We start from the raw sequence: 72,089 nt of genomic DNA, 5'->3' as shown, positions 1-72,089 counted from the left end.
AAAGGCGAGTCGTAGCCCACTGTCTGAGTGTCATATGAACGCTTATTAGTGTACAGAGAAAAAAAACTAGGCACACAGTGTGAAAAAAAGCACGAAATGTCAACTTTAATCTCAAAATTTCCACTTCAATCACGTAGTTTATTTTGTCATTAAAGTAGAACATCATAAACTTCATCTTAAAATCATTTAATGTTTAGTTTCTCAAATCCCATCGTAACTAAAGTAGCATGTTAAATGCTTTGTTTTGTATTTGATCTTCTATGTGCTCTATGTGTGTGAATCACTACGTGCTTCCGGGCTTTCTCTTCCTCTGAAATGACACAGAATCCATTACATTCGTGATATTACAGCTCTCTGAATATTTAAAATACTGAGATGTATACATGATATAATTTTCATGATGATAGGAGTTAAAGCATGTTATTAAACATGGGAACACGGTGCGTGACCTTCAATGAAATACATTATTGCAGCAGTACTGTCTCTTTCAAACATACTAACCTCCAATTCCTGTCCTTCCTTTTCTTTCTCGAAATACCCAATCAGCACACAATCAGCTCTATAATGATGTTAAGCCATCTGTAAGCTTAGAACGGCGATTCTTCAAAACTTTTAAGGAACATTGAAATATCTTCATAGTACATGTTTAATTATTCTATCCATCTATCCATCCAGTGTCATGCCAGTCCCAGCAAGAATACTGCGCGAGGCAGGAACAATCCCTGAATGGGTGCCAGCTCGTCACTAGCTCTGCGACTCCGAGTCCTCATATGTTTAATTATTAAAAATACAGTATAGATTATTTAAATGAAGTTAAAGTTTTATCTGTATAATATAATAAACATATTTTGCTGTATTTCATCTTTAAAATGATATTGTCATCATATGTAAATACGCGCTTTATAAAGTGGCTCAGGTTGTGCAATATTATAACTGTAATGCAAGTTTACAGTTAGGTGATTGTAATTAAAAGTACAAACAGTTCTACAAGGATCACTTGACGGACTGATTGATTGCGTTTATAGTTCTTGGGATGAAACTGTTTCTGAATCGTGAGGTCCATACAGGAAAGGCTCTGAAGCGTTTGCCACATGAGAGCAGTTCAAATAGGCAGCAAGGCTGAGGCAGTGTTTGCTTGATGCTGTATACCGATAATTCTCTTTCTGATCAGCTGTTGTAGAGCTGTGATTCCTCACTCAGATGCAGTGATATAAATACTCCGAGTGGTGCAGTGAGAGTAATATGGAAAAAGATGATCCGCTATGGCAACCCCAAAGGGGAGCAGCTGAAAGAAGAAGAAGAAGAAGAAGAAGAAGAAGAAGAAGAAGAAGAAGAAGAAGAAGAAGAAGAAGAAGAAGGTGCAGTGAGAGTAAAAATGCTAAAGCAGTTATAGTGTTTAGAATAGTTTGACCATTCTGTGGACCATTATATTGTTACAGGTTAATTATAATCATGTGCATTAAACTAATAAACAATATGCGGTTAATTTCAGTGTATTTATAAAGCCGCATCAGGGATGTGGATCTAAAAAAGAAAGGGTAATCACACAGGAACAGTAACACTGCTTTGATGCTGGGTGTCGCCAGTCTGTAAAACTGAGCACAGAACTTACGTACGCCAGGATATGAGCTACTGTAGAAATGTGCGTGGCTTAACGCCAAGTTTAGGTTTTATACATCGTGATTTGAACATGGAAACGTTCTTACGCAACATTTTTGGGCGTATGCACCATTTATACATGAAGCCCCTGGACACCTTGCCAACAGGTTGTCCACACCCTCCTGGGAATTCTGCATTATAAGCCTGTACTGGGCAAGATTGACTTTCATCCTTTGTTTTCAGGGCTCCCAACTCCCAAACTCCACAAAGACAACAGGCCAGCATGGAATAATGAACATAGAACTCTGAATCATTGACGCAGCAGCATTGTCCACTTTACCATTGTTTTGCAATTTTGAAATATAAGGTTCTAAAGAAATGTATCTTGACCTAGAAGGACTAATTTGTAATAGCTACTTTAAAATAATGAAACGTTTTGGCGGTGCATCAGCTGAGCAGACAGTACTGAACAGTTGACAGTAGCTCCTTCAATAAGCTTTTAACAAGACTTCAGACCTCTAAACCTTCAGCTTTTTCAGACTATTGATGCTCAGGTCACAGTGAAGCTTCAATTGGAGTAAAAGCCTCCTACAAACCTCACTGAATACTTTGAGTCCCAGGATGACAACCAGCTGGAACTTTTGCAATCTACCAAGAATCCTTCATGACATTGTTACAGTTTGAATGTTTTTGCTTTTTCTTTTTTCAGCATTTGTTGCATCACAATGTGAGTGGTACTAACATTTTACATTTTTAAAATAATTGTTATTGTTTTGAAAAATGGCTTCCAATTGTCTCTTGCAGATGTTTTGTCTGTAAATGTGAAGTGCAGTATGTCTTCTAATCTGTTTTTTTTTCTTTACTTTTAATCTGCTTCATAGTCTCTGCTTCATTGCATAGAGGTACAACTGTGTTGCAAGGCATCAAGTGCAGTAAAGAATCCAGCCTAGACGAGATGCCATGCTTGTAGCTTTCCAGTCAAACTGACATGAAGATCTTTATGGTGTGATAGATAGATAGATAGATAGATAGATAGATAGATAGATAGATAGATAGATAGATAGATAGATAGATAGATAGATAGATAGATAGATAGATAGATAGATAGATAGATAGATAGATAGATAGATAGATAGATAGATAGATAGATAGATAGATAGATAGATAGATAGATAGATAGATAGATAGATAGATAGATAGATAGATAGTAGTACTTTACTTTAGAAAATACAACAACTCCACACAGACTAATGGCAGACAAAGGAGTGAAAGCAATAAATGATGTAACTTTTGTACCACTTTATATCATAACAGTGCCTTGATCATCCAACTCTGATGGTGAGAGGAACAAAAGCAACAGCCAGAACAAGCTATGGTCAGGGCCATTTTCTTTATGGAGGTCACTTTTCAGTTTTTCTACACACATTCTGCTGTTCTTGTTTGTTTTGCATCTGCAGGAAGGAGCAGTTTGCATAGAGACGCCCCTTTGTGACGCCCATCTTGGTTCAGCACTCTGACAGAGTTTAAAACTTCCTGAATGAGACTCACTTTCAGAATCTACAGCTACAATGACTCCTTTCAATGTCCTCCTTATTGTACTTGTATTCTGCATTCATGGTAATAGAATTTCTACATTAATTGAATTAAGACAAAAACAGTTACAATGTACTATAAAGTATTCTTTTTATACTGCAGAACACATTAACAGCTTAATTACTTGATTTTTGTCTTACAGACTCAAGATGTCAGATTTCTGTAACTCAACCATCAGCACCAAAGTCAGTTTCCATTGGAGCGAGCGTCACCTTCAGCTGTAGCACTGGGAGTGATGTGAGTAACTACTTGAACTGGTATCAGCAGAGGCCTGGAGAAAAACCTAAACTCCTCATCTACTATACAAGCAATCGCTACGGTGACACCCCGAGTCGATTCACTGGCAGTGGGTCAGGAACTTCATACAGTTTGACTATCAGTGGAGTCCAGTCTGAAGACACAGGTCACTACTACTGTCAGCAGGGCTACAGCTCTCCTTTCACACAATGACAGAGACTCGTACAAAAACCTCATTGAGCTGCTGCTATGTCTGCAGGTGTGAAACTGAAACAAGATCAAAGAGGAACAATAAAAGGAAAACTGACCATGTGGAGGAAATCTGTGTTACATAAACACAATCAACTCCCTTCAGCAGTTATTTTTTTTATTCAGACCTGTTCCAAAAGGAGATGAGCAGGAAGTTACAGAGTCAATGGTTCAAATGCAGCATAATTTCCATCTTACTGAAAGAATAGGAGTCACTGCTCAAAAATGGTGCTATGAAGAATGAATGCATCATGTATTTATTTCTATTATAGTTTTCTTCATGTGACTTTTATTACATTTTTTTCAATTTACGAGAACTATGGAGTAGCTGCGACATTATTATGCATTTCACTTACTAGAATAAAATTGTTTAATTCATAGACTTGAAATGTACACAGTAGACTAATGTCATGACATCTCAATCCAAATCCTGCACTAGCAACTTCATGTCCAGTCTCAGGTAAAAATGGCAAAATATCTGAGCCTATTCATTATTTATATTCTTTATGTCATATCAGGTCACAAAACATACATTTATAATTTTAAATATTTAAATTTTAATAGTAATTTGGTTTGTTTAAAGATTTGTTTGAACCTCCTTTAATTTCTCTATTCGCCTTGGGAAATTAGAATAAACAAAAATTATCCACAAAACATATCAGAAGAAAAATACATATTGCTAATTTCAAAAGTTAATAAAAATAATCTTTTAAGTTGTTGATATTGTAATAAAAGCAGAAAGAGTCAGAAAAAGAGTTTGGGTAGACTTAGGAAAACCCAATTTAACAGAAGACAGTTTACCACACAATTCACATAACAAATATGTAGTCTCACTGGACTGAGTTTTGTGCCAACTTCAAAAGATTTCTGTCTGAATAGGAGCTTCATCCTTGCCCAGGACTGGTCCTAAAATGAATCCTGATGTATGGTAGCCATCTGCGCTATAAAGAGGAACAACTGAAAGTTGTTGTCCACTGGGAGACATTAAAGGAAATGGAGTTAAGAACTGTGTTGCACCCTCACCCTTCTCTTTAGTTGCTAATTGTCAGGAACTCATCAAATGATCTTCGGGCAAGTGTGTCTGACAATACTTAAAAAATAGAATAAAGAATGATGTTTGTTGTGGCCAGTACTGGTACTGACAAAATTATAGTAAATCCAGAAAAGCATAAGGCTAAAGCAAACTAAAGAGTTATTAAAGCAAAGTAAAAACACAAATAAAGGAATACAATGAGGGTGACATAAAAATAAAAAAAAAATAAAGTCCAGCAGTTGTTCATAACACGCCTAGCACAGTAGCCTATTTTTTTCAGCCTTTCTATTAACACTGACCTTCTCCTCCTGTGAGGTCATCCCTTGTCATCACTTCATTCCTAGATTTCTGTGCTGGAGGACAGTGACTGGTTGCCCATGTTGAATATCTAGTACTCTACAACTTGGATGACGTTATGAAAGACTGAGGCTGTACCCTACACCTCTTTAGGCCAAGTGTCCTCACCCTATCTTGGCAGTACAGAGGTTGTAGGTGTTTTCCTGGTTATGAGTTTAAACTGATGTTAATTTTTTTCAATGAAACAAGCTTTACTACAACTTTACATCTCATAGCCAGCAATTGAATAGGAGCATGTACCATTAATATGACTCCAAACGACTGCTTTTTGTCTAACAGAATAATTTTGTATTTATGAAATAAACTACTAGTTCTTATAATATTTGAGTTAGCTCAACTTATTAGCATTATTAATGGCAAGTAGTTGACTCTAAGTATGTCACCTCAGAGGTTAAGTACTACTGAGCTTGCTTCATAATGAGACTTTATAATGAAACATCAGAGACTGAACAGCTTAACTTCTGTTAAATAAATAAACAAATAATGCAACCTCTGAAGAGCTAAATGAAATTTCCCTAGCATGAGTTTTAAGGTTTTTTTTTCTTCTTCTTCTTTTCTTTTTTAATACTAAAATACTTTTTAAAATATTATGTATGTAACATTATGTGTGATATAGATAATCTAAGGCATTACTATTAAGGAATACACATCAAATATGAACAGAAAGATAGATAGATAGATAGATAGATAGATAGATAGATAGATAGATAGATAGATAGATAGATAGATAGATAGATAGATAGATAGATAGATAGATAGATAGATAGATAGATAGATAGATAGATAGATAGATAGATAGATAGATAGATAGATAGATAGCTCTTTTCAAAGAAATACAATAATATCTTATAAAAAATATAACTACAACAGCCCTCTCAAAAACACACAAAAATTACAAATCAAAAGAGAACCTCTGGCTTTGCCAAATATAAGAGGACAGTCCCAGACACAGTGACAGTGAGGCATTATAAAGACATTGCTGTTGGTATAATGAAACTCCAGTAGTGATTCCCGACACTCTTCTGCTAAATAATTTGTTGTCTGAAAGCCCTCAATGTTAGTGTGTTGGAGAGAGGATGTGCAGCATTGTCGATAATGGCACTCAGTTTTATCTTCATTCGCTCCTCCACTACTAACTCCAGGGGGTCAAAAGTGTGCCCCATTACTGAACGTGCCTGTAAGCAGGTTGTTGATTTGGTGCATCTCACTTGAAGTGATGCTACTGGCTGTGGTGTTATGGGTCCACAGCTCTCCCAGCAAAGGCCAGTTACATAAATAATCACCGCGCTCGCGGCTTAGCGAGGGGGCGTGGTGGCTATAGCGAGCCGCATGGCGATCTGCGGTATGGGCGTTTCTCACCTAAGTGCACAGGTGAGGGACTACCCACATCCGTGATTGTTCCTGTGGCTAATGGGCTGCAGCTGCCATGTCCTCTCTACATATATAGAGAAGCCCGAGACGGTTAGAGGAGGTACAAGAGAAGTAAGAGAAAAAGTAAAAGTAAGAAAGAAAGATGGAGGTGAAGGAAGGAAGCATGCACAGAAGAGAGAGAGAGCGAGTGCGCCGGTGCGAGTGAGTGAGTGAGCGAGCGTGAACAGGCTCGCAGCAGCTGGGTAGGCAACCTGGGTGTTAGGCTGACACCCCAGGCGTAGTAGTTGTAGTCGCTCCAGTAGAGTTTTATGAAGGATGGGAGTGACTGGAAGGTGGATGATTCTCCACGGATGGCCGCGGTAGTCAGGACTTGGGAATGTGGTATTCTCCATGTGAGAGCCTTGGCCGTTGGTGGATTTCCCAGGTCACTGTCAGGCGGAGCTGACTGGAGCTAAGGATTGGAAAGGTGACTGACAGTAGTAGCAGGAGTAGGTAGAAGGCCAGCTGCAGAAAGAGCGTCTCTCCTGTTGAGCAGCCCAGATGGGAGTAGCAGGGGAGCCGCCAGGGTAACCAAGGAGCACCGGGCTTGTCATTTGTTTTTAAAGACTGCTTCCTGTTGAATGTTTTAACCTCGTTTTAAAGGATTGTTGTTTTGTATATTTTAACCTCCACACGTTTCGTTTTAAGGATTATTTATTTATTGGACATTGCACTGCTGCACTTTATTAGAACACTGCTTTGGATTGCTGTGAATAAAAACACTTAGCACTTTTAAACCATCCCCTTGCTCATTGTTATTGCCTCACTGTTTAGCTCATCGGTGACATTACCGATGGTGTTGGCTTCAAGGGCTCCCTAACAGCCGATGGGAGCACCGAGCCAAACCCGCATCGTCACACTGGCTCAGCAGACCACAATGTTGCAGAAGATGTGAAGGATGTCACTACTCACATTAAAGGAATACTCCCTCCTATGAAAGAAGAGTCTACTCTGTCACTCAATGCTGTCCTTGATGTGGACTCTCAAGTAGTTGTAGGAGTGCACCACCTCTACATCCACTTGCTGAATAGTGACCGGGTATAGTCCTTCTTTGGTTTCTGTGAAATTCCATAACCACTTCACTGGTTTTGCTGATGTTAAGTTACAGACAATTCTTTCTGCACCAAGAAACAAACTTCTCCATGTGACACCTGTACTCTGTCTCATCCCCCTTAGGAATACACCACATAAGTGAAGAATCATCAGAGAATTTTAACAAGTGACATGACCTGGTATTATATTTATAGTCTGAGGTGTACAGAATGAGGAAAAAAAGAAGCAGGACTCTTCCTTGTGGATTTCCACTGTTACTCACATCCATATCAGAAACACAGTCCTTGAGTCTCACAGACTGCAGTCTGACTGAAACTTAGTCCATTATCAAGGACACCATAGTCACTTCCACCCGCATATCCCCAAACTTACCTCTTAAGAGTGATGGCTGGATGGTATCTGAGGCACTGGAGAAACCAAAAAACATAATCCTCACAGTGCTTCTAGATTTGTCCAGGTCAGAATTAGCTTTGTGGAGTAGGTGGACAATTGCATCCTCCACTCCAGTCTTTGTCTAATAGGCAAACTGCAGTGGGTCCAGGTTGTCTATCACAAGAGGACTCAAATAGCTCAGGATCAGCCTCACATAGGTCTTCATGAAGTGGGATGTAAGGTCTACTGTTCTATAGTCATTAGGTATATAGGCGTCTGCCTCCTTTAAACTGACATAATATTGAATATTTTCTACTGCAGCGGCATTTTTTAAACATTTCCGTATATCTTGTACTATCGGTATAATTCGTATAAATTATATATGAGGAATAAAATGTGATTTGATTTGATTGGAAGCCTTAGTGGCAAAGGACACCACAAAGTTGGTCAGCACAGGCCTTAGGCACTCAGAGACCGACTCCATCTGGTCCTGCAGCTTTTCCTCTGTGAATATTCAGATTGTGAAGTTCAGCGGCTGAGTTCCAGAATGTGTCCAGATAACAGCATTATACCATTGCAGCATTAATTATAATGATAGCAGGAAAATAATCAGTTAAACCTTATAATAATTGAGAATTTATTAATGTTGAACTAAAGTTACATAAAATAACAAAAACACAAATAGAAATTATGTAATACATGGACCAGAAACATTGACAGGTCTGGAAGATAGGGCTACAAGAATTTTCCTTATCCCATTAATTTATTTTTTTTATACACAACTTGAGCCCAAAACATAGGTCAGAGTTCAAATTTCATCCAATGAGACAAAATCTGGCCCTTATAAACTTAAAAAGGTTAGTCATCACTCAACTCAATGTCAGGAAAAACAAAAAGGCAAGCAGCAAACCCACAAACTTATCAAATTCAATATTACCCCTGTGATAATAAACCTGGGGTCTGCTTCGTGTGATGTGCTGGCACCCTGCCCGGGATTTGTTCCTGCCATGCGCCCTGTGTTGGCTGGGATTGGCTCCAGCAGACCCCCGTGACCTTGTGTTAGGATATAGCGGGTTGGACAATGACTGACTGAATTCATTATAACCAAATGATTCCAATAATCTTTGGTTATTTAAAATTGAACGACTGTCCATTTGAGTGTGGGCGGACATTTGGCAGGCTTGTTCTCATCAGATGAATTCCCTTTCATTTGTTCCAGAGTTATATAACCTGAGGAAACAGAAGGTCATAGCTGATGCAAATGTAATTTCCTTGTCTCACATTCTCAGTTTCCAGAAAGGCACACTGATGAGAATCACATTGGTTGGTCTTCCCTTTATAATAAAGTCATATTTTAACATTTAATTAATTCACAGATGTTGTTAGGTTCTATTTAGGTTAATGTTTCAAAGTAGTTTGTTTTTATGTCTGTTTAAGCAAGTTGTGCCTTTATGTGTACTCATTATGTAATTAGTAAAGTATTTATTTATATATAACTGTGAATTTGTCTAGAGCACTATACACAAATTAGTTGACTTGAATTGAATTTCAGAAGACCACTCAAATTGTTTGTTTTTTTGGTATTTCTGGCTCCCTCTATTTAATATAAATGGTGATGCTGCCTGGCATTTTGGTACGAAATGTCTCAGGTTCGTCATGCGTGCGTGTCTCAGGATCATCACCCTCCAAGCTCTTCCCATGCATGTGATACCGTCCTGGGCTGATAGGGGACACTGCCGCTAACTGTCTTGTCCATTTCTTCCTCCAAAGTACAGAGGAACTGCCGAGTGTGGGCAACTGACTCCACCCCTTTCAGTCCCCAGGTCACTTCTGGTCACTTCCAGTCACTTCTGCAAGAGTAGAAGAGAATTTGCTGAATCAGACTACAGAGACTGATTAACGGCTACCCCTCACTTTACATGACAATTATTTTTGTTTGCCTTTTACGCCATCATGCATTTATTTTTGCAATGAGACTTAAAGTAAATAGGGATGGCCGGGTAGGTACCCCAAAAATTCTTTTGTTGCAATGCTACTACTATATTGGACGAACACAGTTTAATGGTGATGAAAACTTGAAAAGAAAGAAACAAATACAAAGAGAATAAGTCCCCTAAAGGTCAAGTCATGAGAAATGTTTACTAACCAATAACCTGAATCCTCTAAATGCTCAATGCCACTCTGATCTGGTTCTGGTGTCTATCACAGTTCTTACAATCCACCAGGAATCCGCCATCATTGTTTCACCCTTTGTTGCTCCACACTCTGAGCGGTATTAATAATTACCATTTGTGATTCATTTTTATGATTTTGAAGATGATTTTTTACTTGCTTTATTCACATCTTTTTTTTGTAAATTTGAAGTGCACTTTGTCCACTTATCATTTTTTTTAAACTTTTATTCTGGCTCTTAATTGCACAGAGATACATTCTGTGTTCCAAAGCACTGAGTGCAAAATAAAAGCCATCCTAGATGAGATGCCATGTTTACAATGCTTCCAATTAACCTGACAGAAAGATCTTTACATTGTGAAGGAAAAACCTGAGGATGCAGGGAGAATACAACAACTCCACACAAACAAAGGATAGACAAAGAAATGAACTTGAGTTTCTGCAGCTTTGAGTCCATAAGCTAACCACTACGACATCTTATAGCGCCCCGCATCAGCTGCTCATTTTCACTGAAAACTAACAGAGCCATGAACATCCCAGGCCGATGGTGAGTGAGAGGCCAGCACAAGACAAGTTTAGGGCCCTCAGTTTACTGGAGATCACTTTTAAGATTTTCTACAGTCAGTTCTTTTGTTCTTCTTTGTCTGCAGGTGCAGTTAGCTGTTCAGTTTGCATAGAGACGCCCCTTTGTGATGTCCGTCTCGGTTCAGCTCTCTGACAGACTTTATAATTTCCTGACTGAGATGCTCTGGCAGCCACAGCCACAATGACTCCACTGGTCATCCTTTGTTTCCTCATATTTTTTTTTCAGGGTAAGAGAATTTCTTCATTATTTGAATTAAGAAACCAGGAGTTAAAACCCTCATGCAAAGTTCTAGTTTGTATTTATGATTAGCAGTCTTATTTCATCTCTGTTTTTCACATAATTTCTACAGACTCGAGATGTCAGATTTCTGTGACTCAACCATCAGCACCAAAGTCAGTTCCCCCTGGAGGGAGCGTCACCTTCAGCTGTACCACTGGGAGTAGCGTGGGTACAGCAATGTACTGGTACCAGCAGAGACCTGGAGAACGTCCTAAACTCCTAATCTATAGTGCAAGCACTCGCTATGGTGACATCCCAAGTCGCTTCACTGGCAGCGGGTCAGGAACTTCATTCAGTTTGACTATCAGTGGAGTCCAGCCTGAAGACGCCGGTCACTACTACTGTATGCAGGGCAGCAGCTATCCACTCACACAGTGACAGAGAGTCGTACAAAAACCTCACCGAGTTGTTTTCATGTCTGCATCTGTGAAACTAAAAGAAACTGAGAAGACCAAAGAGGAACAATAAACAGAAAATGAACCATGTGGAGGAAATCTACTTTATATGAACATAAGATACCACTTTAAGCAGTCATTTATTTGTTCATTTATTTGTCAGGTATATTTGAAAAGGAAAGGAGCAGGAAATGACAGAGTTACCATTATAAATGCAGGCACAGTGTCTTTCCTTGTGCAAGAAAGGGAATTTCTAAGTAAATACTGCATGTGATTTAGATTACATTTTCTTCAATGTAAGAATACAGTGGAGCAGCTTTGACATTTGTACAGGTTTTTATTTATTACTGTGGGATGGTCTAAGTCTGATTTGGAAATATTTCCTTAGTAGTTTGTCTACTTGGATTTTTAACTGGGGCGGCACGGTGGCACAGTGGGTAGCGCTGCTGCCTCGCAGTTGGGAGACCTGGGGACCTGGGTTCGCTTCCCGGGTCCTCCCTGCGTGGAGTTTGCATGTTCTCCCTGTGTCTGCGTGGGTTTCCTCCCACAGTCCAAAGACATGCAGGTTAGGTGGACTGGCGATTCTAAATTGGCCCTAGTGTGTGCTTGGTGTGTGGGTGTGTTTGTGTGTGTCCTGTGGTGGGTTGGCACCCTGCCCTGGATTGGTTTGTGCCCTGTGTTGGCTGGGATTGGCTCCAGCAGACCCCCGTGACCCTGTGTTCGGATTCAGCGGGTTGGAAAATGGATGGATGGATGGATGGATTTTTAACTGAATGCAGCATTGCTGTTCTCAGACCTCTTTCTAATCTGTCTGCCATCTTACTGAAATTCAAATTTTAGAAATTACACATTGGCCCAATTAGTTCTTACACATTATTTGACAAAAGGTGGAAAGGCAACTGGATTCATTTTCATTCTGGCATCTGCAAACTCATATTTTTCAAATTCCAGCTCTGTGTATTAAGGGTAACTCAGTTTCTTTCTTACTGTGGCCCAAGAAAGGTTTCTCCATATTTGGAGACATTTTTTATGAGTCTGGTCTTTGTTCATTTAAGTCCTTAAGCTCCCTCTATGACATTCCTTCTTTTCTGTTCTTTTTATCCCAAATATATACTTTGATATTTCAGTCTGTGAAACCAGTACCAGCATGATATGCACTTTTGTGAGATGCCTCACATCATACTGCGGAGTGGTGGCTCTGAGGCTAGGGATCTGCACTGGCAATCAGAAGGTTGCTGTTTTGAATCCTGTAAAATTCCAAAAAAGGGACTCTGCTCTGTTGGGCCCTTGAGCAAGGCCCTGAACCTGCAATTGCTAAGTGCTTTGAGTAGTGAGAAAAGTGCTATATAAATGCAAAGAATTATTATTACTGTGCCTTTCCAATCTGTTTCATGATGTGATCAATCCATGACCCCTCTTCTCTAATGGTCTGTTCTTTTTAAAAAGATTGCTATCTCTGGCAGAAACCTAATCTCCAAAATATTCAGTTTAAGTCTGTATACATTTTATATTCCTCTCCATGTAAAAGATTTATTTTGACGTTTTCCTCTGGCCCTTTATGACATTCTGTCTGGAACAGTAGACTCTTTTCTTCAAATGTTTTAGGAATATTCTGTCATAGCTACTTTTTCATCCAGGGTTGCCTCTTTTCTGTCTCCCATTCTTGTTATTAATATTCTTATTTGCCTCATCACTTTCTTTGGCTCTTACCTGTCACTGAATCTTCTCTAACAGAGGTTGTTTTCCATTGGCTCTATTGCAGCTAAATCTGTTTTAACAATCTGCTGGAAAGTCACAGACTTTCTTTCAATCTCTGCTTTCAAAAACTCTTCATTAAAAGGTAAGCTTCCCATTTACACCACAAATGAAACCTTTATTAACTGAAACAGATTTTTTGTTCTTATATCCAAAGTAAAGATAAGCACAACTTACAACATACAACAGTAAAAGCAGTAAACATTTTAAGTTTATAGATTAACTGTAGAGGGTGACACTCCATATCATATATAGGCTATTAGTTGAACTTACAACCACATTATCCTCTGATCTAAAAGCTTTATTTGCTGCCCTTTAGTGTCTCTAAGCCTTCTGCTGAATGCTGACAAGCTGTGTGTCAAAGGCTTTCTCCAGTCAAACACGTGCATTTTCTGCTGGCTGCTGGGAACTGTAGTCCTAATTGTAACTTCTGCCAGAGGTTCATTGCAATAAAATGCTTGTCCTCATAAAAACAGAACATCTTTAATTACATGTTGCCACTCCATCGGACAAGGGAATTCTCTTCATTGCCCTGACTTAATACTTTTCAGTGCTACTGATTGGCTAATGAAAAGTGAATCAGGAGTCACAAACTAAATCCCCTCTGAGCACTGGTAGAAGATGCGGCATGGCACAAATAGATAAACTAGCTCAGATTCTGGCTATAGATAAATTATACATTTGGAAATAAACAACCTAATTTCTGACTTACACTTCACTAAACATACAGTAAGTTTAAACAATCAGAATATGTTTATTTTATTAAAAATAAATACTGTAAAATCTAGTGTATTATGCTCACAATTTGTGCTCATTTTAGTTAACGGAAAATGAGGGTGCTCATTATTCACGAGACATAATTTTAAAGCAATAGTTTCTCACATAAATCAACATTAAACATTGTTTGCTGCGTGCAGTGTGCCATCTTTGTGTGTTAGTAGCCTCTGGCTGGGCGGTGGGTGAAGTGAGCGGCTGCCAGGCTGTTTTCTAACAACTACACAAAGCAATCATTTTACACATAAACCTACATAAAACATCCGTTACTGGTTCTGTAGCCACTCTCGGTGTGTGTCCGCTATATCTGGCCGAAGCAGGAGTAGTGGCGGCGGAGGCTGCACTGCGACGCAATCTGGTTTATAACTCTTATCATTGTAAATGGCGGTCCTTCCAGGCTAACATTGCTGTAGGCACATCAACTATCGATCAGCTGTTGCTGGTACCTCACTTTTGTTATGGATCTCAATTTCCAGATCACTTGCACCAGAATCGGAGTCTGATATGTCAGACTCCAAGTCAAAATAATAAAATATACGCACAGCGTCTTCCACTAAGTATTTTGCTTTGCACTTTTGAGCATTGATTCCAAGTTAGGGAATTTGCATTTGGAAGGGGTCACTGTGAACTCTCAATATGAAGTCCAAAGTGATATCCATGGAAGTAAAAGCAGGCCATCATTAGGCAGATAAAACAAAACAAACCTATGGAGAGATAGCAGAAACACCAGGAGGGTCAAATCAACTATCTGGTACATTCTTAAAGAGAAAGAACACACTGGTGAATTCAGCAACACCAGAAGGCCTGGGATACCATCAAAGACAACTGTGCTGGATAATCACAGAATTCTTTTCTTGGTGAAGGAAAGGGCCTTTCATGAGATTTAGCCAAACCAAGAACACTCCCAGAGAGGTAGGACAATCATTGCCAAAGTCTGCAATCAAGAGAAGACTTCATGAAAGTAAAGGCCAAGGGTTTACCACAAGGTGCAAACCACTGGTAAGCCCCAAGCTTAGGATGAACAGATTCAACTTTGCCAGAAAACATTTTGCTAAAAACAGTCCAGTTCTGGTACAGTTTTTCTTAGACAAAGGAAACTAAGATCGAAATGTACCAGAATTATGGATAGAGAAGAGTATGGGAAATGGAAGGAACATCTCATGATCTGTAGCAAACCACATCATCCGTGAAATAATGGAGACAGTGTAATGGCATGGGCATGCATGGCTGCCAATGGAAGTGGGTCACAAGTGTTTATTGATGATACGACTGCTGGCAGAAGTGTCAGGGTGATTTCAGAATAGTATCGGGCTATACTGGCTGCTCAGATTCAGCTAACTGCTACAAAACTGATAGGATGACACTTTACAGTAGAATGAGCCAAAACCTACTGTGCCTGCAAACCAAGTGTTTTTCATGGCCATCGGTTCAGACTTCAGGCAGTCATTGATTTTAAAGGAATTTCAGCCAAATATTGAAAATGATCTTTATATTCTTGATTATGTTTGTTTGTCCAAACACTTTTGAGCCCTTAAAAATGGGTAGACCATGTATAAAAATGGCTGTCTTTCTTAAACGGCTTATTCAATATTTTTGTTAAACCCCTTGAATTAAAGTTGTAAATCTACACTTCATTCACATCTTGATTTCTTCATTTCAGATCCATTGTGGTGGTGTACAGGGCAAAAATGATGAAAATTGTGTCACTGTCCACGTTTTAGGTTCAAACAGTATATACCATGTTTGAACAAACTGTGTCCAATGAAAATACATGTCATAAAAATTCTTAAAATTTGATAATTTGTCATTTAAATCTGAATTACTCAATTTGAGTGATGACAGACATTTGTCGGTTTTGTTCTTCCCATTTTTCCAGAATGAACTAATCTCAGTTAATCTTAGTTACACTGTTGAGAATCAGATGAGCTGGTGTTCCTTTTCCACTTGAGGCATCAGAGTAACACATGTTGACATTACACAGTGGATTCAGAAAGTATTTAGCCCCCTTCACTTTTTGCAAACTTTATTGTGCTACAGATCTAATTTTAAATGGAGATATTTTTGTCCATTAACAAGGCACTCAAGGCATCTGCAGGATTGCGTAGTTTGCATAGAGACGCCCCTTTGTGACGCCCATCTTGGTTCAGCACGCTGACAGAGTTTAAAACTTCCTGAATGAGACTCACTTTCAGAATCTACAGTCACAATGACTCCTTTCAATGTCCTCCTGATTGTACTTGTATTCTGCATTCATGGTAATAGAATTTCTACATTAATTGAATTAAGATAAAAAGAGTTACAATGTACTATAAAGTATTCTTTTTATACTGCAGAACACATTAACAGCTTTATTTCTTTTATTTTTTTCTTACAGACTCAAGATGTCAGATTTCTGTAACTCAACCATCAGCACCAAAGTCAGTTTCCATTGGAGCGAGCGTCACCTTCAGCTGTACTACTGGGAGTGATGTGAGTAGCTACTTGTACTGGTATCAGCAGAGACCTGGAGAAAAACCTAAACTCCTCATCTACTATACAAGCAATCGCTTCGGTGACACCCCGAGTCGCTTCACTGGCAGTGGGTCAGGAACTTCATACAGTTTGACCATCACTGGAGTCCAGTCTGAAGACGCAGGTCACTACTACTGTCAGCAGCATAAAAGCTACCCTCTCACACAGTGACAGAGACTCATACAAAAACCTCACTGAGCTGCTGTTATGTCTGCAGGTGTGAAACTAAAACAAGACCAAAGAGGAACAATGAATAGAAAATGGACAGTGAGGAGGAAATCTAATTTACATAAACACAAACAACTACCTTCAGCATTTTTTTTCCAACCTATTTGAAAAGGAATTGAGCAGTAAATTGCAGAGTCAATGGTTCAAATGCAGCACAGTTTCCCTCTTGCTGAAAGAATAGGAGTCTCTGCTAAAAAATGGTGCCATAAAGAATGAATACAGCATGTATTGATTTCTATTATACTTTTCACTGTGTGAATTGTATTGTTATTGTTCTCAATTCAAGAGAACTATGGAGCAGCTTGGACATTATTATGTGTTTCACTTACTAGAATAAAATGGTTTAGTCTTGAAATGTGCACAATAATCCAGATCCTGTACTAGCAACTTCAAGTCTCAGTTTAAAATGGCAAAATTTCTGTGCCTATTCATAAATTATAGTCCTCACTCCGTGTCAGGCCAGAAAACACACATTTATGATTTTAAATATTTAAATTTTAATAGTAAATTGGTTTGCTTAAAGGTTTGTTTGAACCTCCTTTAAATTCTCTGTTTCATATTTTTTCACCTTAGGAAATTAGAATAATCCATGAAAAATAAAGATTGCTAATTTCAAAAATTGATAAAAATAATCTTTTACCTTGTTGATATTGTAATAAAAAGCAGAAACAGTCAGAAAATGAGTGTTGGGTAGAGTTTAGGAAAACCCAATTTAACGGAAGGCAGTTTACTGCACAATTCCCACAATAATTAAGTAAACTACCTGGACTAATACTTGTGCCAACTTCAAAAGGTTTTGCTTTCTGAATCGGAGCTTCATCCTTGTCCAAGGCTGGTTCTGAAATGAAACCTGACTTATGGTAACCATCTGCATTATAGAGAGAATGAACTGAAAGTTGTGGGGTGGAAGTAATATCAGAGGACCACTGGGATATACTTCTCTCTTCTGGAGGCATAAAAAGAATTGGAATTAAGAACTGTGTTGCACCCTCACCTTTCCTTTTGGTTCCTACTTTTCAGGAACTCATCAGGTGATCTCTGGGCTAGTGTGTATGACAATACTTGAAATAAAAGATTGAATCAAGAATCCTGTTTGTTGTGGCCAGTACTGGTACTCACAAGATGATCCTTAACCCAGAAAAGCATAAAGCTAAAACAAACGAAACAGTTATTAAAACAAAGTAAAACACAGGTGTAGGAATACTATGTGAATTACACAGAAAATAACAAAAAATAATGTTCCTTTGGGCCTACCTACACCAAAATAAGACTATTTATGGCTTGTTTCCAGCAGTTGCTCATAACACGCCTAGCACAGTAGTCCATTGTTTTCAGCCTCTGTCTCTTTCTATTAACACTGACCTTCTCCTCTTGTGAGGTCATCCTTGTCATCAATTCATTCAAATGCTTTCTGTGCTGGTGGACAGTGACCGGTCTCCCATGTTGTATATCTAGTACTCTATAACTTGAAGGACATCATGAACGACTGAGGCTGTACCCTACCCCTCTTCAGACTAAGTTTGCTTCATAACAATCTTTATAATGAAGTATCAGAGCCTGAACAGATTAACTTGTGTTAAATAATTAAAAAAAACTGATGCAACCTCTGAAGCTAAGTGATATTTCCCTACAATGAGTATTAAGGTTTTTTTTTCTTCTTCTTTTTCTTTTTTAAAATATTAAAATACTTTTTAAATGTTTGGTATCTAACATTATGTGTGATACAGATAATCAAGGCCTTACTATTAAGCAGTGGCGGGCCGTCAGGGCCTTCAAGGCCTTCTCTGCTGGCCTAAAAAAATATCTGAATCACAAACTGATGTTAATTGTATTTTGTCAATGAATACTTATTAAATAATTCCAAATAGTCTGTCCGCTTCCTTTCATTGCTTTCCGATGGCTGTGCTGCTTCCAGACATGTATTTTCGTATTAAAGCATTTAACCAATCACATTTCAGCCATCATTTGTTGCGAGGCAGGGTCAAAGTCAAAGAAGTCTGCCCGGAGGCCTTCACAGGCCCTCTAACAGAAAACAGATGTCGATTAAACCGTTGCTTCAACCAATCAGATTTTGAGTTGGTTTCACTAGGGCCCTCTAGCAGGCGTACGGCAACGTCACCGTATTCAGACCCATTGATTGGATAGGATGGTGTAATATAAAAATCTGAATGAGAGCATCATGGGGCAGCTGTACACATTGGTATGTTTGGCGGTGAGCATTCCCGTGTCCACTGCTTCTGTTGAGCGGACATTTTCAGCCCTAAAGCAAATTAAAACTTATGCCAGAAATACGACAGGGCAGGTTTGACTTTCAGCATTAGCTTCGATGGCGATAGAAAGGGACTTCGTGATGGAACTGAAGCGCACGGATAATCTGTACAACAGAGTAATTGAACTGTTTTTGAGGAAAGAGAGGAGGATGGATTTTGTTTACAAATAATCCGAATTTTTGGTGAGTAAAATGTTGCGATTTTCCTAAAAAATATTGCAAGTTTATGAGTTATTATTGATGTTTTTTATGTGTGTCGCAGGCTGTAGCTGCAGTAGAAAGGAACTTGTTCACCCCTGGTTTGTCTATTCAATAAAGACATTTATTGTGGCTATAGGAGTTATCTATCTGCGATGCAACGGCTCTTTATACTGTATTTGTGCATATTAAAATGGTTTTTATAACCATAAATTAGTTTTTGAGGGGCGAGTTGATTCAGACGGAGCACTACTGAAGGCCTAGATGTGAAATGCATGGTCCGCCTCTGCTATTAAGGAATACATATCAAATATGAACAGACAGACAGACAGACAGACAGACAGACAGACAGACAGACAGACAGACAGACAGACAGACAGACAGACAGATAGATAGATAGATAGATAGATAGATAGATAGATAGATAGATAGATAGATAGATAGATAGATAGATAGATAGATAGATAGATAGATAGAATTACAAAACAGAAGAGAACCTCTGGCTTTGCTAAAGATTAGAGCAGTCCCAGATATAGTGAGGCATTATTGCTGTTGGTATAATGGAACCCAATTAGTGTTTCCAAACACATTTCTGCTAATTGATTCGTTGGCTGAAAGTTCTGTGTTAGTGTGTCGGAGAGAGGATGTGCAGCATTGTTCATAATGGCATTCAGTTTTATCTTCAATCGCTCCTCCACTACTAACTCCAGGGGGTCGAGATTGTGTCCCATAACTGAGCCTACCTGCTAATTGATTCAGTGGGTCTCTCTTGAAGTGATGTTACTGGCTCAGCACACTACAGTGTTACAGAAGATGTGAAGGATGTCACTACTCACATTAAAGGAATACACCCTCCTGAGAAAGAAGAGTCTGCTCTGGCCTGACTTTGTCCTCTGAGATCACTGTATGCTGTCATTGATGTGGACCCTTAAGCACTAGTAGGAGTTCATCACCTCTACATCCACTTGCTGAATAGTGACCGGGTGTAGAGCCTCTTAGGTTTGGTGAAATTCAATATCCAGTTCCTTGGATTTTGCTGATGTTAAGCTGCAGACAATTCTTTCTGCACCAAAGAACAAGCTTCTCTACCTGACTCCTGTACTCCTTATCAATACACCATGTAAGTGAAGAATCATCAGAGGATTTTAGCAAGTGACATGACCTGGTATTATATCTATAGTCTAAGGTGTACAGAGTGAGGAAAAAAGGAAACAGCACTCTTCCTTGTGCATCTCCACTGTTGCTCACATCCATATCAGAAACACAGTCCTTGAGTCTCACAGACTGCAGTCTGACAGAAACTTAGTCCATTATCAAGGACACCATAGTCACTTCCACCCGCATATCCCTGAACTTACCTCTTAAGAGTGATGGCTGGATGGTATTTAGGAAACCAAAAACATAATCCTCCCAGTGCTTCCAGAGTTATCCAGGTGACAATTAGCTTTGTGAAGCAGGTAGACAATTGCATCCTCCACTCCTGTCTTTGTCTGATAGGCAAATTGCAGTTGGTCCAGGTGGTCTATCACAAGAGGACTCAAATAGCTCAGGACCAGCCTCATGTAGGTCTTCATGATGTGGGATGTAAGGCCTACTGTTTTGTAGCATTAGGTGAAGAGGTGTCTGCCTTCTTTAAACTGGCACAATATCAGATATTTTCTACAGCAGCAGCATTTTCTTAAACTTTTCTGCATATATTGTACTGAAGGAATAATCTGTATAAATTATATGTGACAAATAAAATTTGATTTTAGATGATTTGAAACCTTAGTGGCAGATTAGGCAGGTAGCAAAGGACACCACAAAGTTGGTCGGCACAGGCCTTAGGCACTCAGAGACCGACTCCATCTGGTCCCGCAGCTTTTCCTCTGTGAATATTCAGATTGTGACTTCAGTGGCTGAATTCCAGAATGTGTCCAGAGAACAGCGCTATACCATTGTGGCATTAATCACAATGATAGCAGGAAAATAATCAGTTAAACCTTATAATGATTAAGAATTTATTAATGTTGAACTAAAGTTATATACAATAACAAAAAAACAAATAGAAATGATGTAATACATAGACAAGAAACACAGAAATGTCTAGAAGATAGGGCTACAAGTCTTTTCCTTATATCTTCAAATGTATTCTTTCTTTTACAAAACCTGATCCAAAAACATAGGTCAGAGTTCAAATTTCATCCAATGAGACAAAATCTGGCCCTTATAAACTTAAAAAGATTAGTCATCACTCAACTCAATGTCAGGAAAAACAAAAAGGCAGATAAGCGAACCCATAATCTCTTATCAGATTCAATTTTACCCCTGTGTTAATAAACCTGAGGTCTGCTTCATTAATGTGCACATTTTTACAAAGACATCCAGAAAATATCAGAAACATATCTTTTAAAAAATAACCCTAAGAAATTCATCATAACCTTGCAATTAATTTAAAACCAAATGATTCCAATAATCTTTGATTATTTAAAACTGAACGACTGTCCATTTGAGTGAGTGCAGACGTTTGGCAGGTTTGTTCTCATCAGATGAATTCCCTTTCATTTGTTCCAGAATTTTATAATCTGAGGAAACAGAAGTTCATAGCTGATGCTAATGTAATTTCCTTGTCTCACATTCTCAGTTTCCAAAAAGACACACTGATGTGAATCACATTGACTGGTGCCCTGCCTGGGGTTTGTTCCTGCCTTGCACCCTGTGTTGGCTGGGATTGGCTCCAGCAGACCCCTGTGATCCTGTGTTAGGATATAGCGAGTTAGGTAATGACTTGACTGACTAATGACTAGTCAAATTTTAACATTTAAATAATTCACGGATGTTGGTAGATTCTATTTAGGTTAATGTTTCAAAGAAGTTTGTTTTTCTGTCTGTTTAAACAAGTTGTGCCTTTATGTGTACTCATTATGTAATTAGTAATTTGTAAAGTATTTATTTATATCTAACTGTGAATTTGTCTAGAGCGCTATACAAAAATGAGATGACTTGAACTGAATGTCAGAAGTCCACTCAAATTGTTGGTTTTTTTGTACAAACTCATTTGGTATTTTTGGCTCCCTCTATTTAATATAAATGATAGATAGATAGATAGATAGATAGATAGATAGATAGATAGATAGATAGATAGATAGATAGATAGATAGATAGATAGATAGATAGATAGATAGATAGATAGATAGATAGATAGATAGATAGATAGATACTTTATTAATCCCAATGGGAAATTCACATTCTTCAGCAGCAGCATACTGATACAATAAATAATATTAAAGAATGATAATAATGCAGGTGAAAAACAGACAATAACTATGTATAATGTTAAATGTTAACGTTTACCCCCCCGGATGGAAGTTTGGGGGAGGAACGATCTCCTCAATCTGTCTGTGGAGCAGGACAGTGACAGCAGTCTGTCGCTGAAGCTGCTCTTCTGTCTGGAGATGATACTATTAAGTGGATGCAGTGGATTCTCCATAATTGATAGGAGCCTGCTGAGCGCCCTTCGCTCTGCCACAGATGTTAAACTGTCCAGCTCCATGCCAACAATAGAGCTTGCCTTCCTCACCAGTTTGTCCAGATGTGAGGCATCTTTCCTCTTAATGCTGCCTCCCCAGCACACCTCTGCGTAGAAGAGGGCGCTCGCCACAACTGTTTGATAGAACATCTGCAGCATCTTATTGCAGATGTTGAAGGACGCCAGCCTTCTAAGGTAGTATAACCGGCTCTGTCCTTTCTTCCACAGTGCATCAGTATTGGCAGTCCAGTCTAATTTATCATCCAGCTGCACTCCCAGATATTTATAATATTATATATATATTATATATATATTATTATATATTATATTATATATTATAATATATATTATATTTATATTTATAAATGGCGATGCTGCCTGGCATTTTGTTACGAAATTTCTCTGGTTCGTCATGCGTGCGTGTCTGAGGATCATCACCCTCCAAGCTCTTCCCATTTATGTGACACAACCCTGTGCTGAGAGGACGCACTGCCACTAACTGTCTTGTCCATTTCTTCCTCCACAGTGCAGAGGAACTGCCCAGTGAGGGCAACTGACTCCACCCCTTTCAGTCCCTAGGTCACTTCTGGTCACTTCTAGTCACTTCTGCAAGAGTAGAACAGAGCTAAGGAGCTCTATGAATTTGCTGAACCAGACTACAGAGACTGATTAACGGCTACCCCTCTCTTTATGTGTCAAGTATTTTTGTTTGCCTTTTATGCCATCATGCAGTTGTTTTTGCAATGAGACTTAGTAAATGGGGATGGCCGGGTAGGCACCCCGAAAGACTGCTGCTATGTTGTTGGACACAGTTTAAAGGTAATGAAAACTTGACAAGAAAGAAACAAATACAAAGTGAATATACTGTAAGTCTCCTGAAAGTCAAGCCATGAGAAAAGTTTACAAACCAATAACATGAACTCTCTAAATGCTCAATACCACTCTGATCTGGTTCTACCATATATCAAAATTTTTGCAATCCACCAGGAATCCTCCTTCATTATTTCACCCTGAGAGGTATTAATAATTACCATTTCTAGTTCATTTTTATGATTTTGGAGATTTGTTTTCACTTGTTTTTATAAGATCTTTTATTTGTAAATTTGTAGTTTGTCCTCTTATCATTTTTTTAAAAAATTCATTCTGGTTCTTAATTGCACATTGTGTGATACATTCTGTGTTCCAAAGCACTGAGTGCAAGATCAAAGCCATCCTAGATGAGATGCTATGTTTACAATGTTTCTAATTAACCTAACAGAAAGATCTTTACATTGTGAAGGAAAACATCTGAGGACGCAGGGAGAATACAACAACTCCACACAAACAAAGAGTAGACAAAGGAATGAACTTGAGTTTCTGCAGCTTTGACTCAAAGAGCTAACCACTATGCCATCTTATAGCACCCTGTGCCAGCTGTTCATTTTCACTGAAAACTAACAGAGCCATGAACATCCCAAGCTGATGGTGAGTGAGAGGCCAGCACAAGACATGTTTAGGACCCTCATCTTACTGGAGGTCACTTTTTAGTTTTTCTACAATCAGTTCTTTTGTTCTTCTTTGTCTACAGGTGTAGTTAGCTGTTCAATTTGCATAGAGACGCCCCTTCTTGATGTCCGTCTCGGTTCAGCTCTCTGACAGACTTTATAATTTCCTGACCGAGATGCTCTAGCAGCCACAGCCACAATGACTCCACTGGTCCTCCTTTGTTTCCTGGTATTTTGTTTTCAAGGTAAGAGCATTTCTACATTATTTGAATTAAGATACAAGGAGTTAAAACCCTCATGAAAAGTTCTAGCTTGTATTTATGATTAGCAGTCTTATTTCATCTCTGTTTTTCACATAATTTCTATAGATTCGAGATGTCAGATTTCTGTGACTCAACCATCAGCACCAAAGTCAGTTCCCCTTGGAGGGGCCGTCACCTTCAGCTGTACCACTGGAAGTAATGTGGGTACCTCCATATACTGGTACCAGCAGAGACCTGGAGAACGTCCTAAACTCCTGATCATTGATGTAAGCTCTCGCTATGGTGACACCCCAAGTCGCTTCAGTGGCAGCGGGTCAGGAACTTCATTCAGTTTGACTATCAGTGGAGTCCAGCCTGAAGACGCCGGTCACTACTATTGTCAGCAGCTTTACAACTACCCACTCACACAGTGACAGAGAGTCGTATAAAAACCTCACTGAGTTGTTTTCATGACTGCAGGTGTGAAACTAAAAGAAACTGAGAAGACCAAAGAGGAAAAATGAACAGAAAATGAACAATGTGGAGGAAATCTACTTTATATAAACATAAGATACTACTTTAAGCAGTCATTTATTTGTTTATTCATTTGTCAGGTATATTTGAAAAGGAAAGGAGCATGAAATGACAGAGTTACCATTATAAATGCAGGCACAGTGTCTTTCCTTATGTAAAAATGGGAATTTCTACTCAGAAAAAGTGTAAATACTGCATGTGATTTAGATTGCACTTTCGTCAATATAAGAGTACAGTGGAGCAGCTTTGACATTTGTACAGATTTTTATTTATTACTGTGGGATGGTCTAAGTCTGCTTTGGAAATATTTCCTTAGTAATTTGTCTACTTGGCCTTTAACTAAATGCAGCATTGCTGTTCTCAGTCTTCTTTCTAATCTGTCTGCCATCTTACTCATAAATTTTACAAATTACACATTGGCCCAATAAGTTCTTACGCATTATTTGACAAAATGTGGAAAGGCAACTGGATTCATGCTCATCCTGGCATCTGCAAACTCATATTTTTCAAATTCCAGCTCTGTGTATTAGAGGTAACTCAGTGTCTTTCTCACTGTGGCCCAAGAAAGGTTCCTCCATATTTGAAGACATTTTTTATAAGTCTGGTCTTTGTTCATTTAAGTCCTCAAGCTCCCTCTATGACATTCCTTCTTTGCTGTTTGTTTTATCCCAAATATATACTTTGATATCTCAGTCTGTGAAACCAGTGCCAGCATGATATGCACTTTTGTGAGATGCCTCACATCATACTGTGCCTTTCCAATCTGTTTCATGATGTGATCTGTCCATGGCCCCTCTTCTCTAATTGTCTGTTATTTTTAAAAACATTGTCCTACAGGACCTTTTTGCCCTGTTGGACTCTGGAGGGAGCTCATAGGTACCGGCAGGCCAAGCAGAATGTGGCTTTGGTGGTTACTGAGGCAAAAACTTGGGTGTGGGAGGCCATGGAGAACGACTTTCGGACGGCCATCCATCATCTCAGGAGGGGGAAGCAGTGCAGTGTCAACACTGTATATGGTGGGGATGGTGCATTGCTGACCTCAACTCGGGACGTTGTGGGTCAGTGGGGGAAGTACTTCGAAGACCTCCTCAATCCCACTAACATGCCTTCCATTGAGGAAGCAGAGCCTGGAGACTCGGGGGTGGGCTCCCCCACCTCTGTGTCTTCAACTTGACGGCATTCCTCACCGCCGGTGTCCACCAACGGGTTCGGGGATTGCTGCCACAACAGGGACTGACCACCTTACGGCCACAGCTCAACAATAGAGGCATGGAACATGGCCCATTCGGACTCAATGTCCCCCACATCCCTCGGGATGTGGTCGAAGTTCTGCCGGAGGTGGGAGTTGAAGCTACTTCTGACAGACTTTCCCAGCAGACCCTCACAACACGTTTGGGCCTACCAGGCCTGACCGGCATCCTCCCCCACCATCGAAGCCAACTCACCACCAGGTGGTGATCAGTTGACAGCTCCACCCCTCTCTTCACCCGAGTCTCCAAGACATGTGGCTGCAGGTCCGACGACACGACCACAAAGTCGATCATCGAACTGAGGCCTAGGGTGTCCTGGTGCCAAGTGCACATATGAACACCCCTATGCTTGAACATGGTGTTTGTTATGGACAATCCGTGACGATCACAGAAGTCCAATAACAAAACACCGCTCGGGTTCAGATCGGGGGGGCCATTCCTCCCAATCATGCCCTTCCAGGTCTCACTGTCATTGCCCACGTGAGCATTGAAGTCTCCCAGCAGAACGAGGGAGTCTCCAGAAGGTATGCCCTCTAGCACCCCATCCAGGGACTCCAAAAAGGGTGGGTACTCCAAACTGCTGTTCAGCGCATATGCACAAACAACAGTTAGGACCCGTCCCCCTACCTGAAGGCGGAGGGTGGCTACCCTCTCGTCCACTGGGGTAAACCCCAATGAACAGGCTCCAAGTCGGGGGGCAATAAGTATGCCCACACCTGCTCGGCGCCTCTCACCGGGGGCAACTCCAGAGTGGTAGAGAGTCCAGCCCCTCTCAAGGAGATTGGTTCCAGAGTCCAAGCTGTGCGTCGAGGTGAGTCCGACTATATCTACCTGGAACCTCTCGACCTCACGCACTAGCTCAGGCTCCTTCCCCTTCAGAGAGGTGACATTCCACGTCCCAAGAGCCCGCTTCTGTAGCCGAGGATCGGACCGCCAAGGTCTTTCGGCCACCACCCAACTCACACTGCACCCGACCTTCTTGGCCCCTCCCATAGGTGGTGAGCCCATGGGAAGGGGGACCCACGTTGCCTCTTCGGGCTGTGCCCGGCCAAGCCCCATGGGTGCAAGCCTGGCCACCAGGTGCTCACCATCGAGCCCCACCTCCAGGCCTGGCTCCAGAGGGGGGCCCCGGTGACCCACGTCCGGGCGAGGGAAAACGTCGTCCAAAGTTTTGATTCATCATTGCAGGTTTGTTGAACCGCTGTTTGTCTCATCCCTCACCTAGGACCAGTTTGCCTTGGGTGGCCCTACCAGGGGTATAAAGCCCCGGACAACAGAGCTCATAGAATCATTGGGACATGCAAACCCCTCCACCACGATAATCAATGATTTTGGAATAGTTGTCCGAAGTGGGCTTTAAAGAGAGCTTATTTATATTTCTTAACTCTCTCAAAACCTCAGAAGAAGAAACAAAAATGAACATTCAATTCATCTGCCACTGCTCCACTACACTGTTGATTTATTTATCAGATTAGACATCTCTCACTGAGGTCACTGGTCTTTCAGCACTTTGTTTTAGTCATTGGTCACCGTGTGCTTCAGTGTAAAGTGAATGTGCGTCTTTAATCTGCCTCTCTTTCATATACAGTGTATTCTGATCTGAAGTGACATAATTTACTCACAAAGTTATTATATTTGCAAACCTATCCCTGCTGCATAAATACATTTCAAATGTCATGTTGAGTGCACTCATTGATATCCCGACCAGATGACTTTAATATAACCTAGTTTTACATTTTGAAAAGAAATTGTAGTACTGATAAAGAACACACAGGCAGTAGGGAAATATACAGATCCCACATACTGTTGATGCCAGTTGAACCCAAGTCCCAGGAGCAGTGTGGCAGGAATGCTATCTTCTGAATTTAACAGTAAATTGTTTTTCACCATTACAATATGTGTAATGTATATGAGGTGATAGATCATTTGAAATGCCTAATTCAAACACAACAAACAAACATTTGCAGACTAATATTAAACTCTTCAATTTCATAATGTTTATATGTACAGCCAATAACACACAGTCAGTGATGAAAAGTCACCAGCAAACACAAAGATTGTGCAAGATGCATAAATAACAAAACCTCAGACCAAGAAAATTAAATTGTTCCAGAACTTTGAATGGATTTAAGACCCACCTGCAGGTCTGTACAAACAACGATGATGACAGAAAACTTCCCGGGACCATTCACAACATGTCACCCATCTTTATTGCTCCATCAGGGTGATGAGATCCACCAAAATGTGACAACTCAAATCTGGAGCTACAACAACAACAACAACAACATTTATTTATATAGCACATTTTCATACAAAAAGTAGCTCAAAGTGCTTTACATAATGAAGAAAAGAAGAATAAAAGACAAATAAGAAATTAAAATAAGACAACCTTAGTTAACATAAAAAGGAGTAAGGTCCGATGGCCAGGGTGGACAGAAAAAACAAAAAAAAAACTCCAGAAGGCTGGAGAAAAAAAATAAAATCTGTAGGGGTTCCAGGCCACGAGACCGCCCAGTCCCCTTTGGGCATTCTACCTAACATAAATGAAATAGTCCTCTTTGTAGTTAGGGTTCTCACGGAGTCACTTGATGCTGATGGTTATACAGACTTCTGGCTTTTAATCCATCCATCATTGTTGGAACATCATGGTGCTTTGGGTAGATGGTGGTGAAGCCACCACCAATAGGACACCGGAAAAGGAAACAGAAGAGAGAGTAGGGGTTAGTACAAATTTTGAATGAATAGTTATTATAATGAATTGGATATACAGAGTGTCAGGATTAAATTACAGTGAAGTTATGAGAAGGCCATGTTAAAGTAATGTGTTTTCAGTAGTTTTTTAAAGTGCTCCACTGTATTAGCCTGGCGAATTCCTACTGGCAGGCTATTCCAGATTTTAGGTGCATAACAGCAGAAAGCCGCCTCACCACTTCTTTTAAGTTTTGCTCTTGGAATTCTAAGGAGACACTCAGTTGAGGATCTGAGGTTGCGATTTGGAATATAAGGTGTCAGACATTCCGATATATAAGACGGGGCGAGATTATTTAAAGCTTTATAAACCATAAGCAGAATTTTAAAGTCAATTCTGAATGACACAGGTAACCAGTGTAGTGACATCAAAACTGGAGAAATGTGTTCGGATTTTCTTTTCCTGGTAAGGATTCTAGCAGCTGCATTCTGCACTAACTGCAAACGATTGATGTCTTTTTTGGGTAGTCCTGAGAGGAGTGCATTACAGTAATCTAGCCGACTAAAGACAAACGCATGAACTAATTTCTCTGCATCTTTCGATGATATAAGAGGTCTAACTTTTGCTATGTTCCTTAGGTGAAAAAATGCTGTCCTAGTGATTTTATTAATATGCGATTTAAAATTCAGATTACAATCAACGGTTACCCCTAAGCTTTTTACCTCCGATTTGACTTTTAATCCTAATGCATCCAGTTTATTTCTAATAGCCTCATTGTATCCATTATTGCCAATCACTAAGATTTCGGTTTTTTCTTTATTTAATTTGAGAAAGTTACTATTCATCCATTCTGAGATACAGGTTAGACATTGTGTTAGCGAATCAAGAGATTTGGGGTCATCAGGTGCTATTGATAAATACAGCTGTGTGTCATCAGCATAGCTGTGGTAGCTCACGTTATGTCCCGAGATAATCTGACCTAATGGAAGCATGTAGACTGACTTCTTTTACATTTTTAGTGGCTCTCGGACTTTGCTTTTAATGTTGTAGCAAGTTTTTTAGATAAATTTACATCTCATGCTCTGGGCTGTAAAATATACCAAAATTTCCTTAAATATTAATTATTATTTAAGAGATTAGCTGCTTGTTGTCCATGTGCACTGTCTGTCCCCTGCAATTTGCCTATCTGTCCATTTCTCAATTTCTCTTTCTGTTACCTGATTTCAAAGACCTGAAATCTGCTTCCAAAAGCATTGAGAATAAAGCAGAGTCCATTCGTGAGAAGGATGTTAGTCTATCACTGATTCAATTTTTTCTCCCATTGGCCAGTTTAAACTTGCCAGTTAACACAACTGGAAAGGAGAAGGAAACCAGTGTGTTCTATAGAAATCTATGAGAAAATAAGGAGAAAGTAAAGGCACACAGACAAGGGCCAGCCTAGGAAAATAACTTGAATCTGTGAGGCAGCACACTCACCCCTACCCCACCTAGAGGCCTAAACCTTCAGAATTTGCTTTTAGTTTTCTGTGAAAACAAAGTTTTAAGGCTTTTCAGCTGAAATGCAATTTCAATTTGTAGTAAATATGTTGGTCAACTGAGCTCATTCATCAGATTTCACCAAAGCTCTTCCTCTCTTGTCTGTCTGCAGGTGCTGTGTTGGTCAGTTTGCATAAAGACGCCCCCTTAGTGACATCTGTCTCAGTTCAGCACTCTGACTGCATTTATAATTTCCTAAACGAAACGCACTGACAGAATCTACAGCCACCATGACTCCACTGGTGCTGCTCTCTGTCTTCATAGCCTTCATTCAGGGTAACTGACTTTCTATATTAAGTGAAATAAAAACAAGGAATTGAACATCTTCAGTTTAAATTTTACAGTTACAAACATATGATTGTATTCTTGCCTTGTCTGACTTTATCTCTGATTTTTTCACTGCAGATTCAAGATGTCAAATTTCTGTAACTCAACCATCAGCACCAAAGTCAGTTTCTCCTGGAGGGAGCGTCACCTTTAGCTGTACCACTGGGAGTAGCGTGGGTAGAGCCATGGCCTGGTACCAGCAGAGACCTGGAGAAACTCCTAAACTCCTGATCCGCAGTGCAAGTACTCGCTACGGTGACACCCCGAGTCGCTTCACTGGCAGCGGGTCAGGAACTTCATTCAGTTTGACTATCAATGGAGTTCAGCCTGAAGATGCCGGCCGCTACTACTGTCAGCAGTATAGCAACTTACCACACTGTGATTGAGACTCGTACAAAAACCTCACTGACCTGCTGTCATGTCTGCAGGTGTGAAAATGAAACACTGAGATGAGACTTAAAGCAGAAACCAATGAACTGAAACAACTGAATGTGAGTTAACAGTAAAACCAAAGAGGAACAACTTTACTGAAAAATTAGAATGAAAGAAAAAAAACATAACAGAGCCGAGAAAATCTACCTTACATTATTCCACCTTTAAGATTACTTTTATTTGACATGACCAGCTGAATAAAGAATCAGGTCCAAATGGTTGGCCTGGTGTCACTTGTACTGCCTGCACTCCTCATGTAACAATTTGGATGTCAGGTAAGTCTGACCAAGTAGAACAGCTGTATTTGAAACCTGCAGGCACTAATACAGGAAAATAAAAATCAAAACTAGAAGATTTTTTTACAAAAGTATTTTTTTAAATGCTGTTTATTGTATAGAGTTAAAAGAAACAGTACAGTATATTTCAATGAACATTTTAAAAAAAATTGAATGTGGGTGCAAAGCTAGTTAACAGTTATACTTTGATCATGATAAGAAATAATGAGATGTCATTTAACCCTTAAAGCTCAACTTTTTTAGATCAAGTCAAGCAAAGTTTACTGTCAGGTTTTCATATTACGATTCAGCCGGTGAAGACGGACTCCACTGTGCACCAGTAGAAGTCACTGAGGACAGATGGAGAAATGAAAACTGCACTCAGATATCTGGCGAAGTAGAGGCACCGGTCATCCTTACTGACAGGAGACAAATTGTTCTGTCTACTTCCGTTCAGTCATTATAGATGTTTAAAGCTGTTTGTCATTTTGACAGCATCATCTGAGATGTACATGTTACTTTGGTTCTTCTCTTTTGTTTCCTCAAGTCTCTAACCAGCTCTTAAGTTTTGCCGACATTAAGGGTAAGATTATTGCCCTGGCACCACTGAGTCAGTAGGACACCTTTTCTCTGTATGGCGTAAGAGAGGTGAACACAGAGTACAAATGGGGGCTCAGCACACTGCCCTGTGGAGTGTCTGTGTTCAGGGTCAGCATGGACGATGTGATCCTGTCAATTTGAACATTCTGAAGTCTGTTGGAAACACAATTTATTTCCTCACTTTCTCTCCTAAAACAATTAATGAGAAATATGTAGGCTATGTGCTTATCTGTTTACAATGAAACTTCATTAATAATGTTAAAACTTAAACTTACTATTTAATAATCACAGTCAAAGTACTTACTTCGATTTATTCTGCTCAAGCATAACAGACAGGAATAAAACAACTTTATAAATGAGGTAATCAGGCAATGACACACAAAAAACAGATTTTTATACAATTACATTTAATTAGGAGTTCAATAGAAATAAGTAAAAATGAGGCAAACAGATTAAAGATTATCATTTTAAAATGAACACATTTGAACCTTATTACTGATGCCTCGCAGCTTCAGTTCCATAGACTGTCAAAGACCATGTGGCGTTCTGTGGATTAATTAATTTCATTCATCCTTAAACCTGCTTAATCTCATTTCATCGTCATTTTGAAACACAACTAAACCAGATGAGGGTCTCGGGTGGGCTGAAGAAGATCCCTGTAACACTGAAAAAAGGCAAAAAATAGTTGAGGACAGGCAGCTAGTCCATCATAGGGAGTGAATCACACAACCATATGTTAATATAGCAACATAAACGGGATGTGCCATCACAAGGTGCTGTTCAGAACTAACAAGATCACAATACAATATCAGGGATTAATAATTAAATGGAACAGTGAAAACAACACAGCAAATTTATAATAAATGAAGCACTGGCCAATACTAGCAATGTCATTAACTTACAGTATAGAGAAAAAGGCTAAAACCTTAGGAAAAAGCTATAACTGAAAGAATGGTCAAACCTCAAAATCCAAAAAATTCTATATTTGGTTATGTAGTCCCAGAAGTACACAAAAAAAATTTGATTCCAATAAAACTACAGGCAGACAACATTTGATTCTTTACTGTGTGTTGCAAGAGAGGCAATCAGCCCAAAGTCATCAGCGATGGAAGTCTCCTGTCATACTGGAGTCCCCTCAGTAGGGATGTTTTCATATTTAAATTTGTCATGAGCTCAATACTGTACTCCATGGGGAAGGGTGATTGTAAAGGGTACAATTGGATTCCATCCAAAAATGATAATAAATTAATTACACTAAGTGAAATCCTTTAGGAATAGTTTAACATGTTGTTAATTCACAGGCCCTGCAATAAACTGATCCAATGTCCAGGTTTGTTTTGTGATAGACGGCCAGGCTCCTTTCCCAACCGGGAGGCCAATATACAGGAAGGACTGGGGGAGCAAAGGTGCATAGGACGCTGCCTCCCCCGGAGCACTAAATGGCAGCCCACCTGGGTTGCAATGGCACTAGAGATTCCCGCAGGGCTCCATGGGAAATGGAGTTTGGCACAGCTTAGTTGGGTTCCATGGGGGCCACCAGAGGGAGCTGAAGAACCCTACTTTGGGTTTCCACCACACCTGGGAGTACTTCCAGATAATACTGATGAGCCAACTGAAGTCCTCCCAGGTGCAGAATGAAAGGAGCCCCCTCAGTTCACTCAGGGTGCCAGAGACAGGTGGAAGTGAGAAGAAGCTTGCCAGAGGAGGAGTGGAGGTAGAAGGAGAAAGAGAAAAGGAGAGACGAAAATGAAAAGTCATTGTGTGTTGTATATTCTGTTGTGCTCACTGTAACTGTGCTGAGGTAGTGGAAATGAAAGGAAAGCGTTTCCCACACCTAAATAAAACATCTGTTGTGCTAGACTTGTGCCTTGAGTCTGTTGTGTCAGGTGTGTGGGGAGCTGGTGCGCCCTTTACTGGCCACAATTTCCTACTCTGAGTCTAGTGCTACTTGGACATTATGGTATGTTATATTACGTTATCTTGGATTAGGTTATGGAGAATTTTTACTTGCATAATTGTGATATGTTAACCAAGCAGGGTTCCATGAGTTAGAGAGAAGAGCAGCCAACAGCTAAAATCCAAGAAGAGCTTCAGTCTTATCTTGTGTATTTTATGTTTAACAAAGTGCATGAGGTCTGAATGAAATCTGATAGATAGATAGATATTGCACTTTTATGCACTGATATCACAAAGGATCTTTAAGTTGATCTTCCAACAACCCTATCAAGACAGCAATGGTGACAAAAAGATGCACCAGACTATTTATAGCATGTCCTCCAATTCTGTTGCTTGGTCAGTAGGACAAGATCCATCAACATTAATACTTATTTTTGATCACTGGCACTGCTTAGAATGTTCAGTAGTTTTTTTCTTATGTGTTTGAAAATTTTTTAAGTATTATTTTTCAAGTGTGCTTTAACCAACATTTTTAATATCAATACTTATCACTTGAGGGATTTGCTTCCAGTTGCCTTTATAAATTCCATTTGTACTAAATGGAAAAAAACGGTTTGCCCATTGATCTATTTTCTCATTCTTCTCTTTCTTCTTGTTATTCTGTTGCATGATTATGAAAGCCTGCTTTCCAAAGCATTGGGCACAAAGATAGAATCATCACTGGCAGGGAAGACAGTCCATGGTTGGGGTGTTTATACATCTTATAAAGGTGCACTTACTGTTGTACACCACTTCAGGCAGGACTGAAGATGCAGAGGTGTCAATCCACTCATAATTCTTTTCTTGTTTTTTGCAGAGCTCTATTAAGAGTAGCTTGAATAATAAAAAAAAAAGTTAAGTGATTCTTGCAAAAATGCAACATCCACTTTTTTATGTGAGAGATAATTGAGGATGCTCTTCCTCTTAATATTTAGACACAGGCCCCTAACATTCCATGAAGCTACAGAAAGATTAGTTACCAGGAAAGCATGACAGAAATAAAAAGATAAAGCTGAAAAAAGAAACATTATATGGGAGAAAACCAGCACACTGCAATGGCAGCTTACTGGCACCACACAAACCTGGGGAAACCCAGGCAATGAAAAAAAATGACATGGCTTACTTCACACAACACCCTGGGGCAAGAAGATCATAGAAAGCCAAAACAGAAGACAACCCTGGAATATCCATTCCTTGCCTTCTCTATCATTCTCAATGGACAAGAATGCACATGCAGAAACAAAAAAAGGAAATGAGTGCAATAACAAAAGTGTGAAATGATTTAGCTCAAAACCCTTGAAGGCGGAAAGTAGAGTTATCATCTTCCTGGATGAAGCAAAAAGCTAATATAGCTGTAAACCAGCTTCTTTAGCCCTCCTAATAAACAGATTCATTGCCTTTTTTTCATGGGGTGTCACTATCGAGTAATCTGGAAAAAACTTATGAACGACCCTCGGGGGTTATCATGGGATGTTTACAGGCCTCATGCAGCAAACACTGTCTATTCACTTACCTTAAGAATTGCTCGAGGAGAATGCGGGGCTTGATCGTGTAGGTACGTACCAAGAAGACTCTATGGGCTGTTTCAATTTCAAAAGTAGTGCCAATTAGAGCTGGGATCCACTTTGGGCAAACTTTCAATAAATAAAGTAATTATATTGTCATTCTCTGAGTTTACAGTCATTCCTACAATTCATAAATTCTCGTGGCTTCCATGATCTTCTTGATGCATTAAATGTTACAATCTCTTTGCAGAATGCTCCGATTTTGTTGCCTTGATGAGAGAAGGTTGAGTGAAGACAACTTAGCTCCTTTTTGACTTGAGATTGATCTGATTCAGTGCTGAAGATTTCCACTTACAGTTCTGTAAAATTAGGTTGTTTAGAGTCATTCAGTGAGTTTGAATGCTCCATAAGGATATCCTTCATTATCTCCTAGTATGAAGAACTGGACTCAATGGCATCTGTGGGAGGCTGTGAGGACTTGGTCGGTGATTCAAAGACTTCTGAATGACTTCTTTATGCCAAATGGAGCATTTTGCACTTTGGTCTGGTAAGTAATTTCTTCCATTACAATAATAAAGTAGTTATCTTTGACAATTGAAATGAAAGATGGATTGAAAAGAACAGAGTGGTCAGAGCAGAAGTATCGCAATGCCATCACAAATAACATGAAACAGGCCTTCATGTTAAGGTTTGCATAGGTTTTGGCTTTACAGTTTTTTGTTATTGGTTTCATTTGTGATGTCACTGTTACTAGCTTGATTTTTTTATCCTTGATTATACCCTAATGTGTGTTATTACACCAGGTGGGGGAAGGGCTAGGTGGCACAGAGATGTCATTCTCCTTGGCACCAGATTGGATTAAACTGGTCATGGACACCCCATGTGGACAGATGTCTTCCACAAATAAAGAAACAATCTTCTCATTTCAAAGATCTGACAGAGCTCCACTACATTGTTGACTTATTTGTCAAATTAAACATCTCTTAATGACAATGAATGTCTTTCAGCACTATGTCTTAATCATTGTATACCGTGTATTTCAGTGAAAAATCACAGAGTGTGTCCTTAATTAGAATCCCTTTCACCCATTCTTGTGTGAAATGACTTAATCGAGCATAATGTTGTGATAATTCGGCCTATCGCAGCAGCACAGCATACAAGATTTGAATACTTCTGAATGGGGCACTGGGGGGGCATAATTGCACCCCACCAGTCGTGTGAAATGCCGCCAAATGGTCTACTCTGAACATCTTTAGGTTATGGAAGGAAACTTTAGTGTTGGTAAAGAAAACACAGGTCTCAGGAGTCACGTTATCTGCTGATCACTCTGATTTAAACACACAGAAAAAACATTGTTACATTAATATTTAACTAATAAATGTCTCAGTGTTTATATGTAAAGTAAATAACACACACAGCCATTGACAAAAAGTCACCAGCGAACACACAGTCTGTGGATTATGAATAAATAACTTAAGCTCATGCCAAGAATATAAAAATTATTCCAGAAATTTGAGTGGACCTGAGACCCTCCAACAGAATTTTGTAAGTAATGACAGCCACGAGGAGCTCCACTGGACTTGTCGCAGTATGTCACCCGTTTCTGTTGTGTCATCAGACGGATGAGATCCACCAAACGTAACTCTTCTTGTGTCAAGTTTGATCTCTAACTGGACTCTTCTTATCCTTTACTGTAGTTATTCTCTGACTTTGCTTTGAACGTTTGTGAAGTTTCATTTTATTATATATATTGTTAGTCCAGTGCTTCTGCAAGCTTTGAAATATAGCTCTGTTTTTGCAGTTATTATTTATCATTTAAGAGATTCGCTTTTTGTTGCCCTTTTGTATCCTCTGCACTTTGTCTATTGATCCACTTCCCAATTCATCTGTCTGTTGCTTGTTTTCAAGGAGCTGAAGTCTGCTTCCCAATGCAATACATTAAAGAAGGGACCAGCCTGTATCAGGATGCCAGCCCATCACACATTCTCTTTTACATCAATCAACCAGTTTACACTTGGCAGTTAATGTAACTGGGCAGTCAGAGGAAACCTGAGAACCCGGGAGCAAACCACTGAGAAAGTAAAAACTTCACAGAGATGGCCTGGGAATGAAACTCGAGTCCTTCAAACTGTGAAGCAGCACAATTCACGCCTGGGCCACCTAGAAAACTAAAAGCATGCAGAGTTGGTTTTTAATTTTCATTGAAAACTATCAAGGTTGTGGACTTGGAGCTGAACCTCAGTGTCAGTTTGTAATAAATATGCTGTCCGACACAGGCAACTGAGCAGATCAAGCATTATGAGATCAAATTTCAGTTTTGCCACACAAATCTCCACCTCTCTTGTCTGTCTGCAGGTGCAGTGCGGTGGTCAGTTTGCATAAAGACGCCCTCTTTGTGACGCCCGTCTCAGCACTCTGACTGCATTTATAATTTCCTGAATGGGACTCACTGACAGAATCTCCAGCCATCATGACTGCACTTGTGCTACTGTCTGTCTTCATAGTCTTCATTCAAAGTAACTGAGTTTCTATATTAAGTGAATTAAAATACAAGAAGTTAGAAATTTTAAGTTTAGGTTTTCATTATTACAAACATTTGATAATCAGTTTTATACTTTTGACTTGACTGACTTTATCTCTGATTATTTTTTTCCCCACAGACTCAAGATGTCAGATTTCTGTGAATCAACCATCAGCACCAAAGTCAGTTCCCCCTGGAGGGAGCGTCACCTTCAGCTGTACCATTGGGAGTGATGTGAGTGGTTGGATGGCCTGGTACCAGCAGAGACCTGGACAAACTCCTAAACTCCTGATCACTGGTGCAAGCTCTCGCTATGGTGACACCCCGAGTCGCTTCACTGGCAGCGGGTCAGGAACTTCATACAGTTTGACTATCAGCGGAGTTCAGCCTGAAGACGCCGGTCACTACTACTGTCAGCAGGGCTCTGACTGGCCTCTCACACAGTGATTGAGACTCGTACAAAAACCTCACTGAGCTGCTGTGATGTCTGCAGGTGTGAAACTGAAACACTGAGATGAGACTTAAAGCAGAAACCAGTGAACTGAAACAAAAGGATGTGAGGTGACAGCAAAACGAAAGAGGAACAAACTAACTGAAAAATTAAAATGAAAGGAAAAAAATAGCAGAGCAGATCATATTATCAGCACAAATCTTTTTTTAAATACTGTTTATTCAATAAAGTTTAAAGGATCAGTATATATGTCTGATCATTTTAACATAAATTAAATGCAGATGCAAAGTTAGTTAACAATAATACTCACATGCAGCTTCCATAGTAAAAAACTCCAGCCTCACGCATTTTACAGAGTTAATGCCAACTGCAGCACAAACTATTAGATAAAACATCTACTGTAGGACCGGTGCCCCTGCCTTGCACCCATTTCTTACTGGGATAGACTCCAGCTTCCCTGTGGCTCTGTTCAGAGTAAGTGGGATTGTAAATGGATGGATAGATGGACAAATTGTTCAAAAACACTTGATAGTCCAATAGAATATTAACATACCAGCACTTAACTTCCTATTGCATGTCTCTAAACTACATTTTTATGTTCATTACATATATTTCCTTAAATGAAGGATATACTGTACTCTATACAGCTCATTGCATAATATAAAACAATTACAAATTAAATTAACGCTGTCATACTGGTAATTGTTCCTTCACAATTTACAGTCAGCAGTTAATGTAGCTTTAGGATTTATTAGGAAACCACAATGCCCAGAGTACATGTATGAGATCTCACGGAAAAGATGAAACTTTCACATAACTTTGTTTGTCCCACAGTTGGTGTAAATAATAAAATCGCCTACAATGATACTTCTGCTTGCCACCTTGATAACAGCCCCTCTTCCCGTGATATGGTTGCATGACACATTGATGATCCGACAAAGGACTGTAGAGTCCAGTTGACTGAACAAATCTCGCCGAGAGATCAATTGCTCTCCAGTTAGAGAAACCCAACTAATGCAAGTGGAGTTCTTTGATAAAATCAGTTATTAAAGAAATAACATATAAATGAGAGATTATTGCTGATTATAACCTTCATTACAAGAGGGTGTGATAGAAAATGGTTTGAGAACAGCTTTAGTCTAATTGAGACGAGTTCCTAAATGAGTTCTTTGGTATTTGTTTCACCTCTGGGGCAACCTGTCATGTTCTTTACCTTTTAGTGCCTTCAGATCGTCTAGCTATTTGTGGCTTGCACAATGGAATGTGTTTTGCTTGTTTTTTTTATTATTATTACTTTTATTAAAATATCAAATGCAAGTACCAAAATTATACCTAGATCAAACATTTTTTGGGATAACTAAGAAAAAAATATATATAACCCACACAACGAAAAACACTCCAATGTCCCCACCAAGCTTCTAAGGAAAATATGAAAATAAACACTTTGGGACTGGCAGAGTAATCCAGAGAGCAGGAAGATACACAAACACAGCTTTTGTGAGAGAGAAGGGAGAGAAAAGTAAAGGATTTAAACAACAATGAATTTCCCATTGGGATTAATAAAGTATCTATCTATCTATCTATCTATCTATCTATCTATCTATCTATCTATCTATCTATCTATCTATCTATCTATCTATCTATCTATCTATCTATCTATCTATCTATCTATCTATCTATCTATCTATCTATCTATCTATGAATCTATCTATCTATCTAAACAAGAGCAAAGTCCATGCTCAATGCCATCTGACCCAGGACCTGTTTCCCCATTGACTTCCACCATTACATACTATTGTTAGATAACCCAATGATCAGTGCTGCAGAAAATTCATGTAAAAGCAAATTATAAAAAGAAAATTTTAATAAAGTGAAATAAAGTTAGTCTGGGGATTTTGAGCGAGACACTAATGCAGTTTCTGCAGCGATTATACCTAAACAGAATAACATCTGCTGGATAACACTAAAGGGGAGAGAAGAGAGGTCTAACAGAAGAATATTGGAGGCACTAAAGGTGTATTAGTTAAAAGAATGAAAATCAGAAAATTACAACTAGTGGACAAGAAAGCTTGAACTGGTGGGCATTCCCAGCATATGAGCAAAAACATACTTGGAGCATTCGTCATACAATAACGACAGGTAGAATCCACAGCCAAGCCCATGGCATAATGCGTCTGGAAAATCTATATATATAATTCACTAAGCCGGAAGACAAGTAGCCACCCATGGAAAGCACGCCGGAGGGGGCTTGGATTCACTCAGCCGCCGACAAGTAAGCCGCCCATGGCGCACGCAGGAAGGAGCCACACCCACCAACTCTAAGACCATTGGATACGACGACAACTCGCAGAGCCATTCCCACCAACTCGGACGCGATGACTGGGAAAAAACGCCGTCATTTATGTTCGTCTGGGCTAGAGGCCACATGCATCTCTGAGCCACGTTGACTGTTCATAGAGGCATGTTTCTTGCGGATGTGAATGGCTGTATGCAGCGTGTAAAACATTTTGCGAGGGGTATCCCATGGGATTCTTAAAACAATCCTTTAAAACTGAGGTTAAAACACAATGAAGGAAGCAGTCTTTAAAAACCAATAAGCCCTGTGGCCTCTGTTTCATTAGTGTCTCACCTGTTTCACCGATGCAGGCTGTGCAACATGTATATTGAGTCTAGAAAACATGATCAGCAAGTCTTTGATAGGCTGCAACAAAATGATGAAAGAACGGGCGCATTTTTTCACACAAGCTGGGTGGGTGGGTGTTAGTTAGTTAATTAGTGACAAATTAAATGCGTGTGCATTGTACTTACTGAAAGCAGCGTTACAGATTTTGCAAATGTTCATTTTTTTCCCTCTGCTTAAAAAACATTACAAAAACGGTATGATTATGCAGCGTATACTACGCCGCAGGTTGGTATGCAGCGTGTAAAACAGTTTGTTTGTCACAGACAATTTGCCTTTTACTTTTACATGAAGACAATTTCCTGTTAGATTTGCCTTTGCGATGAAAATTAATAAGGCACAGGGCCAAACTTTCAAAAAGATGTGACGCACGCACCACCATCGCAAACTGTTTTACACTCCATGGTCTTAGAGTTGGTGGGTGGGTCTCCGTGAGTTGCTCTTGCGAGCGGGCACATGACCAGGCGGTGTGTATGCTTTGAGAACGAGGGTGGATGCGGCAGGACCATGTAAGAAGAGGCATGTTTGTCGCGGATGTGAATCACTGAATGAGCGTGCGATGGCGGTCCTCCAATTGTCAGTCACGGACAATTGCATGTTTCCCTCTCAAAACACAATGAAGGAAGCAGTGTTTAAAAACCAATAAGCTCTGTGCCTCTGTTTCATTAGCGTCTCACCTGCTTCACCGATGCAGGCCCTGCAACAGTCGAGACGCTCTCTCAGCAGCTGACCTTCTACACAAGCTCTGTGTGTGTGTGGGTGGGTGTTAGTTAGTTAATTAGTTACTCGAAGGATTTCAAGATTTAATATGCACAAGCGGTAACACTGCAAAAGCAGCCCAAACCAGAAAGGACGGCTGGCAAAAAGTGGCGGACAAATTAAACGCAGGTGCATTGTACTTACTGAAAGCAGCATTACGGATTTTGCTAATGTTCATTTTTTCACTCTGCTTAAAAAACATTACAAAAGCGGCGTGATTATGCGGCATAAAAAGATGTGACGCACGTTCTACCATCGCAAACTGTTTTACACACCATGGTCTTAGAGTTGGTGGGTGGGTCTCCGTGAGTTGCTCTTGTGAGCGGGCACATGACCAGGCAGTGTGTATGCTTTGAGAACAAGGTAGGATGCGGCAGGACCATGTAAGAAGAGGCATGTTTGTCGCGGAAGTGAATCGCTGAATGAACGTGCGACGGCAGTCCTCTAATTGTAAATCACGGACAATTGTATGTTTCCCTCTCAAAACACAATGAAGGAAGCAGTGTTTAAAAACCAATAAGCTCTGTGCCTCTGTTTCATTAGCGTCTCACCTGCTTCACCGACGCAGGCCCTGCAACAGTCGAGACGCTCTCTCAGCAGCTGACCTTCTACACAAGCTGTGTGTGTGTGTGTGTGTGTGGGTGGGTGGGTGTTAGTTAGTTAATTAGTTACTCGAAGGATTTCAAGATTTAATATGCACAAGCGGTAACACTGCAAAAGCAGCCCAAACCAGAAAAGACGGCTGGCAAAAAGAGGCCAACAAATTAAATGCGTGTGCATTGTACTTACTGAAAGCAGCGTTACGGATTTTGTAAATGTTCATTTTTTTCCCTCCTTTTAGACAACTATGTCTTTCCGGAAGTGTTCAGCCATCAATATATTATTTTTGCGGCGTTTGCCTGCAGGACCACGTACAGCGAGCGACCGAGAGCGTGTGACAGACACACACACATACAGGCACGCGCGCGAGAGAGAGAGCGCGCTGGACACATAGGAATAATAATACTTCGTTACATTGATATAGCGGTGTTCTCAGTATTCAAAGCGCTATCCACACAGGGAGGAACCGGGAAACGAACCCACAATCTTCCAGAGTCTCCTTACCGCAAAGCAGCAGCACTACTACAGCGCCACAAGGCAGTTAAAAAATGCACCGGGCTCGAATTTGTTTTCACTTCTGAAGATAGCATTGTTGCAATGTTACTTTTCTTGGTGGCTTATTACATTACAGATGTTTCACATGTTAATTGTTTCCCCTGTGCTTAAAAGACATCAAAAAAGTGTTTCTCAACTGTGACTACAAGTACTGACAACTGTGTCGTTCAGGAAGTGGTCACCCATCAATACATAATTATGCGGCATATGCTACGCCGCGGGTTGGCTAGTAAAATATAAACGATAAACATATTTAAACTGGACTTGATGATATTTAGGTTCTTTGAGGAAAAACTCACCTTTTAAAAAAATAATAATCATGAGATAGGGGAACACAGGAAAGGTGACTCTGCGAGAATATCGTTAGGGTCCTGTAGGATACCTTACAGAGAGACACATAGAGTGCTGACTTCAAAGAATGGGAAAGAGAGGAACAAAATTTATAGAGAGGATGTGAAGGAAGGAAGAGGATAGCAGTACAATGTTCACCTTAAGAACATAGTTCTAAGTAAATAAAAAAGATGTTAACATTATTGACAAGAGTTATCATAAACATCCTTGACGGTTAGTATATCTTGATGCATCTTTGAGTGATGGAGGAAGGAGATGTGGTTGTCACCAATAAACAAAGCCAAGTTGTGGAATATGGAGGTTTGAGAGTGTCAGACTGGACAAGAACCAAACAATGTCTGAAACTTGCACTAAGTCCTTCAAACATAACTTTTGTTTAAGGATAGTTGAAAGGAACAAGTAGGGATCTAGACGTCACCATGCTAGACTCAGCGGTGAGCCATAGAGGTGGATTACCTGGGGGTTGTTGTTGGGGTGTCCAGACAAATCCAAATCAGAGAAAGTATAATTATCCAACAACATAATTCTAAATGTGTTAAAATGATCCCACCCATTACTGGTGAAGAATTAAAGATTAGGGTTTAACAAGTGGGCCTTTTATTGTTTCATAAGGATTTAACATCAGGGCAGGATGTCGTGAGAGGGCAGTGAGGCAACATTACACTGATAAAATTAAAATGAGCAATTACATTCACTTCAATTACTGATAATTGAACAGTACTTTGAAAGACTTGTGGGTAAATTGGAGATTTTGTACTCTGTGATGAGGGACAGACATTAATGCCAAGCTATTTAAAGGAACTGATCAATGATATATATATAAAGGAAACATGCATTTACATGCAAGGAGATTTAAAGAAAGAAGAATCATTTTAAAACAGTTAATTTTATTATAAGATAATTTTTCAAATGAGTTAAATAAGCTAAGCACCCATGGGAGGTCAGCGGTTGCATTCCCAAGAAACAACAAAGCATCATCAGTATACAGGGAAATTTTATGCTGGGATCCATAGACTGTAAAAGGAGAAATTGAATATTGAAAACACATTTATAGTGCAATGGCTAAAGGCTCAAGAATGAGGTTAAACAGTGTGAACAGACTTGCTGAAATTCATGAAAATTTGAAATGGTCCAGAAATTTCTGAATTGGTAATTATTTCAGCTTAAGGGGTAGAATATAATGTTTAAATTACATTATCAAAGTATTGACCAAAGTCCATGCTAGAGAAATTTCCAGTTTATACAATCAAAAGCTTTCTCTGCATTGAGAGAAAAAATCACAACAAACACAGGGCAATATCTAAATATTATCAGTTGAACAGCGAACAGTTCACTGTACAATTCTAAAAGGCAATAATGAATCGATTTATTTTTAATGGCTGGCAGAGAGTAGAATGCCTCACATCTACACAGCATTAATGCTAACATTTTACTAGACTTACCACTGAAGAAATAATAACTAGACAGTACAATGCAACTCAAATGATCATTTTAAGAGTAAGTAGTTTAATGTGATCTGATATTACTAGGGGGCTCCGCCCCCTGCTCGCTTCGCTCGCCAACCCCTGGCGTTGGGACATGACAAAGAGTGAGATGTATGAATTAGATATAGAATAGTGTGCAGCTTTGGATGATGCGCATAGAAATAACAAATAGAGTGTTTGGCATATATTAATGTTTTATTGGAATATTTCTTTGTATACAACATTAGTAGTAAAGATGGTGTGTTGTCCTTGAATGAGTCTTCCTTGGCATGGATCATTTATAATTTTAACTGTAACGTCAGATGAACGTCGAACACGTGAGAAGGCAACATAAAGTTGTCCATGTCCAAAAACGGGTTCAGAGAGGTAGATGCCAACCTTGTCCATGGTTTGTCCGTGTGATTTCTTGATGGTCATGGCAAATGCAGGTTTAATGGGGAACTTTCGCCGTTTCAATGTAAAAGGTAATTCTAGGTCAGAACTTGTAAGGTCAATTCTAGGAATGAGAACAGTATTGTTAGCATGTGATTCTGTAAGAACTGTTGCTTGAATAACATTGCGTGTCATGGTGTTGACGACTAACCGTGTGCCATTGCATAAACCCTGTTTTGTGTTAAGGTTTCTTAATAGCATGATTATTGTTCCGTTTTTAAGGGCAAGGTTGTGTTGTGGTAATCCGGCTGGGTTAATAGTGTTCAAATATTCTAAGGGGAAATTTATATGTTCATTGTCGTCATCAGAGTCAACTTTGTCAGAGCTTAGAAAGAGCCGTGCCTCTCCAGGAAGTAATGAAATGACCTGGCTATTAATGTGATTAACATTAATATTTTTTGGACATAATATAGTGCGTTGTGTTAAAAGGGGTACTTGGTCTAATGTGATTGCTGTTCCAAATATCTCTTTTACTAAGTCGTGTGAGATAAATTCATGGATACACGTGATCGTCTCTGTGCCTGCTGTTTTTTAATTCTTGAAATTGTAGCACTCCATCCTTCCTGTCCAGTTGGAAATAATATGGGGTATGTTAAAGTATCAAGAAGCGGAAATCAAATGTCTATGCGTAGGAATGTAGGTGTGTTGTTTTTATCAGGACGTAAATGTAGAACAATATCTCTGTGAAATGGAGGCTCACCATCTTTACTTTGAAAGACAATTGCCACTTCATTAACGACGGGCAGATTGTATCGTCTTGGATCTTGTTCTTTGTCCTTTATCAAGACCAAAACAATTGTAGTTGCCGCCATACCTTCTGCATTTGCTTTTGTATTTGCATCCTTTCGGTCATTTGAGCTTGGTGCTTTTCGCGTCTTGCTTTTTTTTTTTCTGTCAGTTCATTTGCGCGTTGTTCACGTCTCCGTTCATTTATTCTGTCTCTTCGCTCCCTTTTTTGTATGTCTGATACGCGAGCTCTTTCGGTTTGAAATCGTGCTTCTTTCGATGCAGCACTTTGACACGTGCGCTGAATGCGTCTACGTTCATTGTGTCTGTCCATTTGGGCACGTCTCTGTAACGGTGTCACTTGTGCTTTGCGTTTTTTGATCCGAGACATTTTTTCTCCCGGTGTTTCAGAAGCGCGTTTTATGCGCCGTCTATTTTCTTGTTTCTTTCGTGTTCGTGTGTTTGTTCCCGTTATCCTTTCCGAATCGTTTTGTACCCGTGACCGTGTATTCATGACTTGTTTCTTTCTCAGCATGCGAAATATGGATAAGTAATAAGGAGGATCGCACTCACTGTTAATATGTATCCTTTTCTGCAGTTGAACGGTTAATAGTGCTTTATTGAAAGGACATCCACCTATGCTGACACCTATGCTGACACCTATGCTGCCTAGTGTGAAGGTGTCGACGTTCACTTTAGAATATGTGGCTTTGGGTGTCACTTCTTATGGATGTGTGGGGGGATTGTTGTTGCGCGAGCATCTTCTTTCTTTTTGTGTTCCTGTGTCTTGTTTGAATCCCCCTCTTTGTGTGTGTCCCGTCCCTTGCTTGTAGGGTGTGTGGGGTGGTTTTGTGTTCTTTTTTTTTGTCTTCCATGGGCTTGTTGAATCCCCCTCTTGGTGTGTGTCCCGTCCCGTCCCGTGCCTGTAGGGTGGGGGGGGGGTGTGGTCGTGCCTTGCTGTTGTGCGCTCGTGTGTTCTTCTTTTTTGGTGTGTTTAGTTTCGTGTGCAATGTGTTTCGTGCTTTGCCCGCGTTTGACTACTTTTTTATGTGCCTTTTCCTTTTGACCCTCATCCGCCTCTCTCGCCCTCTTTTGTCCGCCTTTCTCGGCTCCTCAGCCGACTCTCGCGGACTATTTTTGCGCCTGCGCAGTACGTCTTTTTGCAGCTACGGCCCATGGCCGGATGTGCCTGCGTCCATCATCCGGTTTAGCATTCTCGGTTAGTAATATGGATTATTTCATATTTTGAGTTGACCACATGAGGGAGTGCTTTGTCCAATGTTGTCACATGGCAGAGCTCATGAATGTGTTTAATGGATATGTTTGTTGTACAGTATACACTGTACAATTGTAAAGTCTAACCCTAACCATTTATAAGACAGTAAAACATGCTGGAGATCTTTAAATCTTTATTTCTGTGAACTTTTACAGAGAGGAGGGCTTCATATAAACGTTTAGATTCTGAAGTGAGGTGGAATTAAATTGCCAGAGAGCAGCTGTGGTCAGATAATAATGTCTTTTCCAAACTTCTGATAGTAAAGAATGTGCCTTGCGGTTGTGAAATAAAAATACACTCAATCCTAGAGTAAGTGCAAAGAGGCAGAGAAAAGAACAAGAATATATTTGCAGATGGATTAAGCAACAAAAGGAATCAATCAATTTCAGATCAGATGCAAATTTTCACATCGAATGAGTCAAATGAGGAATATAGTGACCAGCCGGAGAAAAGTGTTTAAGAAGTAGCAGGTCCAGAAAGCATTTGTGTCCAACTGATCTTTCCTTTTTTCACAAATATCTTGTGACATATGGTAGAAGGCTGCATTGGTACGGTGTTGAACAGTACACTACACACACCACTATCCATTAATGGCCAATCTGGGTTAGCACTTCATAGAATTTACCCAGTTTACTAGACCACATATCCAGCATTTCTGTGTATAACTTTCATCGTATAAGAATTATCAGCCCTCTCTTTTTAGAAATGGCACACACTGAAGAACCAATAAAATAAAGTTTATTTCGAACTCAAGCAACAGCACTTTTAAGGAATTTAATGCAACATTCACTTTTTTACATCAAAGATAACCGAGGATGCTCTTCTTCTTAATATTTTGGCCCAGGTCCCATACATTCCATGAAACTACAGAAAGATTAATCACCAGGAAAGCATGACAGAAATAAAAAGATAAGGCTGAAAAAAGAAAATTTATATGGGAGAAGACCAAAGCACTGCAATGGTAGCTTATGGCCACCACAAAAATCTGGGGAAATCCAGGAAATGAAAAAACAAATGACATAGGTTACTCCCCCAAACCCTTTTCATAATAGCCCTGAAGCAACTGAATCGCAGAAAAACAAAACAGATGACAACAACGAAAAATCCATCCCTTGCCCTCCCCATCATTCTCTATGGACAAGTATACACAGACACAAACAAAAAAAGGAAATGAGTGCAGTTACAAAGAAGTGATTTCACTCAAAATCTATCTAAAGTAGCGTTATCACCTGGTGCCACAAATGCAACAGAAGAGACCACCCCACTGTCAACTTCACATTCAAAGCTCAATCACTCAGTAATGCAATAGCAGAAGTGATGAGAGCAATGTGTCCTGAGTAGAAGGACCAATCTGACTGAATGTTCCTCAAGAGGAACTTTGTTCCAAAAGTGATCTCAAACCAATTGAAGGACTAGCCAAATTGAGAATTTACCAATGGAGAAAGTCCTGAGAGTCGATCTCCTGATGAAAGTTACCGAGGCTGAGCTTCAGGGATGCAGAATAAAGCAAATATGCCTGTAAACCAACTTCTTTTGCCCTCCTCATAAACAAATTCTTTGCCTTTCCTTTCCAGGGTGTCACAATCAAGGACTTAAGAAAAAAACTTCATATGAATTCCCTCGTGGGTTATCTTGGGATGTTTACTGGCCTCACCCAGCAAGCACTGTCTATTCACTTACCTTGAGAATGTGGGATTTCATTGTGTTTGCACAATGAAGATTCTATGGGCTCTTTCAACTACAAAAGTAGTGCCACTTGAAGCTGGAAACCACTTTGGGCAAGCCTTCAATAAATAAAGTAATTATATGGTTTTTCGCGCAGTTTTCAGGCATGCCTACAATTCATAAATTCTTGTGACTCCCTCGATCGTCTTGGTCCATTAATTTTAATTTAACTGTTACAATCTCTTTGCAGAATGCTCCAATTTTGTTGCATAATTAAGTGAAGACAATGGAGCTCCTTTCTGACTTGAGTTTGATCTGATTTGGTGATTTCTCCTTACAGTTTTGTAAAATTAGCCCGTTCAGATGCATTTAGTGAGATTGTATGCTCCATAAGGAGATTCTTCACCATCTCACAGTGTGAATAATTGGACTCAATGACATCTTCAGCAGGCTGTGAGGACGTCTTTGGTGATTTGAAGGCTTCTGAATGACTTCCATGTGCCAAGTGAGGAATTTTGCACTCAGGTAATTGTCAGGTAAACAATATCTTTCAGTAGGGGGTCTAAGGCAACAAAAGGAATGAGGCCCTTATAAATCCCACTGACCACACTTTTCTGTACTTATTAGTGTAAAGCCGGGGTGAGCAAACATTTTTGGAAGTGGGACAAATTGTTAATAGTAACTCCATCCATCCATCCATTTTCCAATCCATTGAATCTGAACACAGGGTCACGGGGGTCTGCTGGAGCCAATCCCAGTCAACACAGGGCACAAGGCAGGAACCAATCCCGGGCAGGGTGCCAACCCACCGCAGGACACACACAAACACACCCACACACCAAGCACACACTAGGGCCAATTTAGAATCGCCAATCCACCTAACCTGCATGTCTTTGGACTGTGGGAGGAAACCGGAGCGCCTGGAGGAAACCCACGCAGACACGGGGAGAACATGCAAACTCCACGCAGGGAGGACCCGGGAAGCAAACCCAGGTCTCCTAACTGCGAGGCAGCAGCACTACCACTGCGCCACCGTGCCGCCCTGTTAATAGTAACTCATGCCATATAAAATCTACATTAGTCTATGAACCCACGCTAACTAGCATAATGTATGTGTCACTTTCAAACATAAACTTTAAAAATCGTTGTCCTAAAAATTATTTGATTTATAAAGCTTTTCATTAAAAGCTATTAAGAACAGTGCTCCAAAGCTAATCAGTAATTTTATGCCATTATTCTCATCATTAACTTGAAACTGCTTGCTTCTGCACAAATGGTTAATATCAAATGAAATGCTTCATGTTGGAACAATTTATTGCAAAGATGGGTATCTGATGGTACGCTTCTATACATGCTTTTAAGTAATTTCATTTGTTTAAAGACCTGCACACAATTGAAATTAATACCTCATAATAATGCCATGCCAGTATGCTTGCAAAGCCTTGGAAAACAATGCAAAGCAGTGTGCATGTCTGTAGAAATCATGAAAAGAAAATTTAGTAAGCTTACTTAAAATTTGCCCTGTTACCAATGAGTTCAGTTACTTTCAGCAGCAAAACGTTTGGCACATTCACATGTCCGCATTAACAGCAAAAAGGAGATGAAAAAAATGGGGAAATTTGTCTCGTGGTACTCAAAGTCCTGAAATCAAAATTCAGATTCATGATGGAGGATAGCAATATGAGGAGCATGAATGACAAGTACGGGACTAATCCATTTCTGTAGATCTGCTTTTAACCTGCACACATTTGAATTTGTGAAGCGGCCCTCTTTGTACTGATTTATACACAGAGTCACAGTGACACCTTAAGTTCTGCTTTCAGGTTGCTGCTACCAATGGTAACCATTGTTGATAAAATCACTATGCCTAAACTCATATTCTTTAAAAATGAGCATGCAAGACAGTGAAAAGCAACGAGCATAAAACGTCAACAATTATCCATTGGCAGACTATCTCTGCTCCAATGGTAAATGATTGGTTTCTTTGGATGACACCACTTGGCAACTTACTACGCTTACATCAGCAAACTGCAACAACATTTAGTTAAGATCACCCCATGAGGTATGAGGGATATGAAGTGCGAAGGCACCACAGAGCTTGAACCACAAACACACAAAACAGTCCTGGGCTCAAATAAAGGGGTGTTTATTACACCGTGTATTCAAAAGAACAAAACACAAGTCGTCTCTCCTACCTCTGTCTCTCTCACCACCGCACTGCTCTCTTCCAGTCGAATGTTGCCTTCCTTCCTCCCAGATCCGACTTGCCTGGATAAAACAGTGTGGTCTCTTTAATTGAGAATCCGGGAGTACTTCTGGTGCCAGGGCTTGGCCCATTGGAAACACTTTTGGGTCATATGGAAGTCCTAAACTGTAGGGAGTGTATCAGCTCCCTTTTGCAGCAACCCCAGACCCCAGCAGGGCTGTGCTACCAGATTACTAATCCAAGGCTGCTGCCATTTAGTGTCCTGGACATCCTTAGAGCCAGTTCTTCCCTGTCATTCTCTTTCATCTTGGCCAGGGAAGGTACTACAGATATGTCCGGTCGGGACACCTATCCATGTGCCTGAGGCTTCCTGCCCAGGTAAGGAATCTTCTTTCCTGGTCGGTATGTCAGTCCATCCATCCAGGAAGTCCCTTTTGGGTCTGGCATCATTCTCTCTCTTGGCCAGGTTGCATGACTGTCCTCTAGGAGCCTCCTGTCCAGGTAAGGAATCATCTCTTCTCCTGGTCAAGATGCCCATCAATCCTGTGTGGCACTTACTTAAGATACTATTCAAACAGCCTGCAGGCTGTTGCCCCTACACTACAGGTCATGCTTTGTCCACCCCCAAATGAATGAGGTGGTGCTGTCATGATTACCATCAGAAGTGGGTGACATGGTGGTGGGTGTTTGGTTTGCTGACATTGGCAGAGCAATTGCTTTCTTTTCTCTTTAGTTTTTGCATTTATTGCAACATTTTAAAAATGCTCTCTAAAAATATATCTAGTAAAAAGCTACATGTTATTTCAAGAAAAAGAAATAACCTATGGGAACTTGGCCAAATTTTTTTTTTTTGCCTTTTTCCTTGTTTCCATTTTTCTGCTCCACTTGGGTAACTTTGTTTCATTTTCTAGTCATGAACTTATTTTCTGTAGTACATACCGGCACGTAATTGACGTTGATACACTACGGGCTTCTTTTGTTAGCCATGTTGTAAGTTTACTCTTTCAGGCTTCACTTCCAACTGCGCAGTGGTGTGGTAGTAACATGGAATAGGTCATTGTAGTCTGGACTGAAAGGGGAGCCCCATAACGCCAATTTGATATATTTGAAATTTAAAAAAAAGTCGTAAATACATTTTATCATGGGACCAAGAGCTTCTCTGGGGCCCTAGGCCCTTGCTTACCGTTGCCTAATGGTTAAGTCCACCCCTGCTTCAGTACATTAATAAAGTCATTATCTTGATTAAAGAGAAGGATGCTCTGAAAAGAATGGAGTGATCACAATGCCATCACAGACAACATGAAACACGCTCTCATTTTTAGTTCTGTTTAGATTTTGACTCAACAGTTTCTGTTTATCTGTTTCATTTGTGATATCACTGTTTTCGGCTTGATTTGTTTTACCCTGTTATATAATTATTCACTAATTTGTGTTATTTAAATAAACAGGTGCAAGAGTAGGGGGCAGAGAGATGTCTGGGGCATCTGATAGGCTTAAACCAGCCCTGCACACCCTATGTGCTGTCACACGCGTGCGCATGGGAGGCTGCTAAAGTGCTTGAATGAGGGCAATTCTGAATCAGACCAGGATGTGGCAGAGTGCACTGATTCTCCTTCTCGCTTTTCTGCAGACCATTCACGGGAAATTCCACCTGGTCCTGTTGAGGTCACTACCGGGTCCAAAACTATGGATGAAGACCTTTACGTTTCTGGCCCCTTTGATGTCATTTTAGGGCCCGAGCCTATGGTTGAAGACCCTTCCGATCCCAGCCCCTTTGATGTCACTTCCTATACTGAACTTTAAAAACCTCCACCTTTCCCCTATTCCCTCAGTTTTGTGCTGGACTCTGGTTTGTGGACATCAGTGCTATCACTTGTTTGCAATTTTGCAGCCAGGAAAACCATATATGGGTGGCTGCCCTAAACCTTGCTATGCCTCTTGTGCGAGTTAGTGACATTGCGTAGATGTCTTTCTCAAATACTGAAACTGAGCTTCTCATTTCAAAGATCTGCCAGAGCTCCACTACACTGTTGACTTCTTTATCAGATTAAACATCTCTTAATGAGGTTAAACATCTTTCAGCACTATGTCTTAATGATTTTACACTATGTGTTTCTGTGAAAAATGACTGAGTGTGTCCTTAATCTGCTTCTCTTTCACCCATTCCGAACTAACTTAATTGATTTTAAGGTTGTGATAGTTTGGTCAATCCACAGCAGCACTGCACACAAGATTTGAAGACACCTTGAATGGGACACTGGGAGCACTTACTGACAGCCCACCAGTTCATGTAAATGTTACTAATTGGCCTCATTTGAACATCTTTAGGTTGTGGAAGGAAAGTTTAGCATTGGCAAAGAACACACAAGTCCCAGGAGCAATGTGGCAGTATCGCTATCTGTTGTCCCTCCTGGTGTTCATAATAAACAAACACTGAGATGTTTTTAACCATAGAAATTCTCTACCAGTTATATTACCAGAAAATAATATTTTCATCAGTATAGTATATGGTGAAATGTACATTCATATGAGATTCTACATCATTTGATATGTTTAACTCAAACACACAGAAGAAACAAAGTAACACTAATATTAAACTGTTCAATGTATTAATGTTTATATGTGACATCAATAACACACACAGCCAGTGACAAAAAATCACCAACAAACACACAGTCTGTGGATAATGAATAAATGACTAAAGCTCGTGCCAGAATATAAAATTGTTCCAGAACTTTGACTGCACCTGAGACTCCACTCTAGGACTTTATAAGCAAAAACAGTCACAGAGAGTTCCACTGCTCTATTCCCAGTATGTCAACCATTTCTGTTATGTCATCAGGCCGATGAGATCCATTAAACTTAACTCTCCTTGTACCAAGTCTGATCATTAAACTGGCATCTTGTACACTTTAACTGTAGTTGTTACTTTGCTTAGAATTGTTGTGAGATATACCAACAGTTGTAAATCATTATTTATCATGTAAGAGATTTGCTTTTTGTTGCCCTTTTTGTATCCTCTGCACTTTGTCTGTTGATCCACTTCCCAATTCCTCTGTCTGTTGCTTGTTTTCAAGGAGCTGAAGTCTGCTTCCCAATGCAGTACACTAAAGAAGGGACCAGCCTGTATCAGGATGCCAGCCCATCACACCTTCACTTTTACATCATTTAGCCAGTTTACACTTGGCAGTTAATGTAACTGGGCAGTCAGTGGAAACCTGAGAACCTCGAGCAAACCATGGAGAAAGTCAAAAGTTCACAGAGATAGCCTGGAGATGAAACTCGAGTCTGTCAAGCTGTGAAGCAGTACACTCATGCCAGGGCCACCTAGAAAATGAAAAGCATTCAGGGTTTATTTTTAATTTTCATTGACAACTAACAAGGTTGTGGACTTTGAACTGAACCTCAGTGTCAATTTGTAATACATATGGTGGTTGATTGAGCACATTCATCAAAGATCACCAAAGCTTTTCCTCTCTAGTCTTTCAGCAGGTGCAGTGCAGTGGTCAGTTTGCATAAAGACGCCCCCTTTGTGACGCCTCTTTCGGTTCAGCACTCTGACTGTGTTTATAATTTCCTAAATTAGATGCGCTGACAGAATCTACAACCACCATGTCTCCACTGGTTCTGCTCTCGGTCTTCATAGTCTTTATTCAGGGTAACCAAATTTCTATATTAACTTAAATAAAAATAAGGAATTGTAAATTTTAAATCTAGGTTTTACAATTAAAAACATATCATTACCAAGTACTTGATTGTTGACTTGCTTGATTATATCTGATTTTTTTTCTGTAGACTCAATATGTCAAATTATTGTGACTCAACCATCAGCACCAAAGTCAGTTTCTCTTGGAGGGAGCGTCACCTTCAGCTGTACCACTGGGAGTAGCGTGAATAGCAATATTAACTGGTACCAGCAGAGACCTGGAGAAGCTCCTAAACTCCTAATCTATAGTGCAAGCACTCGCTACGGTGACACCCCGAGTCGCTTCACTGGCAGCGGTTCAGGAACTTCATTCAGTTTGACTATCAGTGGAGTTCAGACTGAAGATGCCGGTCACTACTACTGTCAGCAGTATCAGAGCTGGCCTCTTACACAGTGATTGAGACTCATACAAAAACCTCACTGAGCTGCTGTGATGTCTGAAACACTGAGATAAGACTTAAAGCAGAAACCAGTGAACTGAAACAAGGAAAACCAAAGAGGAACAACCTTACTGAAAAATTAAAATGAAAGACAAAAATCATAGCAGAGCAGAAAAAATCCACCTTACATTATTCCACCTTTAAGATTAATTTTGTTTCATTGGCCAACTGTATAACGAATCAGATCCAAATGGTGGCCTGGTGTCAACTTGTGCTGCCTGCAATCCTCATGTAACAATTTGGATGTCAGTAAGTCTGACCAAGAAGGACAGCTGTATTTGTGACTCTTTGCACTCTCTGCAGACTATTTGTGTATTTTTTTTTTTTTAATTTTCAAACATTCAGGTACTAATACAGGAAAATAAAATCCAAGAATCGTTACATTTTTTTTCTTCCACAAAGGTATTTTATTTTAAATAATGTTTATTGTACTACAGCTGAAAGAAACAATATATTTGACTGAACATTTTAACAAAAATTTAACGTGGATGCAAAGTTAGTTAACAGTAATACTATGATCAGGATAAGAAATAATGCAATGTGATTTAACCCTTGAAACCCAACTTTTTTAAATCAAATCAAGTCAAATTTATTTTCATGCTTTCATATTACCATTCAGCCATTGAGTATGTACGTGGAGATGTCAGGTAATTGAAAGGACCTGCTCTGGGCATCTCACTCCTGGGAGGTTTTTGTTTTGCCAACTTGCTCGCATCTGTTGTGTATTAGTGGTGGGAGAAAAAGTAAAGGGGAAACTGTTTTGCCAATGTGCTCCCCTTGGTTCTGTATTAGCCGCTAAGTGAGTGATTCTTTCTTCAAAATTTTCGCTTTGCCGCGTGTTGGCCTTGCTTGCATATTCTCAGAGGTGGAGCCCTTACCCCGTCTCCACCTCTCACTTCCGGGATAGACAGACGCACATTTCCACGCGTAGACGTTTATATATAAGATTATACATATATATATATATATATATATATATATATATATATATATATATATATATATATATATATATATATATATATATACTGTAAATGTAAATACTCCTGGGACGAGACGTGACTTTTTCAGAGAGATACTTTCACGTCCCACGAGGCGAGTCTTTATGCCAAGATATTTAACCACGCCCAGGGCCGGAAATAAAAGATAAAGAGTAGATGGCAAAGCAGAACTTCATAAAGAATTCAAAAACGTTTGCGCGATACACATGCAGAGCAGGTTAGAGATAATGGAAGTACAAAAATACGAAATTCTCAAAAAAAATTATAGTAAAGATCACATTAGCGCAAACAAATGAAAATTATTACTCGGTAAAATTAAGGAACAGCGAAAAGAGATTGAATATATTGTTCGGATTTAACATCTAATTTGTGTTGCCATTTGGGAAAAGTGGTGTTTCTTCCCAATGAAGAGGCGTATCCACGAGAATTAAAATATTTGTTGTTTGGTGAAAGTGAAATCCACATACTGTATGCTGTCACGCTTGGGTCACAGAGTTGCACAGATACACAGAAGATTTTAGAGACAGAAACGTTATTTAAACACTTCAAACAAAAATAAGTCTATTTCAGGAGTGAATCGAACTCCATGTGTAGTCGGAGGGGACAGTTCTGTCTCTCAATTAAAAGAGCAGAAAATATTCCTCTTCCCTAACAGGAACAGAGGATGTCTGCGGGAGAAGAGAGACAAGGCATTGAGGCAAAAGGACAGCTGCTGTACAGGCTTTTAAATGTTTGAAGCGCCGTGTGAGATGCAGATCAGGTGGCATGGCAGCAGCAACAAGCCAGCAGCAGATCGAGCAAAGAGGAGTTTAAAAAAACTGTATTTGTTTCCCATTGTATCACCATTTAAAAGGGGGTTTTGGAGGAGCAACTGCGTCTCTTTGGAGTGTGTTCAGCCCCCCTCTTCACAACGTGAAGAGACGCGAAGTGGCTGGTGCATAGCGCAGGCCAGGGGGTTTGCGAGCGAAGCGAAGTAGATAGATAGATAGATAGATAGATAGATAGATAGATAGATAGATAGATAGATAGATAGATAGATAGATAGATAGATAGATAGATAGATAGATAGATAGATAGATAGATAGATAGATAGATAGATAGATAGAACTAAACAAATGGTCAAGCCTCAAACTTAAAAAAAATCCATTATTTAATTATGTAATCCTAAACGCCAAAACTCAGAAACAGAAATAGAAACTTATGCCAGAAGCACACAAAAGTTTTGATCCCAATAAAACCACAGGCAGACAACATTTGATTTTTTGCTGTTTGTTTCAAGAGAGACAATCAGCCCAAAGTCATCAGCTATGTAACCCTCCTGTCATATGGGAGTCCCCTCAGCAGGAATGTTCTCATATTTAAAATTTGTCATGAGCTCAGTACGGTAAGTTTTTGAGTTTAAATCCATGAGGAAGGGTGATTGTAGAGGGTACAGTTGGATGCTTCCAAAAAATGATAATAAATGAATTACACTAAGTGAAATCCTTTAGGAATAGTTTCACATGTTGTTAATTCACAGGCCTTGCAATAAACTGATCCCGTGTCCAGGTTTGTTTTGTGATAGATGGCCAGGGTCCTTTCCCAGCCGGGAGGCCAATATACTGGAAGGACTTGGGTAGCACATGAGCATAGGAGTCTGCCTACCCCGGAGCACTAGATGGCAGCCCACCTGGCAGCCCTGCATGGGAATTGGAGTTTGGCACAGCCTGTTGGGTTCTGTGGGGTCCGCCAGAGGGAGTTGAAGAATCCTACTTTGGGTTTCCACCACACCTAGGAGTACTTCCAGATAATACTGATGAGCCACCTGAAGTGTTCCCAGTTGCAGCATGAAAGGAGCCACCTCAGTTCACTCAGGGAGCAAGAGTTAGGATGGAGAGAGAGACTGTAATCAGAATAATAAGTTTAATGTTACTGTGCTCTGTACAAAAAAATATTTTATACTGTAAATCCACTCACATGTACAGGCCAGTCAAAAGTTAGCACACAGGGGCTCTTAGCATTTAAAACTGCTAGGCAAGCATTTGAAGAGAGAAGGTACAACTACAAAAATGGGCCATGTACTATTTCTGTATGCTAGAGATGAAATTGAATCCTCTCCTTGCCTTGTTTGGAGCCTAAGGAAGGGCCTGCACGTGGATAAAACAGTATAAAAGACTTGGACAGCAGACAAGTCTTCGAAGCCGATGGATGGATGGATGATAACGTTATCCGTCCTGAAAATCCTTCCATCACAGCGACAAAAAACGGCAGGCTGTATACATCAAGATCCCACCTTGGTAATGTCTTGCTATGGCTCCCTTTCGTCTGTAATGCCGTGTAAATCGTCATTAAAGAAAGCTAAGTTATTTTCTCTTAGGTGATTTCTTACCACCATATCACTATGAGAGACATATCGCCTTTTAATATTATATCTATATAGTTTCGGGTTACTTAAAATGCCCCAATTACAAAAGAACTTATTCCAAATAGGGAGCTATCGCCGCCTACAAGGAATAGAGACGAAGTTTGCCAGAGGAGGAGTGGAGATGGAAGGAGAAACAGAAATTGAGAGACTAAAAAGAAAAGTCATTGTGTGTTGTATATTGTGCTGTGCACACTGTAACTATGCTGAGGTAGTGGGAATGAAAGGAAGGCATTTCCCACACCTAAATAAAACATCTGTTGTGCTGGCCTTGTGCCTTGTGTCTGTTGTGTCGGGTGTATGGGGAGCTGGTGCGCCCCTTACTGGATACAGTTTCCTACCCTGAGTCTAGTGCTACTTGTACATTATGGTATGTTATATTATGTTACATTGGATTAGGTTATGGAGATTTTTTACTTGTATAATTGTGATATGTTAACCAAGCAGGGTTCCATGATTTAGAGAGAAGATAGATAGATAGATAGAAGAGCAGCCAACAGCAAAAATCCATGAAGAACTTCAGTCTGATGTTGTGTAATTTATGCTTAACAAAGCGTGTGATGTCTGAATGAAATATGATGCACTTTTACACGCTGATATCACAGAGGATCTTCAGCTGGCTTCCAACAAGCCTAACAAGACAGCAATGCTGACAAAGTGACCCACTGGACTGGTTATGGCATTTCACCGTATTTTGTTGCTTGGTCAGTAGGACAAGATCCATCTACATTAACACTTTTTTTTTGATCACTGCCGCTACTTAGAATGTTCAGTAATTTTTTTGTTATATGTTTCTTTTAAATGTTATTTTTCAAGTGTGCTTTAACCTACATTCTTAATATCAATACTTATCACTTGAGGGATTTGCTTCCAGTTGCCTTTATAAATTCCATTTGTATTAAATGGAAAAAAATGGTTTGCCCATTGATCTATTTTCTCATACTTCTCTTTCTTCTTATTATTCTGTTGCATGATTATGAAAATTTGTTTTCCAAAGCATTGGGCACAAAACTAGAATCATCACTGGCAGGAAAGATAGTCCATGATTGGGGTCTTTGTAGATCTTGTATAGTCGCTGTAACAGATTGAGGTCTCCGTGACCCCTTGAACCTGTGGATCAGACGTCAGACACCAGATAAAAGTCCAATTATTATTTATTATATAATAATAATGTGCACCAAGCACCCTCCTCTCCACAATACTCAATAACAAACAATAATAATCAATAATCAATCCTCCACACTCCCAGACACTTTGCCACCCTTCCTCCCAGCTCAGCTCAGTGTTCTGGGCTTCCCACAATCCTTTTATAGCCCCTGACCCGGAAGTGGTTCCTGGCCAAACCCATAAGTCCGTTTTTCTTCCGGGTCAGGGCAAACAGTCCTCTTCTTCACCCCGGGAGCACGTCGCTTCCTTCAGTCACGTGACTGTGACGTACTCCCGGGTTATAGGGCACACAAGAGCCCACTAGCCCCCCTACAGCGACTCCCGGTGGTCCCCAAGGTATCCAGCAGGGCTGTGTATAGAAACTACAAAGTCCATGAGGCCCTGCTGGAACTCAGGGCACCATCATGCTGTCCGGAGGGCTCCTCCTAGCGGCCTGGGGGTGGCGACCGGAGTCCATAGCCGGTCGTCCATCACATCGCACTTACTGTTGTACAACACTTCGGGCAGGATTGAAGATCCTGAGGTGTCAATCCACTCATACCTCTTTTTTCATGTTTGTAGAGCTATAGTAGAGTAGTTTGAATAAAAAAAAAAGTTAAGCCACTAAGTTAAGTGATTCTTGCAAAAATACAACATCCACTTTTATATGTCAAAGATAATCAAGGATGCTCTTCCACTTAATATTTAGACATATGCCCCAAACATTTCATGAAGCTACAGAAAGATTAGTTACCAGAAAATCATTACAGAAATAAAAAGATAAGGCTGCAAAAAGAAACACAATATGGGAGCAAACCAGACCACTGCAATGGCAGGTTACAGCCACCACACAAACCTGGGGAAACCCAGGCAATGAAAACAAATGACATGGCTTAGTTCCCAGAACACCCTGAGGCAAGAAGATCGTAGAAAGCCAAAACAGAAGACAACCCTGGAATATCCATTCCTTGCCTTCCCAATCATTATCAATGGACAAGAATACACACACAGAAAAAAAAGGAAATGAGTACAATGACAAAAGTGTGAAATGATTTACCGCAAAACCCCTGAAGGCGGAAAGTAGAGTTATCATCTTCCAGGATGCAGCATAAAGCAAATATGGTTGTAAACCAACTTCTTTAGCCCTCCTAATAAACAGATTAATTGCTTTTCTTCGTGGAGTGTCACTATCGAGTAATCTTGAATAAACTTATGAACGACACTTGTCGGTTATCTTGGGATGTTTACAGGCCTCACGCAGTAAGCGCTGTCTATTCACTTATCTTAAGAACTGGTCGAGGAGAATGTGGGGCTTAATCACATGAATGTGCCAAGAAGACTCTATGGGCTCTTTCGATTTCAAATGTAGTGCCAGTTAAAGCTGGGATCCACTCTGGCCAAGCTTTCAATAAATAAAATAATTATATTGTCTTTCTCTGAGTTTACAGTTATTCCTACAATATGTAATTTCTTGTGGCTTCCACGATCTTCTTGGTGCATTAATTTTAATTAAAATGTTGCAATCTCTTTGTGGAATGCTCTGATTTTGTTGCCATGATGAGAGAAGGTGGATTGAAGACAGCTTAGCTCCTTTTTTGACTTGAGATTGATCTGATTCAATACCAGAGATTTCTGAAATACAGTTCTGTAAAATTAGTTTGTTTAGAGTCATTCAGTGAGTTTGCATGCTCTGTAAGGAGATCCTTCATAAAGAATGAAGAACAGGACTCAGTGGCATCTGTGGGAGGCTGTGAGGACTTTATCGGTGATTCAAAGGCTTCTGAATGACTTCTTTGTGCCGACTGTGCATTTCGCACTTTGGTCTGGTAAGTAATTTTTTCCATTACAATAATAATGTAGTTCTCTTTGACAGTTGAAATGAAGGATGGATTGAAAAGAACAGAGTGGTCAAAGCAGAAGTACCGCCAATGCCATCACAGACAACATGAAACAGTCCTTCATGTTTAGGTTTGCTTAGGTTTTGGCTTTACAGCTTCTGTTTATTGATTTCATTTGTGATATCACTGTGACTGGCTTAGACGGCATGGTGGCACAGTGGTAGCGCTGCTGCCTCACAGTTAGGAGACCCGGGTTCGCTACCTGGGTCCTCCCTGCATGGAGTTTGCATGTTCTCCCCGTGTCTGCGTGGGTTTCCTCTAGGCACTCCGGTTTCCTCCCACAGTCCAAAGCCATGCAGGTTAGGTGGATTGGCGATCCTAAATTGTCCCTAGTGTGTGCTTGGTGTGGGTGTGTGTGTGTGTGTCCTGCAGTGGGCTTGCACCCTGCCCGGGATTTGTTCCTGCATTGCACCCTGTGTTGGCTGAGACTGGCTCCAGTAGACCCCCGTGACCCTGTGTTAGGATATAGCGGGCTGGAGAATGACTGACTGTTACTGGCTTGATTTTTTATCCAAATTTATAATTATTCTCTAATTTGTTTTGTTTTACCATGTGGGGATGGGATAAGGGGCACAGAGATGTCATTCCCCTTGGCACCGGATTGGTTTAAACTGTCCATGGACTCCCTATGTGCATAGATGTCTTCCACAAATTACAAAACAATTAATCTCATTTCAAAGATCTGACAGGGCTCCACTACATTGTTGACATGTTTATCAAATTAAACATCTCTTAATGACGCTGAAGGTCTTTCAGCACAATGTCATGCATTTCATTGAAAAATGACCAGGGTGTGTCCATAATCAGCCTCCCTTTGATCCATTCTTGTCTGAACTGACTTAATCGAGGATAAGGCTGTGATACAGTAGTTCGGCCTATCGCAGCAACACAGCACACAAGATATGAATACATCTGAATAGGGCACTGGGGGTACTTAATGGCACCCAACCAGTCGAGTGAAATGCCGCCAAATGGCCTACTTTGAACATCTTTAGGTTATGGAAGGAAACTTTAGTGTTGGTAAAGAAAACACAGGTCTCAGGAGTCATGTTATCTGCTGATCATTCTGATTCAAACAAACATAAAAAACATTGTTACATTAATATTTAACTAATAAATGTCTCAGTGTTTATATGTAAAGTCAATAACACACACAGCCATTGAAAAGTCACCAGTGAACACACAGTCTGTGGGTTATGAATAAATGACAAAAGCTCATGTCAAGAATATAAAAATTGTTCCAGAAATTTGAGTGGACCTGAGACCCTCCAACACAATTTTGTAAGTAATGACAGCCACAAGGAGCTCCACTGAACTAGTCGCAGTATGTCACCCGTTTCTGTTGTTTCATCAGACGGATAAGATCCACCAAACGTAACTCTTCTTGTGTCAAGTTTGACCTCTAACTGGACTCTTCTTAACCTTTACTGTAGTTATTCTCTGACTTTGCTTTGAACTGTTCTGAGGTTTTATTTTATTATATATATTTTTGTCCAGTGCTTCTGCAGGCTTTGAAATATAGCTCTGTTTTTGCAGTTATTACTTATCTTGTAAGAGATTCGCTTTTTGTTGCCCTTTTGTATCCTCTGCACTTTGTCTATTGATCCACTTCTCATTTCATCTGTCTGTTGCTTGTTTTCAAGGAGCTGAAGTCTGCTACCCAATACAATACATTAAAGAAGGGACCGTCCTGCATCAAGATGTCAGCCCATCACACATTCACTTTTACATCAGTCAGCCAGTTTACACTTGGCAGTTAATGTAACTGGGCAGTCAGAGGAAACCTGAGTGCAGAGAGCAAACCACTGAGAAAGTAAAAACTTCACAGAGATGGCCTGGGAATGAAACTTGAGTCCGTCAAGCAGCACAACTCAAACCTGGGCCACCTAACAAACTAAAAGCATGCAGTTTGTTTTTAATATTCATTGAAAACTATCAAGGTTGTGGACTTGGAGCTGAACCTCAGTGTCAGTTTGTAATAAATATGTTGTCCGACACAGGCAACTGAGCAGATCAAGCATTATGAGATCACATTTCAGTTTTGCCACACAAATCTCCACCTCTCTTGTCTGTCTGCAGGTGCAGTGCGGTGGTCAGTTTGCATAAAGACGCCCCCTTTGTGACGCCCGTCTCAGCACTCTGACTGCATTTATAATTTCCTGAATGGGACTCACTGACAGAATCTCCAGCCATCATGACTGCACTCGTGCTACTGTCTGTCTTCATAGTCTTCATTCAAAGTAACTGAGTTTCTATATTAAGTGAATTAAAATACAAGAAGTTAGAAACTTTAAGTTTTACTTTTCATTATTACAAACATTTGATAATCAGTTTTATACTTTTGACTTGACTGACTTTATCTCTGATTATTTTTTTCCCTACAGACTCAAGATGTCAGATTTCTGTGAATCAACCATCAGCACCAAAGTCAGTTTCCCCTGGAGGGAGCGTCACCTTCACTTGTACCACTGGGAGTAGTGTGGGTGGTTGGATGGCATGGTACCAGCAGAGACCAGGAGAAACTCCTAAACTTCTGATCCATAGTGCGAGCACTCACTATGGTGACACCCCGAGTCGCTTCACTGGCAGCGGGTCAGGAACTTCATTCAGTTTGACTATCAGTGGAGTTCAATCTGAAGATGCCGGTCACTACTACTGTCAGCAGCATTACAACTCTCACACAGTGATTGAGACTCATACAAATACCTCACTGAGCTGCTGTGATGTCTGCAGGTGTGAAACTGAAACACTGAGATGAGATTTAAAGCAGAAACCAGTGAACTGAAACAACTGAATGTGAGGTGACAGAAAAATGAAAGAGGAACAAACTAACTGAAAAATTAAAATGAAAGGAAAAAAAATAGCAGAGCAGAGAAAATCTCCCTGACAGAAATGCGAAATTCCACCTTTTGGATTAATTTTGTTTAGTGTGATCAACTGAATAAGCAATCATCTAATTATCAGCACAAATCTTTTTTTAAATACTGTTCATTGAATAAAGTTAAAAGGATCAGTATATTTTTCTGATCATTTTAACATAAATTAAATGCAGATGCAAAGTTAGTTAACAATAATACTCACATGCAGCTTCCATAGTAAAAAACTCCAGCCTCATGAATTTTACAGAGTTAAAGCCAACTGCAGCACAAACTATTAGATAAAACATCTACTGTAGGACCAGTGCCCCTGCCTTGCACCCATTTCTTACTGGGATAGACTCCAGCTTCCCTGTGGCTCTGTTCAGGGTAAGTGGGATTGTAAATGGATGGATAGATGGACAAATTGTTCAAAAACACTTGATATTCCAATAGAATATTAACATACCAGTACTTAAAAACATCCTATTGCATATCTCTAAATTACATTTTTATGTTCATTACATATATTTCCTTAAATGAAGGATATACTGTACTCTATACAGCTCATTGCATAATATAAAACAATTACAGATGAAATTAACGCTGTCATACTGGTAATTGCTCTTTCATAATATACAGTCAGCAGTTAATGCAGCTTTAGGATTTATTAGGAAACTACAATGCCCAGAGTACATGTATGAGATCACATGGAAAAGATGAAACTTTCACGTAGCTTTGTTTGTCCCACTGTCGATGTAAATAATAAAATCGCCTACAATGATACTTCTGCTTCCCACCTTGATAACAGTCCCTCTTCCTGTGATACGGTTGCATGACACATTGATGATCCGGCAAAGGACTGTAGAGTCCAGTTGACTGAACAAATCTCACAGAGAGATCAATTGCTCTCCAGTTAGAGAAACCAACTAATGCAAGTGGATTTACTCAGCTACATTTGTTAAGAAGTTCGTTGATAAAGTCAGTTATTAAAGAACTAACATATAAATGAGGGATTAGCGCTAGTTATAACCTTCTTTACAAGAGGGTGTGATAGAAGATGGTTTGAGAACAGCCGACCAAGTGAGACAAGTTCCTAAATGAGTTCTTTGGTATTTGTTTCTCCTTTGAGGCAAGCTGTCATGTTCTTTACCTTTGAGTGTCTTCAGATCGTCTAGCTATTTGTAGATTGCACAATGGAATGTGTTTTGCTAAATATCAAATGCAAGAACTAAAATTATATCTAGATCAAACATTTTTCGGAAATAACTAAAAAAAAAAATATATAACCCACACAATGGAAAACGCTTCAATGTCTCCACCAAGCTTCTAAAGAAAATGTTAAAATAACAAACATTTATTTGTTTATTTTATTTCTGTGAGCAGGAAGACACACATACACCGCTTTTGTGAGAGAGAAGGGAGAGAAAAGTAAAGGATTTAAACATCAAGAGCAAAGTCAATGCTCAATGCCATCTGACCCAGGACCTGTTTCCCCACCGACGTCCACTTTTTAATATTGGAGTTAGATAACCCAATGATCAGTGCTGCAGAAAATTCATGTAAAAACAAACAAAAAAAAATTCAATAAAATGGAATAAAGTGAGTCAAGGGATTTCCAGCAAGACATTAATGCAGTTTTTGCAGCGATTATACCTAAACAGAAAAACATCTGCCGAGCAACAGTATAAGGGAGAGAAGAGAGGTCTAACAGAAGAATATTGGAGGCACTAAAGGTTTATTAGTTAAAAGAATTATAGTCAGAAAATCACAACTAGCGGACAAGAAAGCTTGAACTGGTGGGCATTCCCTGTAGTGAAGAATTAAGTTGGTTCAGGATTAAATTACAACCACTACACATATCCGGTTAGGGAATGGATGAAGAATTCCAAATTCGATTTATTATTTTCTTCCAAAGTTATACAAATGTGAAGATATGGTCTAAATAATACAATAAAAATAAATTAGCTGTCCCAGTTTCTTTCTCTTAAATTTGTCAATGTTAACATTAGTCATTAACAGGTAACTTATTTATCCAGTAGATAGTGTACTACACTCAAGATAAGATCAATATCAGGAAATTAGCAGAACGTTAAACCATAAAGCATTTACTCAACTTAAATAAGTAATTATTCTTAACATATATACATATTATACATGAGAAAACCTTAATACTGTAATTCTCTAACAAACAATATGTGTGAAACTCCACATAGTGTCTGTTCAACTATGATTTAGCTTCCTCAAATGTCTATATTTTACAAACTGTACTTAAACATTTATCAAAATTACAAATTTGAACACATAAACAATATACTTTAAGGACCAACAATTAAATTCCACCTACTTTATATATAATTATGCAAACTTTCACAATTAACAAATGAAGCTTCTACTCTACTGCTAAGACACCACCAAACTAATCTATAAGGTTCAAAGTGAAGCCCTTTGATTGGCCAAGTTCCAACCCAGCACAGGCCAATCACAATAACTAATAATTCAAGGTGGACAAAAACTAATTAAAGGGAAACAGCACATAAAAAATATATTGTCTTTCCAACATTCCCAGAAATATTGGAGTCAGATTACATACTAATCAGTGCTTTCAATTTTTTCAATAAAGTGAAAGAAAGATAGTCTTGATTGTGTCTGAGCAGAATAACTCTGCTAGGGTAAGAGTAAAAGGGAGAGAAGAGAGGCCTAACAGAAGAAATATTTGAAGCATCTGTAAAAAGAATGGAAGTCAGAAAATTACCACTAGCTAACCAGACAACCTGAACTGGTGGGCATCCTCAGAACATGAGCAAAAATGTACTTGGGGCATTCATCATTCAATAACGACAGGTAGAATCCACAGCCAAGCCCATGACATAATGCTTCTGGAAAATAAAATATAAATGATAAACATATTTGAACTGGATGTTAGAGGAAAAAAATCACCATTTAGAAAAATGATAATGATGAGATAGGGGGGACACAGGAAAGGTCACTCTGCGAGAATATTGTTAGGGGCCTGTAGGGTATCTAGACACATAGAGTGTTGTCACTGACTTCAAAGAATAGGAAAGACAGCAGCAAAATGTATAGAGAAGATGGGAAGGAATTGGAGAAGATAGTAGCACATTGCTCACCTTAAGAACATACTTAAATTTTAAGTAAATAAAAAAGATGTTAACTCAACATTATTGACAAGAGTTATCATAAACATCCTTGACGGTCAGAATATCCTGATGCATCCTTGAGTGATGGAGGAAGGAGATGAGGTTGACACCAATACCCAAAGCCAAATTGTGGAATATGGGAGTTCGAGAGTGCCAGACTGGAGAAGAACCAAGAAACTTCTCAATCTTGAACCAAGTCCGCAAAGAATATGACCAAGTTTCAATCATGACTTTAGGATAGTGAAAGGAACAAGAGGTAAGGATCTAGATGTCACTATACTAGACTTGCCATAAAGGTAGATTAGCTGGGAGGCATCAAGCCACATCCAAATCATAGAGAGTGTAAATGTCCAACAATATAATTCCAAATCTGTTCAAAAGATCCCACCCTCATACTGGTCATAAATTACAGATAAGGGTTTAATAGTGGGCCTTTCATTGTTCCATAAGGATTTAACATCAGGGTAGAATGTCATGAGAGGGGAGAGAGGCAACATTACACTGATAAAATTGAAATGAACAATCACATTTAGTTTAATTACTGCTAGTTTGAAGTGAAATGACAAGGGGAGAGAGGACCAATGGACAAGAGAATCTAAAACTTTAAAGGGTTTGTGGGTAATATGAAGATTTTGTACTCTGTGGTAAGGAACAGACATTAAAAACAAGCTATTTAAATTAAATAACCAATGATATATATGAAGGGAACATGCATTTCTGTGCAAGAAGATTTAAAAGAAGAAGAATCGATTTAAACCAGTTAATTTTATTACAGGATAAATTTTCAAAAGAGATAAATAAGCTAAGCACCCATGGGAGATCAGAGGTTGCATTCCCAAGAAACAACAAAGCATCATCAGTATAAAGGGAAATTTTATGTTGGGTGCCATAGGCTGTAAAATGAGAAATTGAATACTGAAAAGACATTTGTAGTGCAATGGCTAAAGGCTCAAGAGTGAGATTAAACAGTAAAGGAGAGAGTGAACAGCCTTGCCTCACACTCTTGGAAATTTGAAATGGGCCAAAATCTTCTGAACGGGTAATTATTTCGGGGGAAGAATATAATGTTTCAATTACATTATCAAACTATTGACCAATGTCCATACCAACGCAATTTCCAGTTCATACAATCAAAAGCTTTCTCTGCATTGAGTGAAAAAATCGCTGCTGGTTGAGACAAACACAGGGCAATATCTAAATATTATCAGCTACACATGAGAACCTAATAAACCCAAACTGTTCACTTTAGATTAGCTTAAAAAGAATCCCTTGCAGATGTCTGGCTAAAAGCTTTGCCTGCAATTTTGCCTTTGAATATATCAATGAAATAGGGCGATAATTAGAAAAGTCAGTCAGATCTTTGCCCTGTTTTAAAAGGAAACTGGTCATGGCAGAGTTTATTGAAGAATTCATATTGGGCGAGGAGATAACAGAGTTCGCCATTTGTAAATAGGAGGGTGCTAACTGCTTCCAAAAAAGCTGAGAAGAGCTCTGGGTCAAACAATCCACACCTGAGGCCTTCTTTGGAGGCACTGAATCAAGAGCCTCTCTAAGCTCTGACATTGTTATTGGGGAATCCAGCAGAGCTGCATCTTCCATTGTCAGTCTGGGAAAAGGCAAAGTTTGGTTCAGAGACAGGATTATTAAAATATCCAGCAAACAGTTCAGAGTAAAATTCATAAAGGCAATAACGAATCAATTCAGGATTATTAGTAGGGATGATGATTTTATTTTTAATGGCTGGGAGAGAGTAGAATGCCTCACATCTCTACAGCTTTAATGCTATTATTTTACTAGACGGAGACATAATACAGTATCTAGACATTGCAATGAAACTCAAATGATCTTAATATTATTATTTCATCTTTTGAGTTGACCATATGAGGGAGTGCTTTTTCCAATGATGTCCGGTGGCTGAGCTCATGAATATATTTAATGGATGTGTTTGTTGTACGGTATACACTGTGCAATTATAAAGTCACGGATGACTTCTTTTTAAGCAAGCAAAACATTCTGGAGATCTTCAAATCTTTATTTCTGTGAACTTTTACAACAGAGAGGAGGGCTTCGTACAAACCTTTAGATTCTGAAGTAAGGGGGAATTAAATTGCCAGAGGGCAGCTGTGGTCAGACAGAAAAGAATATGCCTAGTGGTTGTGAAACAAAAATACACTCCACCTAAAGTAAGTGCATAGAGGCAGAGAAAAGAACGAGAATATATTTGTGGATGGATTAAGTGAACAAAAGGCATCAATCTTTATCAGATTAGATGGAAGTTTTCACATTGAACAACTCAAATGAGGAATACAGAAGAAGTAGGTCCAAAAAAGCATTTGTGTCCAACTAATGTCATAATCTTTCCTTTTTCACAACTATCTTGTGACATACAGTAGAAGGCTGCATTGGTATGGCGTTGAATGGTAAACTACACACACCATTATCTTTTTCTGGCCGATCTGGGTTAGCACTTCCTAGAATTTACTTTGTTGATCAGACCAAATATCCAGCAAAAAAAAAATTCGTCTCGTGGCCTTCAAAGTCCTGAAGTCAAAATTCAAATTCACGATGAAGGATGGCAATCTGAGGTGCATGAATGAGAAGTATTTGAATAATCTATTTCTGTAGATCTGCTTTTAGCCTGCACACATTTAAATTTGTAAAGCATTGTGCTGATTTATACACAGAGCCACAGTGACAGCCGAAGTTCTGCTTTCAGGGTGCTGCTACCAACGATAACCATTGTTGATAAAAATCACTATGCCCATACTCATATTCTTTAAAAATTAGCATGCAACACAGCAAAAAGCAACCAGTTAAAAATTAAACAATTATCCCTCGGCAGACTATCCCTGTTCCAATGGTAATTGATTGGTTTCTGTGGATGACACAGCTTGGCAACTTACTACGCTTACACCTGCAAACTGCAGCAACATTTTGTTAAGAGCACCTTATGAGTTATGAAATATGAAGTGTGAAGGCTAGAGGGCATCAGAGAGCCCCAAACCCCAAACACAAACACACAAAACAGTCCCAGATTCAAATAAAGGGGTGTTTATTTAAACAAACATCTTGTATAAACTAGCACAAAACACATGCTGTGTCTCCTTCCTCTCTCTCTATCTCTCAACACTGCACTGCTCTCCTCCAGTTGAGTGTCGCATTTCTTCTTCCCAGCTCCAACTCGCCTGCACAAGGCAGTGTGGTCCCTTTTATTGAGAACACGGGAGCACTTCCGGTGCCAGGGCATTGTGGGTCATACGGGAGTCCAAAATAGTAGGGAGTGTACCTCTCCCTGCAGCACCCTTTTGTAGCAACCCTGGACTCAAGCAGGGCTGTGCTACCAGATTGCAAATCCCCGCATTCCCTGCTGGTGTCTGAACGGACACCAATATCCAAGGCTGCTGCTATCTAGCGTCCCATGGGAACGAACATCCCTTAGAGCCATTTTTTCCCTGTCCTTCCCTTTCTTCTTGGCCAGGGAAGATACTATAAATATGTCATGTCTGGACATCTGCCCATCTGCCTGGGGCTTCCCGCCCAGGTAATAATTTAATAATATTTTTTGCATTCATAAAGTGCTTTTCTCACTACTCAAAGCACTTAGCAATTTCAGGTTAAGGGCCTGGCTCAAGGGCCCAACAGAGCAGAGTCCCTTTTGCCATTTTACGGGATTCGAACCGACAACATTCCGATTGCCAGTGCAGATCCCTAGCCTCAGAGCCACCACTCCACCCAGGTAAGGAGTCTTCTTTCCTGGTAGGGATGTCGTCCATCCGCCCAAGAAGTCACTTTTAGGTCTAGCACCTTTCTCTCCCTTAGCCAGGTTGCCTGTCTGTCTTCTAGGAGCCTCCCATCTGGGTAAGGAACCATTCCTTCTCCTTCTCATGCCCACCCATCCTGTGTGGGTGGCACTTACATAAGATACTATTCAAGTAGCCTGCAGTCTGTTTGCACTGTACTACAGGTCATGCTTTTCCCACCACAGACTGAACATGTTGGTGGTTGTTTGGTTTGGTGACAGCAGCATAGCAGTTGCTTTCTTTTCTCTTTGGCTATTGTATTTGTTGCAACATTTTAAAAAAGCTCTCTAAAAATATACCTAGTAACAAGCTGCATGTTATTTCAAGAAAAAGAAATTACCTTTGGAAACTTTACAACAGTTTTTTTGCTTTTTTCCTTGTTCTGTTTTTCTGCTCCACTTGGGTCACTTTGTTTCATTTTCTAGTCATTAATTTGTTTTCTGTACTTCATACTGGCACGTAATTGACGCTGCTACACTACAGGCTTCTTTTGTTAGCCATGTTGTGATTTTACTCTTTCAGTCTTCACTTCCAACTGTGCAGTGGTGTGGTAGTAACATGGAATAGTCCATTGTAGCCTGGACTGAA

The 72,089-nt window shown here is 39.8% G+C and overlaps 1 protein-coding gene, 1 long non-coding RNA gene and 2 gene segments (V, D, J or C); all 4 read left to right on the top strand.

The window, feature by feature from the left end:
- Positions 1–3,642, top strand: part of LOC114642676 (uncharacterized) — a 13,776-nt gene extending 10,134 nt beyond the window's left edge. The window contains exons 3-5 of the mRNA XM_051928524.1: positions 2,309–2,326; positions 3,142–3,216; positions 3,335–3,642. Coding sequence (XP_051784484.1) covers positions 2,309–2,326; positions 3,142–3,216; positions 3,335–3,642 — 401 coding nt within the window. The remainder of the gene's footprint in view (positions 1–2,308; positions 2,327–3,141; positions 3,217–3,334) is intronic.
- Positions 3,643–16,046: 12,404 nt separating this feature from the next.
- LOC114642673 (Ig kappa chain V-VI region NQ2-6.1-like) lies at positions 16,047–16,564 on the top strand. The segment is given in 2 exon segments: positions 16,047–16,119; positions 16,239–16,564. Coding segments are annotated over 2 exon segments (357 nt in total).
- Positions 16,565–30,540: 13,976 nt separating this feature from the next.
- Positions 30,541–31,041, top strand: LOC114642672 (immunoglobulin kappa variable 1-27-like). The segment is given in 2 exon segments: positions 30,541–30,589; positions 30,719–31,041. Coding segments are annotated over 2 exon segments (354 nt in total).
- Positions 31,042–37,489: 6,448 nt separating this feature from the next.
- On the top strand, positions 37,490–64,644 carry LOC127527778 (uncharacterized). The gene is made up of 3 exons (XR_007934897.1): positions 37,490–37,903; positions 38,048–38,469; positions 64,487–64,644. It is a non-coding gene; the product is annotated as an uncharacterized LOC127527778 (long non-coding RNA).
- Positions 64,645–72,089: the final 7,445 nt, after the last annotated feature.

Source organism: Erpetoichthys calabaricus, chromosome 5 (genome assembly GCF_900747795.2).
Source record: "Erpetoichthys calabaricus chromosome 5, fErpCal1.3, whole genome shotgun sequence".
NCBI classification, from domain to species: Eukaryota; Metazoa; Chordata; class Cladistia; order Polypteriformes; family Polypteridae; genus Erpetoichthys; species Erpetoichthys calabaricus.
The sequence above is the reverse complement of the archived record's forward strand: the minus strand, read 5'-3'. Positions and strand labels throughout refer to the sequence as shown.